Consider the following 72,089-nt stretch of genomic DNA (forward strand, 5'->3'; position numbering starts at 1 on the left):
TTTGTAGTTTAACCAAATGTTAATCAGAAAATTACTCTTTTTTTTATTCACTGGCCCCTTTGTGCAAGTCCTTGATCCGCCACTGGTCAAACTCTATAATTACCTAGCATATTATGAAGGACCAAGTTACACTTAAAGACTTCAATCAAATTTTCAATGATTTTAATCCAACATACAATTTCTTTCCAAATTTGTTTGGGTTCCACCACTTCTCTCTTTCGCCTAGCATAGTCCTGGGCAAATTTGATAGGGAAAATCATGACTTTGATTGGCTCATGCTCAGAGTAGCAGATAAGAGCATGCAAAAATATTTTTGAGTGATCAATGCTATTTTTAATTTATTGAAAAACATTTTATTTTGTTACTGGGCCCCACACACAAGTAGCTAGGCCCTAATATTTAATTAATGAAAGGGCAGGCAGAAGTGGAGACATATGAATTTGATATTGCTCTACGTAGAATTTATTTTTTGTTTATTATTTATTGGTATGTTTATTTGCATGTAAACCAGCATCACATTCTGAAGGGGGACAACTTACAATTTCAATAATTTACTTATACAAAAAAATAAAAAACTAAATTATACTATCAAACCTTAAATTTACTTGCAAGATATAAGTTAGGAAGCCTGTGACATGGAAGGTAATAGGAAAGGAGGTGCAAGCAAAAGGGAGAGAAAATGAAATATTGTTAAGAGGGATAAAAGGGGAGAGATACGTGGTAACAAGAAACAAATCTGAGGCAGAAAAGAAAAAGAGAAAGTGGCAAAGGAGGGTAACCAGAGTATTACACAACATATCTAAATGAAACCAACATATTTTCCATTTACAATAAAAACAAAATTGCAAAGTGACACAGCTTTCCATGTGATTGTTTTCTTTTATTAACAGAACACAATTGCAACAACATCACACACTTCTATGGATAACCATTATCCATGTTCAGCTGCCCCTTTTATCTTTGTTTATAAAAGTATACTTTTACATACATGTACATGTTGTTTTTCACTATTACCACTCGGTCAATAAAACTTGTTAAATGATGCAAAAAAAAAAATAGATCTTCATAAAAAATATACAATAGCACCATGGCAAGAGTATAAATCTCAGCCGGTTGTTGCACATTTGCATGGAGGCCTTACATTGTGCATCTCAAATCATACATATAAAAATGTATCAAATAATTTACAATATGCATAGACATGAATAAAGAGCAACTTGGCAAGAATACAATCTGCAAGCTTCATCACACATAAAAATGCTTTAGAAAAATTAGATCAGTACCTGGTATCCTTCCACGAAATAAAGCAGATAGCATAACAAACATTGCATAATATGACTGTAAGCAATAAGAAAGATATTTGTCGCTACATGTATTTCACCAAAATGGATACATGAAAGTATAATTGAAAATACATTGTAAAATAGAATGTCCAAGCTATAGACATTAAATAAAACATGTAACTTCAATCTGTAATCATGGGATAGTTGGGACCCTGTTATGATAGAATTACCAAAACTTAGACAATGCATGAAGAGTTGTCTTAAGTGGACATTGTTACTAAATAATCTATAACATCAATGGGCATTTAAAAAAAAATACATACAAGTAGCAACATGGGAAGAGTGTACACCTCGGCTGTTCCTCACACATGAAGGTAATACATAGACCAATATGCCTCTAACATATTATTTACACATGGAGCTAATAGCTTCATGATTTATACGGTATATATCAAAGATATGTCAGATACATGTAATCTATGAGTATAAATGTCAATACATGTATAGAAAGGGGCAACTTGGCAGCGTTCGTTAAAAATGTAAATAAATGCTTTGGATTATAGAAACGAGGTAACATGTATTTTGTTTGTATGAGTCAATACATGTTCCAAATAAAAGAGCAACCCGGCAAGAAAACAATATGTACACTGGTTGCAAACACACACAAACCTTTGTCATGCATAGTAAAAGAAATCTTGAAAAGTTAACACAAAACAATTGTGAAAACCCTGAATACAGCATTCTGTATACCCGTTATACATATTAACATTCTAACTTCCTGAGTCATGGAATCATATAGTCTGAATAATCAAATTCAGACAACTCATCTTTGGTATGTACATCCAGCATTCATAACCAACTTACATTTAGCAGCATTCGTTGAAAATGTAAGTAAAGAAAGCTTTTGAAAAAAAATAACAATACCTTGGATTATAGAAAAGATGTAACATGTATTTTGTTTGTATGAGACAATACATGTACTAAATAAAAGAGCAACCCGGCAAGAAAACAATATGTACACTGGTTGCAAACACACACAAACCTTTGTCATGCATAGTAAAAAAAAAATCTTGAAAAGTTAACACAAAACAATTGTGAAAACCCTGAATACAGTGTTATGTATACCTGTAAATACTAATATTCTAACTTCCTGAGTCATGGAATCATATAGTCTGAATAATAAAATTCAGACAACTCATCTTTGGTATGTACATCCAGCATTCATAACCAACTAAGCAGCATTCATTGAAAATGTAAGTAAAGAATGCTTTAAAAAAATAAATAACAGTACTTTGGATTATGGGTAACATATATTCTACATGTATGTTTGTATGAGACAACAATACATGTACTTTATAAAAGAGCAACCTGGCAAGAAAACGATCTGTACACTGGTTGTTAACACACACAAACCTTTGTCATGCATAGTAAAAAAAATCTTGAAAAGTTAACACAAAACAATTGTGAAAACCCTGAATACAGCATTCTGTATAACCATTATATTAACATTCTAACTTCCTGAGTCATGGAATCATATAGTCTGAATAATCAGATTCAGACAACTCATCTTCGGTATGTACTTGTACATCCAATTCATTATCGCTATCATCGGTATCAGTGTCTTCCTCAACATCTGAATCAAAATGCAAGTTTCCTGTTGTTGAAGGTTTTGCAGAAATGTTTTCGCAATTCTTGCATCGACAGCCAGGTCCGCAAAAAGAATTGTTCTTCTTACACTTACATTGTTTATTACCACATCTACTTTTGCTGCATGAGCAGCCTCTAGTTAAATATAAAACATTAGCTTTGATTTTACTTATATTTTCTTCTGTATCCCATTTTATATCAACCTCACCTTTTTCATCACATGTAAAACCATACTTAGTTATGTCTGGATAATCGAATTGCTGAACTAAAGTTTGCCCCCATACTGTACTAACCCAGCAAGTCCTTAACCAATGGAACTCAAGAGCGCTGCTACTTGGTAGCAGTTGGTCCTCATATTCCCCTTTCCAAGATGCTTTTCTAATAATTTCTAATGCTTTAAGATGATGTTTTTTTACAGATAAAATATCAATGGAATCAAATAATTCCATTGGAGATTCATACTTATTCAAGCAGGATCGGTTGGCATTAAAGTAAACACACATAATAAGCCTATAAAATGAGAGCAATCCCATATCTGAATCAATATTGATTGATGTTTGAGACAAATGACCAGGAATTTTCTCATTTTTTCCTCCTGAAATAAATTCTGCATACTGGTAAAATGTTTTGAAGAAGACATTCTTACTATGGGAAGCAAAAAAAGAAACAAAATCACAACCACTGCAAATATATAATACCTGTAAACATTTACATACATCAATTCCTATTGTTATTAGAGGAGCAAGATCAGAGTCCTTCATACATGCAGATTGCAACTCATTCAAATCCAGAAATTTATCATCACCAACTCTGGCACTGTATTGAATATGTATGTTTTTATCTTCAAACTGTAATGGTAATCCTATAATACCAATATCTCTGTCTATAGAATATATTAATATTGATGGACATGAGGTTTCATTGACATGTAGCCATATTTGAGTGTCACTCTCTTCGTGATTGTGTATAAGATCATGTCTATCTACTCCTTCTGGTGTTACAATAGCTCCTGACCATTCACTGGTCGAGTCGGTACCAACATGAAAACCCCCTGATGTTATAAATACCTGTGAATCCTTAAGTTCTTGTTGAATGATTTCAATAAATTTACGAGATAAGTATCTGATTAATTTATGTTTATTTTGTCGTATCTTAAGAAAATTCATCCAATGTGGGGGAACAGGAACATTATCCTCTATATTTTCATAAACATCCTCGTTCTGGTCAACATCATCCCTACGTTTGCGCTCTATGCCTTTGGGTGAAATCCCCTGTGTCTTACTCTGATCAAATAATATCCTTACTTCTTTGAAACCCTTGCGATAATATGGTTTTACCCAACGATTGATCAAGAAATTAGCATAGTGTTTAAAAAGTTTTATGTCTTTAAAAGGAGACGCATATATGATGTTCATTCCTTCAATGATGAAGCATGATTCACTTTCTGGCTTTTCAAAAGAATTTATAACAATTTTAAAGTCAGAAATGTATCTTTTACTAAAATGATCGTACATAACAGACTTTGCCCCTTTCCTCGGCAAACCGTCGGTAGAACAGATTGCCCTCGGAAAAGCTACAAATTGACATAAATCAGCAATTGGCTGCTGATGTTCTTGGGAATATGCTATAGCTCGTTTATAACATGAAGTTATCATTTTCTTCTCTTTTTCTAGATCACTTACTTTTCTTTTCCTGACCTTTTCCTTGGCAAAGGTTTTTAGTTTCATCTTCCGAATAACTGGTTTTTCTACTGAGGTATCATGGAGAATTTGAACATTACAATATGACAAATATGATTCTTTTCCCATCTCTCTAAAATTTAACAAACATTTCTCTTGATTTGGATTGACTGGTGCAGATGTAAAAACATGATGCAACTTGATTGTCTGCTGAGGACTGAACATCATTGTTTTTGATACTTTATCAAGATAAAGTTTTACATTAGAAAATTCTGCTTGAATAACAGACATATGTTGATCTCTGAGAAGAGAACTTTCTCTTCCAGTTCCTAACTGATTTTCAAGATTATGAATCATTTGACCTTGATATTGAAGTGTATCTGCTATCTTTTGCATATTCTGAGGCAAGCTACGAGAAAGCGCCATCTTGCAGTCCTTATTAATCAACATCTCATGCGCTTCGTCGAGGCCTACAGAGGAAAAACTATTTCCATTTATATTTGATACAAATGCACCGTCTTGAAAGGGTTTCAATATGTAGTCAGGCAGTGTATACATCATACTTAAATGCATAGGTATTAAACGTGAATAATTTTGTCTATCGCAAGCATGAAATAAAGGACTCATTTCTTTCAATGCTGCTAATCTTAATTCCCAATTTCCCGATCTAATTGCAATCCACAATGCAATATAAGAAAAACAATCTTCCATGAGAAACTGATTCCAAAATTTGAAATTTTCACACTTTTGGCACATTGATTCACGAAATTCAGAAAGTTCTTTTTGCACATTCAATGTATTAGAAAGTAATTTCTTTTCAGCTTCTTTGAATTCGCAAATACCCAGAAAAGTACCATTTTCGTTACTGAGGCAAGACAAAACTTCCTTGACTTGACTCAAAAACTCATCTGAACTGCATGAAGGAGTTAAGCCGATCTGATAATCAAAAAAACACTGCATTTGATAGAGATAAATGGCTTCATACACCTGTAAGAAAAATCTATGTGTTCTTTTGAAATTAGAACATGCCCCTAAACTCTGCAAAGTTAAGTGTTTATGAGACATCTTGGCAATGTCCTTAAGGCCAGCATCCCAATACAATTTCATTAAAACTTCTTGGAAATTTTTGAGGATATGCCAATCTCCTAAGAATGGTATTAACCAATCCATCGATTCACCACCCTCCTTTTTTATGTTGAACAGCATTCGAATTGTGGCACCATCCCCAGCTATGACTAAATGATTGGCGTTATCTTGAACATGGAATGAATCATATAAAAGACCTAGACATTTTTTTAGTGTTTCTGGAGAGTCTGCCTTTTCATTAAGAACATAAAGATAAGAAAATTTTGATTTTTCAACTTCAGAACTGTCTAATAAAGCAAATTTTGATTTGAGGCCAGGTACAAGAATATTGCTATTGGATTGCACTTCATAAAACCTTTCTGAGATATATAAAAAAATTTGAGACTCCAAATCACTCACACTTTGCTTTTCTGTTTCTAGAATTTTAAAATGATCAGCTTTCAACTTACTAGGAATGCGGGTTTTCAAAATTGGTGTCTGGTACTTTGATTTATTTGGTACTTCAAGTTCATCATAAATAGACAATCTCTTTCGAACTTTAGGTTTTTTTACATCAAGGGAAGGACTTGTGGCTAGAGATTCTTCATTTGAAACAACGGGTAATTTAGAACTGGTTTTAACAGAAAAAGGCTTAGGCTGCTGTGCCATAGCAGATGTTCCATGAAAACTTCTTGGTTCATCTGCTACTACAGCTGCATGGTATGACATTTTATCAATATTATCAAGAGATACATATGTTAAGCCATTTGGAATTAAATTAGAGAGAACACCAGTAGATTGTCGAATGTCTTGTAGTTTCTGGAGATATCTTTCTAATGTTGATTCTGAACAAGAAAATCCTAAATTATTCATAATTTTAAGAAGTTTGGATGAATTAGATAATTTTTTAATGCAATTTGCAACAATGATGTGGAATGGATAAGTATTGTCATCATTTAAAATAAACTGTAAGATAAACATCAGTGTAATCCTCTTATTAAATTTTTGAATCCCTGGGCCTGTTTTGCTATCTGGGAAAAAAAGTAACTTTTTGTCAAGGGCATCTACTGAATTATTAATGACCGAAATCTCTTCTCTGCTGCCTGTAATTCCACATAAAATATTCCAAAGTACAGGATTAAAAAATGATTTCACATCCTGAAATCCAAAGTCTAAAATAGATAAGGGATTTTTAACATAATTATCTGTCAGTTTTTTTCCTTGGCATCTTACTATATTATTTAACAGAGAAATGATTTCATGGTATTTTGTATTAGTATTGTGGGATTCACTATTGAATGAAAATCTTTCCTCTTCATTAATGTCTTCAAAATTGTCTCCCTTTTCTTTCTTAAATTCCCTAACTTCAGCTTGGGCAGCATGCCAATGGCTTATTATATCGTCCCTACTCAGATCTTTAACATAAAAAAAAATTCCTTTCCTACGAGAAGACTTGTTGATACACAGTGGATCTCCAAACTGGGTCATTATTTTTGCCATAAACCAAGTTTTTGACCGATGACACTGATGATATATAATATCAGTGCTGCATACATTCTTAAGATATTTTAAAAAGTAAAAATATGCATCTGTCAGGAAGAAACTTCCACATGATTTACATAGCTTAATAACATGCTGATATGTGAGAGCACATGCTTTAGAGATAAGCGCATTTCTGTCTGACACATTATCAAGGTCTTTTATTTGCTTATCAACATCTTCTTTTATCTGATCTAATGTTGTTTTTTGTGGTCCAGAACGTAATGCTAATCGATGGCATGTCTGACATAATACAGTGTTCCTATCTACAACAAAATTAGAATTGATTTGTTGTAATCTCTCTACAGACTCATTGTGTAGATTTAAAGATGAATATTTTTTGTTTCCAGAAGTTAGAGATAAGCCACAAACTGAACAAGATACATTAATTTTGAAATTTGAAATTTGAGTTCGATGTTTCTTACACAGACATATACTTTCTGCTATAGAAGTACAGTTTAGAGAAAATATCTCATTAAAATCATCCAATTCACACTTTGTTTCAACTTCTGATTCTAAATCACACATATCAAAGGTTGATAAAAAACACATGAGTTTTGGCTTTTTCCGACTTTTTTCAGGTGTGTAAGGGGGATGTCTGGCCTTTTTCCAGAACTTCTGCCTACAAGGATCACATATACAACTATTATCTGGAATATCTGGGTATTTACTCTTTATAACATTTATAATATCTTGGGATTTTAAAGAACAGAGGTGAGTAAACTTTGTGAGGGGTCGTGAAAGAGAACATAATTTACAGGGACCACATACGTCCTGGCCACATGGGGGTCCAGCTCGAGGTTTCTTTTCCCTTACCCCAGCGATGCATCATGAAAATTACATGTAAATGGTTCATAGGCAAGATGAGATGAGTTGCATGACAACAGATTTGGCACAGGCGGATGATAGGGCACTTGCACAGGAGGATCAGGTGGCACTGAATCCAGAGGAACTGGAGGAGGATCCGGTGGAACTGAATCCAGAGGAACTGGAGGAGGATCTGGAGGCACTGAATCCAGAGGAACTGGAGGACCTGGTGGCACTGAATCCAGAGGAACTGGAGGACCTGGTGGCACTGAATCCAGAGGAACTGGAGGAGGATCCGGTGGAACTGAATCCAGAGGAACTGGAGGAGGATCTGGAGGCACTGAATCCAGAGGAACTGGAGGACCTGGTGGCACTGAATCCAGAGGAACTGGAGGAGGATCCGGTGGAACTGAATCCAGAGGAACTGGAGGAGGATCTGGAGGCACTGAATCCAGAGGAACTGGAGGACCTGGTGGCACTGAATCCAGAGGAACTGGAGGAGGATCCGGTGGAAGTGGTGGATGGTGAATGGCATGGTGATGTTCCTGCATGATTAAAACAAGTAAAAATTTAATAATAAATAGCAGCCTTCAAAGAACTTAATCTTTATTTTAACATAGAGTTGTAATACTTAATCTTCATTTACATGAACATACATGTACATGTACATGTAAAGTTGTCATACATGTACAGATATGAAAATACTACTTAAAAAAAAAAAAAATTTTGCAAAGTGCTTTTGTTCCTTCTTGTAAAGTAAAATTCTTACAAATACAAATTTAAATTTTAAATACAAATTTGAATATTCCACACAATTTTCAAATACATGTAGACCAATAGAGCTAGTAACACATTTTACCTTACCAGTTAACATAAATGTACTTTTAATTATATATTTCCTTTACTGCAGGTTACCGTTTTGATATACTAATTTTAAAAATTAAATTCCTTACAATCAAATTTAATTATCACTATCCTTTTAGTCAGAAGTTATCATCGTTAAAGCAAAAGTGAATATGTCTTTATAAGAATTTACATGTAATCAGATTGTGATTCACAAAATTCATATTTTCTTTTCTTGATTTATATTTGAAAACACTTCAGTTATGTAACTAAAAAAGCTCAAATTCAGCTTACGTTCCCGCCGTTCACAACATCACAAGCAGAAGCTACACGTACAGTGGTGGAAAGGGACGGTAAGGAGCTTGATGGGGGTTGGTACACATACTCGAACTTCTGTGGATAAGAAAAAATATTGATAACAATAGAAATAAAATAAGTGTGCAATATAGGTATCTTTATATTTCTAATGAGACAACTTAATTTAATTCACTTGTTGAAAAATACACTGTATTGTATGGAATACATGTTCATTTATGTATATTCAAATGCATTCCATCAGTCACAAGATCTTAAAAACAACAAAAAGCATCAGATCTCTTCAATGGAGTACATGTAAGTTATTACCTTTATTAAAATTCAAGGTGTCCCAATTGAGAGGATCAAACATTACATGTAAGTGAAAATTACAATGTACATGTACATTTATCTTACTTTTCTCTTCCTCCGTTTCCGCTGGTGGAGTATCCTTTGTCTTTTCCTCTTCTTTCTTTTCCCTTTCTTTTTCCTGGCCACATATGGGGACGTTGGAGCAGGCAACTGTATTGTGGTTGTTTCATGCTGGAAACGTTCATGTTGGTTCACATATGGAATATATACTGGAAGTTTTTCTGGGATGTGGCGGTTAGGAGGCAGTACAGGGGGAGGAACGGGTTTACAAAATCTTTTAGGATGAATGTAGCCTCCTTCATCTTGAAATCGCTTCTTTGAAGTCCTTCTCTTCTTCTTGCGGGGTGACACACGCAAAACAAACTTCAGTTCCTTTATATCTTTTTTTGCCTTCCTTTTTTTAGTTGGTGTCCAAAGCCTTTTTAGTTCATGTGGAATCCTTGTACATGTAGACTTGACAATTTCACATTTGCATAAGATCTTCTTCAATGAAGAAATCACAAAAGACTCTAAGTCATAAAAATAAAAACACTTTCCCAAAAAACGCAAATGTAGACCGTCAACAGCATATAAAAAATCAGATGTAGAATAGTCTGCATTCAGATTACCATCAAATATTGCACAGTTGTGAAGAGTACGAGCAAGACGTGTCAATTGTTCATTATAATACAGAGATTGAATATATAGAAGTTCGTCGTCCCAACGAGGTAAAATCAAAGAAAAAACAATTATAGATCCTCTGAATATTTCTGAACAGGTCTTATAAAGTTCGATGAAATATTGTTTGTCCTTGTCCCAAATTCCAAAATCTAAATTGTTAGTTCCAATGTGCAAAACAACAAAACGCGTATCCTCTTCAACAGAAAAAAAGAGTTCTTTTATGTTCCTCCTTAACTTCTGAACGGTAGCACCGGGAAAATATTTCACATGATAATCAAAATCGAAGTGCGAATATGGGCAAATATCCTCTAAATTACGGAGTATCGAATCACCAAATATAAAAATCTTTTCCTTGGAAAACGACGGTGTGCAGTGATGGGAACTCCTGCAGAGGAAAAAAATATTTAAAAAGAGACAATGTTAGATCAGAGGCAAAACAAAATACAATATCTGTATTCTGTAATTTTCCCCTATTTCAAAATGACAAATAAAAGAATAAATCACAAATATTCTGATCTACCTATTTTAGAGGCATTCTCTATTTATAGCATTAGAGATGAAATCTCTTTTTTTACATTTCCACTAGGGCCTAAACTAGAATACATGTAGATCTAGCTAACTTCGCAGCTTCGCCCCCTCCCCCAAACAAAAAAAGAGCATGTGAAACTAGACATATTTATTTATTACTCCAGTCTCCATGATTGAATCATCAGTTGCCACTAAAGCACAAAAATCATACATTCACGCAAATTCATGCATATATCATTATCAGTTTTACATTTTCCGATGAATAATTAATAGCCCTACTACAGTAGTACAGCCTACACTCTACAGGGCCAGGGTTGCGCAAAAATATTCTGGCGGGCAAAATGGTTAACACCCCCCCCCCCCCCCCCCCCCTTCGTCTAACTTGCATCTGCCTAACTTATTAAGCCTTGGCCTGGCTGGGACTTAATAATTTAGTAAAAATAAAATTAGTAAAATTTCAAGAAATCACACAATCATGAATGAAGAGTCAGAAGACATTGTCATCATCATGTCATGACATGATGATCATCTAACTTGGTCTGTGTATGACCTAGAATCAACAACGGTCAACACGTCAACAACGACCTGATCAAAATAGTTATTCATGGATGCAATTTTCGGTCGTCATTAACTGTAGCAGGAATGCCAACCCGATTGGAACAAAGAATAACAAAAATCTTGGGTCAAACTCATTCACGTCGACCGTCGTTGATAAACCCTACGTAATTTAACACACATGGGGCTAATGACTCGCACAGTACACGACAGAAAAAAACTCCCGCGACATGGACAATATTTCGCGCCAGACATATCCCGATCGCTAAAATTCATCACAACTTCCGGTAAATATGAAACTCTAGCAACATTTTAAGAGCGAAAATTCCATATTTAAGAACCATGCCCCTCGTTCATCTTTAGAAGCCGACTTCGCCTAAAAGTCAAGATCGCAAAAAAATAATTTAAGACGAATTTCGACTTCAATACCAGTCAGGAACTCGGAAAATGTAACGTTAGGTCTAAAACAGTTGAGAAAAGACAGCAGAAATTACACTGAATTCGCTGCTGGGTTATGATATCATATTTGCGCTCAAAATGTGCGATTTTGGTATCAAATTGAAGAGTAGAATTCATTGAAAACTTACCCATGCATGCTGCAACACTAAAAAATAACACCAAGCTGCACGCTGTAAGTTTGTTGACCCCTTGCAGAATCTCGTTTTTTCTCGTGATACACGAGAGTTCGAATTCGGCCAAACCGGCGAACGGGAAGTTGAATGGGATCCCAGCTGTAGCTCATTAGCATACGCTGTGCGGACTGACTGATTGCTTCCAAAGAAAACCACAAGGGCTTGAACAGCCTTGCAAAAAATGTATCAAAATGCAACTCTATTCAAATGACAATAAATTTGAATTTGAATGTTGTGTTATGATTTAGTGCCTTTTTTTAACAGAAAGTTGGGACTCAGAAGGAAAACTGTGGATAGTCATTAAAACAAACAAAAAGATGTACAACGAGTCGGTGGCATATATAAATCTTGGATTTGGGATGTGCAAGACTTGTTTTTCTAATGTACCAAATACTGTGTTGCCATTGTAACGGTATATCATATCTCTTCCTCTAATTAGATCATTGTGATAGGATGGTGTATAAATAATCCTCTTCAGTGATATTAATTACTTTTTTTGACAGTTCCTCTTTATTCAGCAGGAAGGATGAAGATCAGAGGTGGTAAAGAGTCTAAGTATGGGGTCGGAGAAGATCATCACCCAACAGATGACACAAATCGATTTTTTGCCAAGGGGCGGGACTACGAAAGTCGCTTTGTCAACCATCAATATACGGCCCAGGAGCGGGAGATCTTATCAGCATATGAGAGTCTGGACTACCTTCCACCACACAGTCATGTCTATAAGAATTGGCTCAAGCAACAACCAGCTAGGTACATGTGAATGTGTGCACTAATATCTATGGCTTGTATTCTGAACTCTGACTAAAGAGACCTGAGACCCATGCCATAAAAGTTACCATTATGGTAACTTTGCCATACAATGATAACTTGCATGGAATCCTTGATTCTGATTGGCTGTTGATCAGCATTACCATTCGCTAGTAAATTTACCATAATAGTAACTTATTATGCAACGGGGCCGATATCAGAAGCCTAAACAACTATATATTATTGGAAAGCTGTGAAGAATCTGAATACAAAATTGCAGTTTTCATGCATTTTCACTGCCTTAATACCAGCTAGGTATTTTGCTTTGTAAACTTTCTAATTCTTGATAGTAGGCTTCATAGTGCTTCTCACTGACTTGAAAGTGGCCTGCCCTTTGAATATCAAAATCTAGGGCCTGCTATTTTTTTTTTACTATTATTTTTACTACTTATCCATGTTTGCTTTTTTTTTCCGCATCATCAGACTTGATTGGGATCGATGGGTGATGATGGGTCTGATCGGGTTCACCACGGGCATTGTGGGATTCCTCCTTCATCAGATGATAGATCTTATATCAGACTTCAAATGGGACAGGACAGAAAAATATCTACAGGTACCTGATCAGATTGAGCAATATAATGGAAACTGGAAATCGTCATTGACACAAGAAACGAACATGTTGTTATTAAAATTATTCAAATTGAACATGTCAATTTCGGTATCTGATTACAACCTGTTGTTAATTCTTCTGACACATTGCAATTAAAACTATGTGTCGATTCAGCATGTTTATGACATTTTCATGCTTCCATACTCTATAATTACACGCTTCAATTGATCACAGTATTGATATTTTTACAATTAATTGCATTGATTGGTAGGTACAGTTAATAGTATGTATCTATCAACTGCTAAGTTGTGTGGGGGCATTGTGGTCTCGTAGTTATGACTCTCGTCTTTCAATCTGAGGGACGTGGGTTCAAATCCAAACCATGGCGTGTTTTCCTTCAGCAAGAAATGTACTGCCATTGTGCCGCAACCCAGGTGAGATGAATGAATACTTGGTAGGAATTTATTCCTTGAAACACAATGCATGTAACTGCTACTTTGCTATTAAAAGCTAGGGTAATTATGCTGCATTACTGTAGAGTGCTTAGAGACTTCTGATAAATAAAGTGTTAAGTGAATAGATTATGAATGAGCAAGTATAATTATCATTGTGTTACTGGACCAAGTTCTTGAACTTGGCAGAAGTATGTTTCATCAAACACTGTCCTCACAGAGTTGATATCCTCAATACTGGGGTGGTAGTCTCAATGACATTCTCAAAACATGCTCCAATTCTATGATACAGTCTACACATCAATATCTATCAAATAAGTGATACTTGTTTTAGAAGTCATTCAAAATTATGAACTGAATAAAATATCATTCATTAAGTCCCACTGGATGATTTCTTGAATGGAATATTTCTTTGTGCTCTTCTTTCAGGAGAGAAGTATGGGAATAGCTTGGCTTTTCTTAACTGGAGTCAGTTTGGCTATTGTCTTGGCTGGCACTAGTATTGTTGTGGTAAGTACTGTAACAGTAGATGAATGTATGATGCAGTAATTGAATTGTAACTATCTTAATTAAAAGTTCTTTATAATATAAAGCAACTTCTAGAAATGATATATTCATAGTAAATGTTGTCTACAGTTACTTTGTATGCCAAGAGAATGTGCATACATTGTGTGAAGGTAATATTCAATTATTACTGGCATGGTAAAATAGACATAGCCCCAACCTACATCTCTGTTGGTGCACCCACAGTAAAATGACCTTGGAATCCCTATTATTTACGTTGATGAATTAAAAATGACTTGATCAAACAGAGATTGATTTATTATTAAGAAACCTGCATTGAGAAACCATATCTTAGTTTGCTATTGTTTGAATTGGTTAAGAGTTTATTTTACCTGATGATAGGAATGCATTTTATTTAGTGCAATTAGGCAACCAAAAGACCATGGTGCTAGGACCTTGCCCTGTGGAACCCACATGCAGCCCTCTTTAACCATTCTGAATTTGGAGAAAAGAATCTGAATTTCACCATTTAGGACTCTTATACCGATATGTTTATTCTATTTTTTGATAATTTTACTGTGCACTCCAATTGGAAGTGCAATATTTTTTTACTATTTTTTAACAACATCATCCCTGTTTTTCAATCAGAAAGGTTGGAAGGTCGATCTGCCTGTTCTCATGATAATGAATTGAGCTGTCACTTATTTATTAATTTGATCTCTTATTAAACATGCTGAAAAAATTGTAGCTCTTTGCAATTTATGTCCATTATTTGGTTCTAATCGGAATAATGAGCATATTTATAAGACCTGATTTTCTATTTGACAGTACTTGCGACCTTCTGCTGCTGGTTCTGGGATGCCTGAACTGATTGGGTTCCTGAACGGGACCAAGGTACGTCACATTTTCAACGTGAAGACCCTGGTGGTGAAGTTCTTCTCTTGTATCTGTGCCGTTAGCAGCGGACTACCAGTAGGACCAGAAGGTCCTATGATCCATATGGGGTAAGTTGTTCATGTTGGGCTATCGGTACTGTGTTGCATTGGTGCAAGAAAGCCTTAAGCAACAAATATTGATTTTTCTCATTAAGGCATTCATGCCCTGCGCTCTGTGTATTATAGAATTCTTTATTAAGGGCATTTTTCTTTCAATATATACCTAAAACCATACAATATCTTCAATTTTTGTCTCACCTGCATAGCAGAGTGAGACTATAGGCGCCGCTTTTCCGACGGCGACGGCGGCGGCGGCGGCGGCGGCGGCGTCAACACCAAATCTTAACCTGAGGTTAAGTTTTTGAAATGACAGCATAACTTAGAAAGTATATGGACCTAGTTCATGAAACTTTACCATAAGGTTAATCAAGTATTACTGAACATCCTGCCTGAGTTTCATGTCACATGACCAAGGTCAAAGGTCATTTAGGGTCAATGAACTTAGACCATGTTGGGGGAATCAACATCAAAATCTTAACCTAAGGTTAAGTTTTTGAAATGTCATCATAACTTAGAAAATATATGGACCTAGTTCATGAAACTTATACATAAGGTTAATCAAGTATCACTGAACATCCTGCTTGAGTTTCACATCACATGACCAAGGTCAAAGGTCATTTAGGGTCAATGAACTTTGGCCGAATTGGGGGTATCTGTTGAATTACCATCATAACTTTGAAAGTTTATGGATCTGATTCATGAAACTTGGACATAATAGTAATCAAGTATTACTGAACATCCTGTGCAAGTTTCAGGTCACATGATCAAGGTCAAAGGTCATTTAGGGTCAATGAACTTTGGCCAAATTGGGGTATTTGTTGAATTACAGCCATAAATTTGAAAGTGTGTTGGTCTAGTTCATAAAACTTGGACATAATAGTAATCGAGTATCACTAAACATCCTGTGCGAGTTTCAGGTCACATGATCAAGGTCAAAGATCATGTAAGGTCAAAGAACTTTGGCCACGTTGGGGGTATTTGTTGAATTGCCATCATATCTCTATGAGTGTATTGGTCTAGTTCATAAAACGTGGAAATAAGAGTAACCAAGTATCACTGAACATCTTGTGCGAGTTATAGTCGTTTTCAAAATCAGCACTGCTGCTATATTGAATCGCGTGATGCAGGTGAGACGGCCAGAGGCATTCCACTTGTTTTATGATATGATTAGTGTATTGTGTACTAGATATATAAGTATTTAAATATACATTGCTGTAGTGATTTGACACTTCCTTTTACATAGAAAGACATCAATCTAGTCTTCCACTCTCATCACAGGTGTTATATTCTACCAATTTGGTTGCAAAAGCCAATTGTAGTATGCAATTTAAGCTTGATAGCCCTTGCTGGAATGCTCCCTAGGGATTGGAGAAAGTGCTTACATTGTATATGGCCAAGCCAGAATTAAAAACAGAGTAAAAGTATATTACTGTCTGTAAAGTACTTAGAGATTTCTTGATGCTTTCAGTGCCATATAAAAAAAACCCTTCAATGTTATTATCAAGATTACAGTGCTAAATGCATTTGGGTAAATATCATTACTAATCTGTGGACATGCTTTTTAAACCAATTTTGTTTCTCCATATGTGTTATGTGCAGATCCCTGATTGGTGCAGGAGTGAGTCAGTTCAAATCAGAGACTATGAAATTTGCCCTGCCATTATTTGAAAGATTTAGAAACCCAGAAGATAGGTAAGTAAGTCTGTATATTACTCTCTTCTAACCTTGAACTACTATATGTTGAAAGAGTCTGGTTTCATTTTTTTTGTCTTCAGTAATTCTTATCAATGATGTATTTTCATTTGTACTCACATACCTCAATTCTATTAATGTTAAGCCTTATTTATAATCAGGCATTTATTCTGTAAATTGTGCATGCAATATTGCAATCGAATGTGTTTTTTAATACACTATAGTGTATTAAGCTAGTTTGTGAATTGACAAAGGAGAATTTCAAAATCAGATTTTTTTGTTGACAAAATAATGAAAGTAGAAATGAGTTTTCAAATAGTTGTTACAAATGATTTAAGTGGTATGGGTAGTACTTCTACTAGTGATAATTTCCTTCATCAATAAAGTCATCCATATTGTGTTGCTATCAACCCAGGTGAGATGAATGGGGATCTAGCAGGAATTTAGTCCTTTAAATGCAGGTTAATGATAAGGCTTTATTGTAGTGCACTCACAGACTTCTGATGAACTAAGTATCAGGTGTTATGCAAGCAATGACGATTATGATAAATTTTGTTCTTCAAGAATGTAAAAAATTATGTTAGTAAGTGATTTTATTTCCTTGTTATGTGTAGACGAAATTTCATATCAGCTGGAGCGGCAGCTGGGGTAGCGTCGGCCTTTGGAGCTCCTGTGGGGGGACTCTTGTTCGCTATGGAAGAGGTCTCATCGTTTTGGAGTATGAAATTATCATGGCAGGTAGGATACACCTAATCTCCATGTAGAGCTGTGAGTTGTGATTGATCCAATCAAGTGTGAAGATTCAGTTAAATTTAAGTATGGAAATCTATAAATGTCATAATTCTTTTTGGTGGAAATGTAGACAATGTCCTTTTGGAAATGAAGAGGAGCACACAGATTTGCTAACAACTTGATGCATGAAATAAGTATGAATAATCATGCTAAAATCACACAAACGAAACTGCTTCCAAACTCACTGATGGTCATCTGTCATTTGGAATGACATATAGATTTTGTCGGTTCATCAGTGTGACTGTAGAGTTGACAAACGCTTTGAGCTGATGTTTGTACTCATGATGTAATGGTGTTGCTGACTTTCTGTCGTTATGATTGATCTGATCGGTCGCTACTCTTTGTAATACAGGGTCCGAGATGTATTTTGAGATGAAAATACAAAATTAGAAACTAGTAGCGAATACAAATAGTAATGATTAGACAATTGATCAAAAAATGGGTTTAATGGTGAAAGAATAATAAGGATGAAAATAATATTTTTGAAATCAAGAAATGTTGTGACACTTTCGGATGCCTTGTTTGATGATTGCAGGTGTTTTTCTGTTGCATGGTATCAACAGTTACAACCGACCTCTTCAACTCGGCTTTCTCAGCGTTCAGATACCAAGGAAACTTTGGGCTTTTCAAGGCAGAGAAATACATCATGTTTCAGGTGAGTTTTCTACCGAACCTGAAAAAGTGCATTGAGATGGGAAGATGATTCAAGACAAGAAATTGAATCAAGGAAACAGGATACTAAGTCTTATCAAGTTGTCTTTGTCAGGACAAAACTGCTCAAATGCAATTTCCTGAACTTCATCAAGTCAACTTGATGGGGTTGAAGAGACAAGAAGATAAAATCCTGTATGTTGTATTGTTTTCTTGATGAGGACAAGAAGGTGAGATGCAGCATCTCGTGAAGTCATCTCAATAAAGACTAGAAGACACAAAATAATAACATTCTGTATCTGGTCTAGTGGACATGATGAGGACAAAAATCGTACCTTGAAATTTTTGTTTTAGTACCTAGGGAAGAAGTACCATATTGTAGAACTTAACTCTTTTTAATGGATCGCACACTCCTACATCTTCTAGATAATGTATGTCTGACAACTACTCTGATAAAGCCAGCCAAATTATACTGCAATTGATATCATTGTAGGACTTCTGATTTAATTGTGCATTGTAATCTACATACTTAAAGCCATAGGTTAAAGCCTGAAAAGTGAATCAAGTGATAAATATTTGATATGCCTAAAAAATGCACGGTGTTTTGATTTTGATCAAGTACCGGTACACAGATTTGATCTTTAAAGTTACAATGAAAATTGTAGTTATCTTGAGTTTGTGTAAAATGAAAATGTATTGAAATGTTTTCTTTAAGATTGTTATCTTTAAAAACAAATATTTTCATTGATATTCCATTACCCCCAATGCATTATCAGGTCAGAGAAGGCATCGATGTCAACATCATCATGTTTATCCCGACGGTCATCATCGGAATCATCGGCGGTGTCCTGGGAAGCCTGTTTGTCTTCAGTAACCTCAAGCTTGCTAGACTCAGACGACGCATGATCGCTTTGACAAGGTTACCATGGCAACAGAAACTCATGAGACTGTCGGAACCCTGCATTATTATAGTAAATTCCAAGATTGTATATATTTGTATAGCTATTAGTGAAAATGTGGAAAAATTTAACTTCATTCAGAAATATCATACAAAAAACATTACAAAGTTTTTTTGTAATCAGATGATACATTTTGACAATGTAATTGTATAGTTATTTCTCTACGTTTGTATACAGCTAATATGTTTAGGTAGTTATAATGCCTGGTATGCAATGCCGTCATTAGAATGCATATAGTAATGTAAGTTCTGAGCGAATTGCAGGTTTCATTAGGAATGAATTAATGATTGCAATGAGAATGGTAAATGTCTTCTCTCTGTTGAATCAACAAGCTGATTAATATGTCAGTTTAAACTTTAAAGCAGATACAAACCAGCAGTCTCAATAGCACCACTTCAAGTCCTAAACTATTCAAATCTGGCCCAGTTCCTAACCCATAATGCAATATTCTGAGAAGCCTTGTACCATTGACCCACTTTGAAAGACAATCACACTAATTAACTACTCGATGCATATATCCGCAATAATTATGTTACCAAGTACATAAAAACAAGTATGTTAACTCTAAAAATACAACATTTGTTTCTGTATACAAATAAAATTTTGGGTTAATATTCTCTGTATTGTCTAAAAGAAGTAAATGTCAAGACTAGCTATTCATAACACTCAGTCAATGATAGACCACTCACTGTGCTTGTTTCTTTGGCCCTCCAGGAGGTGGGCGTTGCACATTGCCTTAGTGTTTTCTTTTGTAAACTTGAACTCTAACAATTTTACTTTGAATGATATGATTTCAGATTTTAGTGGCCACAGGCACTGTTTTTCTACCAGCGGCCTTCAAGTGTTCACCCTACACATGCTATTATGAAGGAGAAAACAAACCGTAAGTCAGTTATCCTTTCTAGAGAAGTTATAAAGAAACTTTAAAGAAAAAAAACAATACTAGTGTTGTCAGCTGTACTAAAGAGAAGTCCATGAAATTATCAATCATTTTGTAGGTTTGACCCCCGTTTTCTCCATATTGACTTCATGCCACAAACTCATAATTGAAGACCATAATAACTTTTCAAATGAACTAGAACACAGAGAAATTCCTCTTATGAAGGTCATAAGGGGTCTTTGAATGTGAAAAGAGTGACTTTGCAATCATTGTATTTATATACATATATTCATTGAAATACACTATTAAACTTTGTACATTTTTTTGTATCGTTATAAGAACTGATTAATGCCTTACTCAACTCATTATTAATATAATTATTTCAAGGTTTGTTTTACATGATTTTCTTACTAAACTTTCCATATTTTCAGGCCAACTGGGTATAGTCCTAGATGTTTAGATGAACAAGCTTCTACAGGGGAATCAGTCAGCATGTATACATGTGAGCCAGGCGTGGTTCAATACAACTCCAATGGCACCTTAGCATTCAGTAACAAGACTTTCAATCAAGGTACTTGTAGATCAAGTAGAAGATGGGCAAGGGTTGCTGGCCTCTCAGGATAAGATTTATATTTGAATAAAATTTGATTGCATATTCTTTTCTTGATTATCATCATTGTTTGTTTGTCCTTTAATTTATTGCACTGTATTCTGGTTTCCTTTTGAGGCTGCCATCAATTCAAGCTCCCAGCTTAAGGTGATGGTCTCCCACATTTCAATTTACAGTAACATGTTCGAATATTTCAATGTTTCATAATTAAAATAAAAGGAGAAAATTTCCAAGTATAGTTATTATGTTAATTATGTTAATCATTATTCATGTTAATTATGGTAATAATTATGTTATTTATATTAATCATTATTTATGCTAATAATTATGCTATAATCATTATGCTGTTTGCTTATTGTTATGTATTGTTGAAAAATGAATATATTTGTATAATACTATGGTCATTGGAATGTGGAAATAAATGAAATAAAATCAAAATCAAATTACATTTTAACATTCAGTAACAAGACTTTCAATCAACTTAGATAGATGGGATAATAGATGGAAGACAAAACAATGGGGGGGGGGGTGGGAGCGACACTCACTCACATGCATTTACCACATGTTGTGTAACTTTAAAATCACATGCCTGGGCGGCGAAAAAAATACAGCCACAATACTTGTGCGAGACTTGAAAGAATAAATGTCAAGAAAATTATTCTGTGCCTTTTACTTATCTCACAAATTATCTTTTGGGGGAGTGGTTGGTTCCCCAGTCTAGTTTATAGGGTTAACTTATTCTGTTGTCACCATGTTGTTTGTGACTTTAATAAATCAATCATTTTGATAACAAGAATATTATATGATCTAAGCCAGTGTCATCTCCTCTTCATTATTTTCTTTAATAGTTGCTACCCTCCTATTTGTGACCGGTGAAGAAGCCATCCATCACCTCTTCTCTCGTGACACCCACTGGGAGTTCACCTACGGTGCTCTTTTCACCGTCCTTGCATTCTACTTCATCATGGCTTGCTGGTCGTGTGGACCTTCCATCTCGGCTGGTCTGGTGGTTCCCATGCTGTAAGTCAAAACCTAACCAAACATTTGGCAATTTTTGAAAATTTGTTGTACATTCGTGGTTATGGTTATATAATTTGTGCTCCCCACTATACTGAATTTGGACCTGATGTATTGAATTTGGTTATTAATTTTGATATTGTAAAAAAAAATAGACATGACAGATTTTAATGCCATGGCAGGGTCATTTGGCTGCGTTCATGAGATATACCGTGATAATTGTGTGCGATATGTTGCCCCCTGATTGTAGCTTTTTTTGCCCTTGAATTTCACCATTACTAGTTGAGTGCAATGTATTCATTTGTTAGTATGCAAAGTTTTATTCATGTAAAAATATAATGTAGTAGTGGTTGTACTTGTAATACATAAAGTGGTTAGAAATGTAAACAATTGTATTGTGGGTGGTGATTCCTCATTGTGGAATATCTTGTGAAAGTAGTTAGATGATAGAAATGTGTTGATGTTTTTGATGGACCTTTATTACCAGCATTTCTAGTGTTTTTTCACTAAATCTGGTGTCGGCAAAATAGAACCCATTCCCCTTGATAGTCCATGGGCCTGTAACACAATCATCATAGAACAATATTTTATGATTGATTGCATTGACTATAATGTACCGTTAAATTTAAGAATAATCGCTAACCTTCGTGTAACGGGACTTATGTGTGTGTTTCTTAAAAATGATTGCTAGATTTAATTCACACCACATCTTAGATTAAATCCTAATAACGTTCATTTACCCTGAAACCTCTCCCAGGTATATAGGTGGTCTGTATGGCCGGCTGATTGGACTGACGATGGTGTCAATGTTTGGCGTCCAGACCGGTGAATACTGGGCGTGGATGGATCCTGGAGCGTTTGCTCTGATTGGTGCAGCATCCTTCTTTGGGGGCGTGTCTAGGTTGACCATGTCTCTCACTGTCATTATGGTAAGACGACACTTCAGATTGTCTGGGCAAAAAATACACAGGGACTTGGGGCGACTTTGCCACCATGCTCAAAAGAGTCCTCAGGAAAAAAAAAAAAAAGAGAGTCCCAGAAAATTCCCATTCACTTTAATGTTAAAGCTTATCCAAAGTTGCAGACTTAGGCAGTAGGTTGCGAAAAGTTAGCCTCCAAAAAAAAAAAAATTTAATTTGCCTGGCCTATCTCTAGTGCTCAGGAGGTACAGACAAAGAAAGAAAGATGACATTTAAGCTGTCGGCTGTGATAGTGACTGTTTCAATAAAAATATTTGTTAGAAATTTATTGGTGATGATTCAATAGTGCGAGTAGCATTGGAATATTGGTCCAACATTCAAATCTTATGTATTGCTTGTGTTATTTTTTTTTCATTGATTGCCTCTTTATGCAAATATCTCTACTTTTCTTTCTTAATAAATGTCATTGAAACACTCATCTTAAGATTGAAATATTGTATGTAAGAAAGCTGTGTTGTATCCTAAATTTTTCATCCTATTTCATTCTTATGAACTACTTTTGTACTCCCCATCCCATCCCCCACCCCGAACCCAATTTTGCTTTATGTATGACATTTCACATGACATATGTCTCACAATCTTTCCTTTTATTGTTCTATTAAATTCTATAAACTTACAAAAATAAACAGTATAAGTAGAGAATCTTTTAAAGCCGAATGAGAAGGAAATGTAAAATGGCACATAGGGTCAGCTCATTGAGTTAGACTATTGTGTCATCAAAATAAAAGAGTACATGAAGAATTTGAAATGAAAATCTATCTTAAACAGATGGAGATCACCAACGACATCCAGTTCTTGCTACCGATCATGGTAGAAGTGTTTTGGAGACTGCCTGACTCATCCACTTTACCATGCCCTTGTAGAAGTCAAATGTAATGGTTCATTTTCTCTCTCTTCTATCTCAAACAGATGGAGATCACCAATGACATCCAGTTCTTGCTACCGATCATGGTAGCCATCATGGTAGCCAAGTGGGTCGGAGACTACCTGACCCATCCCCTATACCATGCCCTTCTAGAGGTCAAGTGTATCCCTTTCCTGGATGAGGAACCGGTCATCATGCATCAAGGAAAAAAGTAAGACTGCAATTGATCCTAATCTCATTTAAGATTATAAATAGATGATGAAATTAATGTAAATACACTGCACATAGGTGATGTTTACCTGTTTCATAAAACTTGTTATAATAACAAGTTTACAATAACGGTTAAAAGCTACTGAAATTCTTTTGTCTGATTTGCAGATGGTAAATTTGTTATAGAAATTCTGCATTTTTTACTATAAAAAGTTCCTTATGAAACAGGACCATGGGTCCTATTCCTATAAAGAGTTACAACTCTGGTAACTTTGACATTATGAGAAGCACTATGGTAAGAGGTTTCCATTGTAGTCACGATCGTGACAAAGCTACTGTAGTTGTAAGATGTTATGAACCAGGCCCCTGGGTATTTTTAACAAGGGACTATTTCTGCCTGGAACATTGACTAATAGTGAAATCATGAGCCAAAATATATTGAGGGCTCTGTCTTATCGTCCTGTGCAAGCCTTGTGGGTAACCACAAATGGTCGCTTTCTTGCGTAACTTCGGGAACCTTAGTTTCAACCACCTCATATTTGTTCATTAAAAAAAATTTTTAACCAATTTTATGCAGAACTTATCAGCAATTATCATCTAACATTAAATTTGTCACTGATCCTTCAAATACCATCACTATATTATTTACATATGGTTAAAATAGCGACCTGATTCCTTCTTGTTTCAATTACCCAATACATATTATATCTCTTTTTCTAATAGTGTGAACTTGGAGTTATATCAAGCTAAACACGCAATGACATCACCGGTGCGAACGCTTCATCCCAGAGTGTCCGTTGAGGAAGTTGCGAAGCTTCTAATAGAGACGGGACATGGAGGGTATCCCGTTATCAAGGGAGGGGATGATCCTAGCAACAAAAACCAGTTCCGGGGTATCATCACCAGGTAAGATTGTCAAAGGGATCAAATGACATTTTTCAAAATCAGAAAGATTTGCTTCAGACAGAATTTGTTTCATGTTTTCTTCATGTGCTGTCGACAATACCATTGTTTTTGGACAAAATGGAAGTCCTTAAGTATCTGAAAAAGCTACAAATAATTTAATTTTTTGCAGAAGTGTATTACAGTACACCATGCAGTGAGTCCTAGAAGGACTAAGAAAAGTAGATAGAGAGGTAGGAGTGAAATGAATAGGTGAGAAAGTGGAAGGTTGGCAGGTAGCATATTCTTTCTGAAATAAGTGAAGTCCTTCAAATGAATGTAAACCAGAAAATTTGAGAGGCTTGAGTAGTTGGAAAGATGAGAGTAGACCCAATGTTTTTAGTAGGTTGACTGTCCAACATTAGGAACCCCAATTAATGGGCCTCATATTAAGTGTTATGGTGCCCCCTTGACCTCTGCCAGTGGATCTTATGCGGGAACCCTGGACACCATGTCATGACTCCTTGCTTTAAACACACGTTGGATAGTGGCACAGTACAGATTTTCAATAACCAATATTGCACTTTAGCAAAGCTTATTGTGAACCCTTATGTATGTGCACTATATATGTGTTAGTTTCTGATTCTGTTTATGCAAGTATACTTTATACTTACAATTTGATAATTGATTCTTGATTTCTACTGTTAACTTATGTTAAGTGTTGATTACAATTTATTCTCATAATCTATGTATTTAATTATTGCATTTACGTGTTTGTACAACAATTCTATATCTGATTTTTTTAGTTTTATCTTTTACCTATGTTGATGGTTGCTAATATTACCTACTGTTCATGTTTGTTTGTTATTTAATCTTGGTATATTGTCTATCTTAAAATATTTCAATATTAAGTGTTAAAATTGTTGGACCCCACAGAGGACCAGCATGACTGTGTCAGTCAAGCCAAATGTGGGCAATCTACTATATTTTATTGCGTATATGCTTTTTAATATGGAAATAAATACTAATGTTGCTACTGAATAAATTTATTGACTCTTTTGTTTCTAAATAAAGAATTGAGCTTCAGGTTATCTTGCTGAATGAAGATCTCTTTCAAGGACCAAATGATACCCTTGACCAAGATAACCCGGAAGTGAATCCATTAGATTACCAGAAGGTAAGAAGCATAATTTTGTTTTACATCTTTAATCATCTCCATTCATATTCAATCCAGTCAAATGCAATCCATTTTGAATGCATCCTTATTTTATATACTCAAATATGAATGATTCTGAAGACAGATGTTTGTATTAGGATATTTATAATATGAACTAAAGATTTTCTATTCTAATTCAATATAAAATTATGATCTGATTTAAATTTAAAGTCATATTCAAATTTAAAATTCAAATGCTCTCACAGGACTGTTTCAAAATTCAATGAAATATACATTGTTTTAGTGAGCCATTACAAATAAATAAAAAAAATGAATGATATCTTTTTTGTCAGGCATTATATCTCTTGCATATGAATTCGATTTTTTCTTCTGAGTTTCTTTTTTTTCCATAATAGACCCAGAAAACCCTAATTTGATGGAGTCATTTTTCCCTGGTACTTTTTAAACTATAATGAACCGTGGTATTGATATATTAACCCTTGACCTTTATATATGCCCTTTGACCCCTAGTTACGATTAGATCATTTGAAGGATAAACAGTCAGCTTACAGCTTATTCCAATCATATGTGGAGGATGAGAGATATCAACACATGTTCATCAATTTGGTAAGATAATTATTTTGGCAGTTTTTCAATCATATGCTTTACAGTTTTACAAAAATGTCGAAAATTTGAAGATGAAAAAATGCATATATAGTTTGAATAGTTTCATTTAGAAACTTTCTATTGTGATCATTGTGAATATTTTGATGTAAATTATCATCAGCACATTCTTATAATTACTGCAAGTGTATTTTTTGGTAATGAGGAGAAATGGTATAATAATAGACTGTAACATATACATGTAGGTCTCTCACTATGAGTTTTCTGCAGTGAACACAAATACTGACTGAAATCTGGGGTTTAAAGAAACTCCAAACATTGCACTCTGACGATAAAAGTCCAAGTGATGGGTATATGGATAAATTTATATCTACTAAAAACTCTGACCCCCCCAAAAAAGGGGAGGAATGAAGTGTTTTTTTTGTTTAGGTTACAAACATAGCTTTTCAGTGTATACCATCGTGAAAAGACAGATTGAAATAACTGTTACAAGGAATGGCAATAGGGAAATTGTTTTCAAATATTGATTTGGATATTAACACTTAAAAAAAAAAAGTTCCCAAAGATATTACAAAATAACATTTGGGGGTTGATATTTTCAAATGGAAGCTTAAAATGCTTCCACTATATTTAATTTGCAGAGTGCAAGCTCGAAATGTGTTTAAATTATTTCAAACTTCCCCCGCAAGTCTTAAGCATTACATTTACCTGTAAATGTAATATGTTAATCAACAACTTTACCTCCTCAGACACCTTATGTGAACCAATCAGCTCCATGCATCCCAGACTACTTCTCCCTCCATCGGACCTACATCATATTCCGTACCCTTGGTCTCAGACATCTCACCGTGGTTGACGCCCAGAACCAGGTCTTGGGCATCATCACAAGAAAGGATCTCATGGGTTTCAGGATGGAGGAGAAGCTTGACGCAGTTCTTCATCCGTCGTCGGTGACACTCAACAATGGCTTGTCCTCGCAGGAAAACTCCAATGTAGAGCTTTCAGATGTAAGACATATCTAGTTTAGGGTAGATGTGACCAAGAGGAAATTTATAAACATGAGCTGGGACCTATGATATGATTAGAAAATCACGGGTTTATATATGTGACATCACCCATTTCAAGTGAGGGGATGACACAAAAGATCACCCCCCCCCCCTTGAACAAAATGTTTGGTGCTTGAATCTTCACCAGTGATAGGTAGGTTAGGGTAGATTTCACCAACAAGACATTTAGTCACGATTTGGACTAAAAATGGTACAACAAAATCATCAGTGTAGGGTTGCACAAAGTTCTTAATTGGTCTTAAAGTTACTTGTTAGTGCAAATGAGTAGTGCAGCAATACAACATGTGATGTTTTCGGTTAACTGCTAGTGACCCATAGTGCCAAGTCCCTTGTGTATGATTCATTAAAACAGGCCACTAGCAAGTTAGCAAGTGACTTTACTACTTCATTCATTCTTCATGTTTTCATTTGGTTGCTTTATCAAAAAACTGATTTAAAAATAATGAAAATTGTCTTTATCATAATGATAGTAAACACAGCAGCAACAGCGAAACAATATTATTGTGTATTCATATATTGTATCCTTATCAGTATTAGCATTTTTCTTTCGAGATCTTTGAATTTATTTTGATGCCAAATATACAAATAACTCTGCCTTTATTTCTGCCTCTGCTCACCAAGGATGCTTCTTAGGATTGTGTTTTAGTGTCGTCCATCAACTCTGTATTCTTTCTTACTATAACTTAAGAAATATTTGACTGATCAACTTGAGTATTGCCTCTTGTTCATGGTTGCCCATTTTAGTGACCGTGATATTAGATTTTGGCATTACAATACCAAAGGTCATAAATGTTCTTATACATGCAAATGGATCAGCATTCTCCCGATAACTGAAGAGTTATTTCGGCAAATGGCGAGGGCTATTTCCATTATTTAGCAATCAATTCATTCTTTGCCCTGTCATATATTTTTCTCTGCTTTTGATATTATGATATGTTTATATTTTTATATCTTTTAATTTTGCTACACTACTTTTCAAATTCATTGAAACACAAAGCAAGATCATGTCATTTATTGGCATGCGATCTTGTTGAAATGCTCACCTAACATCACTTCTAATGTAAAATGAAGTTGGCTTGTACAGGAGCATATTTTTCGAAACATTCCATATTATTTGTTGTACAGGTACCAGAAATACCTCCCTAGCTATTGTTTATTAAGTACATAAAGTGAAGTAAATGGGAATTAAAATATTTTTCAGTGATCAGGGACCTGTTTGCAGAAAAAAAGTTGCGTTTGATCGCAACTCAAAACATCAATCGCAAGTCCCTAATATGCACTGTTGCATTTGATTTTTGGGATTGGTTTTGATTGCATCTGTATCTGAAGGCCTCCCTCCTACTTCATATCATCCTTTTCATATAGCTTCCAATCCCTCTTTCTCTCATGCCCCCTCCTATCCCTCTTTCTCTCATGCTCCCTCCTATCCCTCCTCTTTACCTTCTTTTCTCACCCTTCACCCCTTATCTTTTGTATCCCATTTTTTTAAATTCCACCTTCCTAACCTTCTTTGAAAATTACTAGCAATGCACCTATTCAAAATGCTTAATCATTAATTTTCTAATTACTTCACTAATTAAATTATTATTTTCTTGAAGTTATTAACCTTCTGCGTTTACTACTCAATGGCTCTTATTTGATGTATTTATCAACAAAGATTTAAAGGAAAAAATTAATGAATGGCTCAAATGTTTTACTCAATGATTTTACTGAATAAATTCACTGTACTTTTGTAATTGTATTGGCATTTGATTACACAATGACATAAAGGACTGCTAAACGTCAATGCCAGTTGTGCGAGTATAAAACTACCTGAGTTTAGGACTTGTCCACAAGGGTTTTGACATCAACTCAATTCTGATATGCCATTCTTTTTCGCAAAAATGTCAAGATACCAACATGGAAAACATGGAATGCTCTGCAAATTCTCAGAAATGCATGTATATGGTCCTTTTCACGGTCAAGGGTGTAACTTTCAAAATTCAAGATCAAAATTTCAAAATGGACTGTCATAAACATTTCTACTAAAAACAGGTCAATAAATATCTTAATTCTTCATTTCTGTCTGTTCTGGAGCTTAATCTACTTGAGAAACCTGAAAAAATTATGTGCAACTGTGAAAAATAAAAAATAAATGAATAAAATCAGTCTTTTGATTTTATTACCAAAATGACAAATTTTTTCAAGGAAAATATTTTCATTTGCCATTTTTTATTCACAAATTAAATGTTCTTTGAGGTTTTTAAAAGTTTTGGAATCAAACTTTATTAGTTTTGTAAAAATTTCTATGAGTTCTTGAAATTTATCACAAATTTTGATTTTGACAACAAAGTGTTTAAAATTACATGTCTTCCAAGAGGAAGAGGAAAGCAAAAATTATTGTACATTAACTTCTCCATGAATGTTTATTACTACCACAAATCCCATGGAAATCAGATACCAAGTAAGAAAGTTGGAAATTTCTCACAAGTGTGTTTCGGAGGCTTCAGTTAACATAAGTATGTGTTTCGGAGACTTCAGTCATGTTAGCACTATAAAAGTCCCTTATTAAAGTTGATTACTTTTACAACTCTACCTTTTTCATATGGCATATCAGTTATAAGACTGAATGCAAACAAAATCAAACAAACTAATGTCTTGTGAATGGGAAAATGTAATTCACGAATGTTAACTATTACACAAAGACCAATGCCTTGTTGCTAAGATAGGTAAACATTCAGCTTTAAAGGGAATATAGTAATAGAAATACATCTAACTACAGAAAAGAATATTTATGATGCATAAACAAAGTGATGAAATGCCGAAACTTGTGTTTCAGTGGCTTTGCTAGGGTTCACAGAGTGTTTCGGAGACTTAAAACATGTTAACATATTGCATTTTCCATCATTTAGCTAACAGATTATTTAAATTTTAACACTTGTTTATTGTTATGTTAAATCCAATTATTAAAAAAAATCCCAAATTATCTGTTAAGTTCAATGCAGAAAGTTGGTTGGCAATTAATTTGTTATATGCCTTTAGTGTTTAGGAACATAGCCATGAGCAATCATGTACGTGCAATTATTGATACTGCACTTTCTGATTTACTTAATAGCAATTTACTTTGCATTATACAACAACAAGCTGTTTAAAAAAGTACATACAATACATGTAAGTTATATGTACATGATTATAATTCAAAACAATTGTTGGTATTGGAATCACTTGTAGTGAATGGTGTTAGGGTAATTCTATTTATGGCAAAAGTACTAACTATCCACCTATACCTACCTAGAGCTCAAGCTCATAAAATTAATCAAATTATAGTTGAAAAAAAATTGTTAATCATAGGACATTATTGTCAACACAGTCTTCTCAAGGATTTAGTTAGTTATTTTCTCAATATCTAAGTTTTAAATCATGCTTTGCTTTTATCTTGATCTTTTGTCATCTTTGGCACTTGGTTTTCTTCCCACCTTTTTTCTTAATGAAGACATACATCGTAAGCTGTACATAAAGTATTTATAAACAAATCATATAAAATCACATTCTAAATTGCATCTAAATATACCTTTCAAAACTTAATATTTTTGTAGAGACAACCTGGCAATTGAAATCTAAGTATGAGACAAAATTGTGAGCAGCTTTTGTATAAATTCAACTGAAATGAAAATCCTTCAAGGCAAACAGATTACAATACATCTGTCACAGAAAGTAATTTAAGAAAGTTTCCTTTAAGCCTAAAACTTATAATGGTATATGGCAAAGAGAATGAAGCCTCTGAATCATACGAGAATTTACATGTACATGTCTCAGATGCCTTGATATTTGAGAAAATGCAAAGATTAATTTTAAATATTTGTATATTAAAGTGTTCCTAAATTGTTCCTAAATATTACATAATTTACATTGTATATTTGTGCGCATGTGTGTAAGTATGCACGTATCTACACAATAAAGTAACCTAAATTTGATAGAGGGTAACACATGTTTACAACTGTAAAATTGAATCACAAATACAAGTTCTTTTGTATATCATTAAAAATATGAAAATCTGATGAAGACATGCTCATTCCTGTAATTTTAGAGATCAAAACCAAACGTGCTGTTGAAAAAATGCCAAATTTTTCTTATCCAGGACATTGGAATAACACAAAATACCGGCGGTGTTAACTCTTCTTTGAAGCCTCCAAAACAAGTGTTAACATAAGTTTAGGATGCCTGTTAATTTGGGAAAATGCAGAGCTTTATTTTGAGCCACTGTATATTACAATATTAACGTTACATGGTTTATATGTGTGAACTTTCTTTCTTTTAGTTAATGTGTAATTTTTATATATTCTGAGTTAGAAATAGGGAAATGCATGTTTTATGAGTGGAAAATACCATCTCAAATACTTAGCTCAGGTATAACTTAAAAAATATTATTAATTCATAAAATGAAATATGTTTCTGTTCTTTAGTAGATCAAAAACAACCAAAATAAATTTAAAATGTGAACACTCTCTTATCTATGAATTCAGAATAACAAAAAAACATGTGTTAACTGATGTTTGAAGCCTCCAAAACAGAATTTTTATGTTATCAGCGAGTTCTGAAAAAAATTGAATTGATATACATACAATTTCTACCTGAGGCCAGTCTATACATCATAACATATGATTACAATACAGATTTAACCTGAAAATTTTTGATTGAAGTAACAAAAAAATCAAAACAAGTGATTTGACTGTTTCGGAGGCTTCAAGTGTTTCGGAGGCTTCAACTGTTAACGGAAAGTTTGTATCATCTCTTATTTTCAAACAGCAAGGAATATCTCTGCTATTTATTGACAGGTGAACTAGGTGTCCAGATACTACAATGTGATGTATTGATTGGTCAAGTTCTTTCGTTCATATTTATATGAGCGGTCTGTAAAGTTTGTTTCGGAGGCTTCAAAACAGTTAACGGAAAATTTACCTTCATCAGTTAGGCTTTGAAAAAATTGTAAAAAGAAGTGTGATCAAAGATATTTTGTTATTATTTGGAAGTTTATACTTCAAATGTTGCATAAAGGTCCTAGGGAGCAGAATTTAATTTTTTTTAAACCACTGCTCGGAATACAAAGTTTGTTAGCTAATGTTAACGGAAAATGAAGCCTCCGAAACAACAAATTAGACCACCCTGTTCTCAAAAATAAAGAAGCAATCACACTAATAACCTATCTGGTATTTTTCATTGAACATCTAACTTCACATTCTGCATAACAAAAGTAATCCTCAACATTCCAGAAATAATACAGGGCATTACAAAAAAGTCTATGTATTTTATGTACACAAAAAAGGTGCAACTTTGGGTACTTATGTGCCTGCCAAAATTGAACGAAGTAATGAGTGAAGATGTCTATGCTACCCGAGGTAGCACTCATTGAGGTCACTCATATGCCAAAGCATCTTCAAATTATGTGGCTTTATGAGAATGCTACAGATAAAAACATTGAAATTTCAGAGTTACACCATATATTGTGAAAATGACCATATGTGTAAGTTCATGTGAGGTAAAGAGGGTTTCCACATGACGTCACAAGCTGTCATGTGGGAAGACATATTGGGAAACCTATGTATTAGACCATTAAAGAAAAATGATTGGTCATAGTTTGATGCACAGGTTTTTATTGTTCGTCCTCCAACATGTCTGCATGTTATCATGTGTATCAAAACGGGAATTCAACTTTTATCTTTTTAGCAGAAATCATCAAATCAATGACAATCATTTTATTTTCAGTTGAAAGATCAAATTGGAATTTGGATGGTGTTTTAATGAGGTTTAGGGACCATGCATAACCCAACATCATTGTTCTGACAAAAAATATCATGCAGGATTGTTGGTGATTTACTTGCATTCTAAACTTAAGACGTATTAGACACAATGAATACTTAAACAAAACTGAAAAATATTATATTAGACCTTATTTGTTGTTTGTTAGGACTTCCAACTCTGGTAAATACGATGGATTGTGATTGGCTTCTGAGCCATATTACCATGGAAGTTTACACAATAGCAAAGTTGCCATGGTTGTAATTATATGAAACAGTCCTCTGAAGTGCTTATAATCATGGCCCTTTTGCTTTCACTGTCAAACTTATCAAGCAGCTTCACTGAAAGAAAATTAAATTCGAGCTTAAAGATGCAGCACAGACTGTGACAAATTGCCTTAGGGATATAAGTTTCATGATCACTAATAATTATTTCAAGAATTGTAAAAGTCTGATTTCCTCTTTATACACTCAATGTAGTTTTCATTCTTTCAAAGAAGAGAAAATAACTCCCAAACTAGAATTGATTGGTGAACTTTACAATATCATGTTCATTAAATAATTTGAATAAGCCTCCACCAAATGTAATGCAAATGGGATTTTTTTTTTAATTCGCAGAAAAGTAAGACTAAGTACGGTCTTCTATGTTGAATAAAAACAGTCAATATATCCCTTTATTTTTATATCAAGAAAAGTATGTAAGTTGTTGTTAAGATAATATATTTCAAACTTTATAATCCATTTTAACAATCATGTATCACAATCATGTTTCAATGTTTATGATGACAATCACTCATATGAGTCCAATAACTTTCCCTAGGGAGAGTAGAAATTGCATACAATGTATGCAGGCAAGCCAGTATCCGATAACATGGATTAAAAATATATGTGTAAAGCGCTTTTGCGATGTATTAAGTATTTATTATTAATAAGACCAGAATATTTTATCGATTTAAACCAAGAATTTAAGGAATTGTTAAAAACAAGAATTTAAAGAAGAAGAAACGTAAAAGATCTGGAAAAGAAGGGCAAAATAATAACAAGTTGAGGTTTGTAATTAATCTTACCTTGCTTGTCTTCAAACAGGATGTCATTTGCTTGAAAATAACACCAATCATTTCCCTTGGCCGACACACCCTGTGAAGATTTATAAGCACCAATACTTAGCATGAAAAAAAGGAAGACATGCTGGTGAAAAATACAATGTAGCTAGAAAATATGAAATATAGGGGTGTTGCAATCATGTCCAATTTTGTAATCAGTCGCGAGACATTTTATTGATTTGCAATTGATCTTAAGATTTTTGCATATGTCCCATAAGCCTGAAAAACATTATGTTCCCTAGTGCAATCGAATATTCAATTTTGTACCAGTATTGTATCAATTTCTTTTGAAAATAAGAATTATCTTAAAATTAATATTGATATAGTCTATGTTAGCAGAGTAGTATTCTTGAATTTCATAAAGTTTACATTTTCTTATGCCAAAATTACAATTTGATCAAACAAAATCCAAATTTTTCAAGGTTGATAATATTATTGTTATATATCACTTAGCTCAATGTGAATCACCCCCAGGATTGGTTAGCATTTTTTCACATCCATCTTTAAAGGGAAAGTTCACCCTATTATGTTTTTTTAATGAATATTGAAAAGGAACATGAATTAAAGTATTTTTTCATAGCATTTGAATTATCCCTCTTAAGTTTGTTTTCTTCCTAAAAGCAAAAAATAAGACTAGTCAGAAAATTATGCTTTTAACATGAATTTGTAAAGTTTTTCAAATTTATGGTCACGTATTCAGAGTTTGCTTAACTTTACCTTATATTTTTTTCTCTGATCTGCATGATTTTAATACAAGTTTTGCATTACTCTTTGTTCAGTGTTGCACTAAATTAAGGGAGAAAGGGGCAACATTTTGATTTTCTCACCGCCCCCCCCCCCCCCCATAATTTTGACTACAGTGTACTTTTGTTGATATGCCATGCAAATGTGTGTTTTAAAAGCACTGGAAAGCACCATAAAACCATAAATTTTTCTGCGCACTTTGCACACAAAATTCTGTATTATAATATGCAGTGCAAACGCACTCAAAATTATGGACATTTTTTTTCACTCTTTTAAGAGACGTGCATGGGGTGGAAATTACTTCACCAAGTTCAATGATCTTGTTAGTATTCTTTTGCTACTTAGGAGATTCTTTTCCAACAATGCAAATAAACATCTTCAAGTTAAAGTGATGAAAATCTATTCCACTTTTTCTTGGACAGAGTCAGAAAATTAGTCCAGTTACTGAGGATGATTTAATTCAAATGTCAAAAATATGAAAATCTAAATGGTTATTATGATTCTTGTCACATTTATGTTTACTTTAATCTTCATTTGTGTTTTATATTGATGGTACTCATCTAACTTCTAATTCTCTAACTGCATGATTCTAATTGTTATAATGTTGCACTACTAATTATTTCACTCAGATGCAATGTCATAGTGCTGCAATACTAGATGCACAATATATATCATTGTAATTTTAAGTATAGATAAAAGATATAATATAGGTGTGATCCAAGGCACATTCTACAAATGATACAAAGTGAAACATATATTACCGTAAGTACTATTAATATTATAGTGATAATGGTAATGGTTAAATTGGAGATGCTTATTTATTAATTTTTTTTTTTTAATGAGTAAATCACTTGTCTGTTTTATTGATAATAACATGAAATGAATATCACTAAAATCTTCTGACAACTTTCCTACTATGTAATCTATATTCCTTGATATTTGTACTTTAAAAAATTACTTAAGAACTATGTCATCTCTGTTTTGAAGAACTATTGTTTCTGTGTGACATACGGTGCATGCAAATACAAATAAACTTGTATGTTACAAATAATATCATTTAGAATATGGCATAATACTATAATGGAAATACAGTACTTTGTCAAATTATATTTATTTCTATGAATCCCATAAAGATGAAGCATAGTCCTTGAAATAGAGTAATTACTGCTCTGTGCTCCAAGCTAGCAATGTGAAAACAGTGAACTCATGAAACAGTTATGTATGTCATTTGATGAATAAAATATATGTGCTATGCAAATATAGAAATGGCAGAACACTATCAATACCTACTATTGCTTCTTGTTTATAGTTCTGTCCTATTTATTCTTAGTTGGATTCAGGGTAATAGCTGATATGTTTGTTGACCTAAACTAAACAATTATCGATCATCTATCAATCCAATCAAAATCGACTGATTACTTGCCATTTTGACGGAAAAAAAACTGACCAATTGTCAGCCGTCTTGGCCAAATAAAACCTATCTAATTATTGGCCATTTTATGTCTCTTTCTTCGATCATGTGTTGATCATGGCATTTACCTTGGGTATGGTTTGATGAGTTTCAAAAAGTTTTCGGCCTTGGTCACTGTTGGAGAGATTTTATTTTCCTGAATTCAAACATTTCACGATTGCATTTTGCTCTAGAATTGCAGAATGACATTTAAAAAAAAATCACCACATTATTCTTTTGTTGCAGTGTGCATTACATTAGTGTTTTAATTTGTTATTCTATTTTTTTAAATCACTTAAACGCACCCATCCACTAACTACCGTTAATTTTTCATCACACAAGCATGAAGTCACATAGGTGTTCTGACATGCTGTTTTTGTTTGTTAGGGGACGCTAGCTTTTCACTTTAACATCTAATTACATCATTACTTACTACATCTACTAATCTTGGACTCTATTAGCTTTAATATCACTATTGCTATTTCCTAACTCTTATTCCTACATTAGTAACATCTCTGAATTACTCTTCCATATACCCATCAGGAAAAAAAATAGACTGGGGATCAGGTCAGTTTCACCCCCCAAGTGCTCAAAAGGACCCTGGAAAATAAAAAAAAAGAGTGTGGAGTATCCCATTCACTGCAATGTTAGCTTTTCCACTGTTGCAGATTTAGGCAGTAGGTTGCAAAAAAGTATCCCCCGAATATGATTTTTTGGGGGGCCAGATACCCATGGGATAAATTAGATAAGGCCCAACCCAAATCAGAGTGAGGAGTAATATCAAGAGAAATTATTTAAATTCAAATTTAAGAATTTTTTGCCCTGCCTTACGACAGTAGGCTAGTTTTGAAGTGGCAAAAATATAGAATGAAGGTTGCAGTAGTTGATCATTGATGCTAGAGAAACTTTTCCTTGTCAAACTGGAAGAGCTATATTCCAGTTAAAGCAATAAAAAAGATGTGCGGCAAGAAGGGGATGCTGACGAAAGTTATGTTGATGATGCTGGTGGTAGTGGTAGTGGTGGTGGCGGTTACAATGACGATGATGACAATGATGATAATGATGATAATGATGACGACGACAATGATGATGATGATTGTGGTGATGATGATGACGAAGGGGATTATGGTGATGATGATGATGCTGATGATGATAATGATGATTAATATGTTTAAGTGACCCTACCCTATTCCCTCAGGGTACAATTGAAATCAAAGTCTAATTGTGAAAACTCAATATATTTTGATATGTTTGCTCTGTGTGGTGGTTTTTTATTCCTCTAGATAATAAGGAAAAGGCACCGGAAGCAGGTATAAGGCCCAAATATGTTATTTGTCTACCCTAACTTGACAACTCTATTCCTGTACCTATCCAAATATTTGCTTTGATAATTAAACTTACTTTATTAAATCTCTAGCATGCCGAAGACTATTTCACTGTTAAAGCATTCAGTGGCTGCCAATTTACCTGAAATTATTAAATAGCGATAATCAAGTAGTATAGTAATGTAAATCATCTCCTTGTTTAAACTGGGCCAGGGGTTTTGGACTTTTGAAGACTGGGGTTTGGACTCATTTACCGTATTATGAAGTCGAGTTTAATTTAAACTCTGGTCTGAAGCTGTGGTTTAACTATGGATAGCCAATTGGGACATACATCTCTAACAGTAGAGGTTCAAAGTATCAGCTCGTTTGACACTCAATATCTATCCAGGATGAATGAGATAGTTGTCTTCACAATTAAATAATTAGGGAAGAGCTAAACATAAGATACATTAAGGGTAAACACAGTTTTGACAGAGTTAATAGATCATGGTCTAAGTTGAATTGAATTGAATTTACTAGTTTATTTCATTACTATATCAATTTTTCAACATACAAATAGAAAAAAACACAAATACTAATCAATACAAATAAAGATTCACCCTCATTCAGAATATGGGCCATTGGGTATACAGGTGAAGACCTCAAAGGTCTTTAAATTTGAGATGAAACAAAACAAGATTGTACGTCATGAAGAAGTAATTGGCATTGAAGTGTTTTGAAGAGATGGATAGGAAAATAATGCAGACATTGTAAATAGTGTGTTGTAGAGATTCCCTAGCTGACGGCAAAAGACGTAGATCTAAGAAAGTTATAATCAAGTCGTTTTTTCAATCTATGTCATCTCCTTGTAGGAACTAGGGTCATGAACCTTGATTACATGCATTTAGATTCTGAAGTAGGGTTTAATTGAAAAACTCTGGTCTAAAGTTGTGGTTTAACTATGGATAGCCAATTATGACATAAATCTTCTAACAGTAGAGGTTCAGTGTATCAGCTCGTTTGACTCAAATAATTCTTAACTGTCTGTTCAGAATGAAGATGTTCAGAATGAAGAAGATAGTTGTCTTCACAATTAAAGAATTTGGGAAGAACACAGTAAACATAAGAAACACAGGGTAAACACAATTTTGATATTTTGGGCTTTCCATAACAGAGTTAGACTGTGGTCTAAGTTACATCCGAGTTCAGAATATGAGCCATTAGGTCTACAGGTGAAAACCTCAAAGGCTTTTAAATAAAATGATGAAAGAAAACAAGATTGTACGTCATGAAGAAGTAATGGACATTGAAGTGTTTATGACGTAGGTCTGAGAAAGAGTCTGAAAAAAATCATGGGTTCCTGGTAGGATGTTAAAGCATGTGTAGTATGCCTCGCAATGGAGTCTTGGAATTCTTCCTGGAATGCTCTCAACTAAGTCCTTTGTAAAATATGCTATATACAAAAGACTTTATGCATAGCAGTCTTTCAAAAATGTGGAGCAAATTGCAATGCGATACCAGGAAATTTATTCCCTGCCAGAGTGTTAATTAAACCTGACTTCAGAATACAGGCCTATGAGTTTTTGGTGGTCTAGATCTGGACTCTTACTTTATCATTTATCTCGACCAGAATTAGCTTATTGTATCCCCCGAACAGAGTTCAGAGGATTCTATGGATTTGGCCTTGTCGTCGCGCCGCCACCATAAAGATTTCCTTGTGAGCGCTCTCTGTGCATTTCTTTTCCGATCAACTTCAAATTTGGGATGAAGGTCCATTATGGTAAAACAAAGCCGCCTATTGATTTTGGTGTGGACAGAGACATCGTTGCCATGGTAACAAGAGTTTTTCTTCTCCGATCATCTTCAAATTTGGCATAAAGGTCCATTATGGTAAAGTAAAGCCGCCTATTGATTTTGGTGTGGGCGGAGACACCGTTGCCATGGTAACAAGAGTTTTTGTGGAAATGGAGATTTCCTTGTGAGTGCTCTACTGGCTGCGTTTCTTCTCCGATCATCTTCAAATTTGTCATGAAGGTCCATTATGGTACAGCAAAGCCGCCTATTGATTTTGGAGTGGGTGGAGACATGGTTGCCATGGTAACTATATTTTTGTGGAAAATTTGGTACCTGTAACTTCTGCTTTTTTTCCAGTTTGTCATTACAGTTGGCACACAGAAGCAATATTAGAAGGTAAAGCGAAGATGCCTATCATTTTTGGTGGGGGTTCTTTATTGCCATGGTAACAATCTAAGTGAGTGTTACCAATAACTATGACAATCCAGTGTATCATGATTACTTCATTCCAAGGTACATGTATCATAATACCATGCTGTTCCCATATAGAAAGTTTGTCATAGCAGTTGGCACACAGAAGCAATAAGCGAAGATGCCTATCATTTTTTTTTGGGGGGGGGTCTTAGGGTTAGGTTTACAAAATATATCCAGATTACTCTATAATGTATTCCCCAACAGGTGCTACTGAAGAATACTTTAGGTTCTGCAGAGTCACGCTGCTGCGTCATATTATCGTCATCTAATTTGGTACCAACAGGCAAAATGTAGGCAGGGTCATTGTTGCCATGATAATTGTATTTATTTGTCAAATTTCTGTGTGAGCTCTATATATCGCAATGATGGATGATGCGGTGGGTTCGGGGATACATGTCCTCGGCTGCGCAACCCGCCGAGCATTAGTTGATGATGGGTCAGGGTGAACGAAATCTGATCATCTTCCAATTCTTAGTGTAATCAGGTCCATGGTTGAATAAAGTGGCATTTTGTGATCCAAATCTTATATCAACCATTAAGCCAACAGGTGAAAAAAATCAAAAGCCTTTGAAGTTGAACCGGAAGAAAACAAGATTGTACGTCATGAAGAAATCATTGGCATTGAAGTGTTTTGAAATTATACATAAGAAATAAAGATTATGTGATGTAACATATATCTGCTCGTGACTGGTGCGTTGTAGAGATTCCCCTACTGACGGCAAATGACGCAGGTCTGGGACAGATATTGAAAACAAGTTTTAGCTTCAATTCCATTTTGCTGTGTTTGATTTCGCTTTCTGTTCATTCTTATGCTTGATCTCGATATTAAGTGAGAGATAACAAGATCCTGAGCACGTCTTTATTCAGCACCAATTTGATATGAGAGATGTCATAATGAGATTCAACACATTTATATCTGACTCTTATATCAGCTTTGCAGGGGAATAGGATGCTGACTTATATTAATACAAAGAGATATATTCTTATTAGGCTTGAGTAGATATATATTTCAATGTGGCAATATAATACAAAAGCAGCACCACTCTTCTGATATAGACCCGTGTATTTTTAAAATGGTTTTCATGTAGCCCTTTTCCCCTAGCTGGCTGCTATTCATTCAATCATTTTGCTCATGATAGCTGGCCTCTGTATTCAAATTATTTTTGCTTTTTTATTTTATTTATGAATTATGTCTGTTATCTATTGTTATTATTATGTAACTGTTATCTTTGTAATTTGATCAGTTATTTCTGTGCGTTATTTTTGTCTTGCATGCATAGAAGAGCAAGACTGTAGGCACCGCTTTTCCGACGGCGCGGCGGCGGCGTCAACACCAAATCTTTACCAAGGTCAAGTTTTTGAAATGTCATCATAACTTAGAAAGTATATGGACCTAGTTCATGAAACTTGGACATAAGGGTAATCAAGTATCTCTTATTGTCCTGCATAAGTTTCAGGTCACATGACCAAGGTCAAAAGTTATTTGGGGTTAATGAAATTAGACCATGTTGGGGGAATCAATATCGAAAAAACAAACATTAACAAAGTGAAAATGAAGTGTTTGCGTTTCTAGAAAAATGATAAAAAAAGGTAGTAAAGGACTAGTGTGTGTGGAGGGTTACAGAAAATCGACAGGTAAATTAGTAAGAATAAGTGTAGGAGAAGGCCAAACACAGAAATTTTCGGGTTGTCCATCTGCCCCATTTTCGTTCTCACTATATAACTGAAAAACGGTTTCATAGATTAACTTCAAATTTGGTCCAAGTATGCATTTTTTAGACATTCTCTGAATTCAGCTGAGTTCATTCAACCAAACTGATGTTTCTAATATTTTAACTGTGGACTTTAACATCCATGTTGATATTTTTTATCATTCTAACTCAAGATTTGTTTTTATTTGTGAGAATCTCCTTTCCCTTTACCTCAGATTCTTGTAGAGTACTGATGATCCCAGCAGTCGTGCTTTGCAGTGAGTTAAAGCTGCCTTCATTTCCTGGAAGTGGTTAACATGTTAAGAGTAATTTGACTTTTATCTATAATCTTTATTTTGTAATTTCATTTTTTTTTCTCCATCTTTTGCCAACAGAATTTTGAAGAATGGGACTATTTGGATGCCACCATCGGAACGTGACCTTGGGCTTGAGGTGCTAAAGAAGGTGCTTAACACGTTAAATTAGTCTACAATATCAGTATGTCTAACACCATGATGCCAAAGTTTGCGTTAAGTATAAACTCAGTCATTCCAAGACAATGCATAAGTGCATTCTTTGAAAGGCCGCTGAACACTTGTAATGGATATGATTACATGTATAGGCAAAACACAAGGCAAATATGTGTATGTAACCAGCCACCCCCAAACCAACAATAAGTCACCAGGGAACGTTCTCTGTAAATAGCTAAAACAATAATTTGGTCTTCAAAAAGTAAAAATTAGAAAAAAAGCTTATCTGAAAGAATAACTTTTCTTCATACTGTCAAAATTTGAAGATGTAAAGTTAAATTTTATGTCAAAATCTATAACAAAATTGGACATATGTTAGAAAAAAAGGAAAATTATTTTGCTCATTTGCTTCACTTGGTTGCAGCATTTTAGAAATGTTTACCCCAGACACCATGTCTGGTCCAATTTTTAGCTCATTACTCTACTGAATACAATAATGGCCAACGGTAGCATAGTTAATGACTTCATGATATGTAGCCCAGATCATTTTCAACTTAGTGCTTTAGACATGCTCTTATGTTTGATAAATAAAATGCCTCACCCAGAGAGAAAAAAAGATATATTTTATGAAATATATTCCTGAATTGATAGAATGATATGACTATGAGGATGATGTAATAAATTCAGACTTCAAATATTCAAAAGATTAGTAGTATGGGTGGATCCTCTATGTAGTTTAATCATGTAGTGAGTATCTTGCCATAGGCCCATGTACTTTAGAGACAGACTTTATATAAGACATTTTTAAACAAAATAATTCAACATACTTGTGATTTCTATCAAGAAATTATGAAAGCTGTTTGAATTATGATGGCTCTGTATTGAACAGGAATGCTGCTAAGCATCATGTCATTATTTTGATTCCTGTGAAAAATCTGTGGTATGGTTGTTACAAACAGTAATAGGAAACTGTTTATCATTCTAGTAGGCTTTCATTGTAAGACTACATGAACACAATGTTGCATCCTGGGTAATGCATCAGGAACTATGTGGGTAGATAAGGAATTGAGCTGATAATGTTAAAAGTGACCGTGACAGATGAGATGGCCTTAATATATAAAAAATTATAATTATATGTAAACTAGAATATCAGAACATATGGATCTTAAACAAACCATTGCTAACTACCGTAAATGTCTGATATTTGTTTTCCCTTTTTGTCTAGTATTTCTATAAAGACATAATTTTCAATATTGAATTGAATTTATTTTCATACTTCACAAGATAACAAAATAATAACGATACAAGAAATACATTTGATCACATACAAAATATAAAAGATAATTGTAGTAAATAAAAGTGAAATATGAAGGAACCTGCATAAAAAGCAGAGCTTGTAATGTCTGCAGGTTCCTTATAGAAGATTATGAATTGCTCTCGTTATATACTCGGTAAAATCACTTAATACTTGTGTATTGTTATTAATATAATACGTTGTAATAGTATATTAATAATATTGTTATGTATGAGGCACTTAAGGCATAATATATCCAAGTGCTTATGTATCATTAATGATTAGGCCTACAGCAAATAGACAGATTGTGCAATCCATATTTGTATGTTTTGTTGTTTTTTTGTTAGAAATGCGGGACATTTCTGGATATGTGCGATATTTTGTTGAGTATAAGATGTATTAACATTCTAAAATGTTTCTGTAACAGTTTTCAACACATGAATACATTTGATTTGAAATCATATGCATCATTAATTTAAAAAAAATGTCTTCATTGCCAAACTGATATGGAAAGTCCCTAGTGGAGAACACACCCCCATCAGAACTTTTGTTGTCAAATTATACATTCTATTAAATATGAGCAGCGATCATTTCTGTCATGTAGGCAATATTAGTATTTTTGCTATTTTTTTCATCAAATTCATATTCATTCAAGTGTTTCGAAATGCACACTATGAGTGTAAAAGTGTTCAAAAGTGTTTCATATCATATACAGCCTGAATATTCCAATCATTTAACTGCAGGGGACGTGAACATTGTTTGGTTCAAGTGAATAATATAAGGTGAGCTCCCGCAATGTTTGTATCTTTTAAAGAGAAACAAAAAGGTTCATAAGTATTGTGTATGTCATTACTAACTATTTCATTGTGCTGTCACTAATACTGTCTGAATTGAAATTAAACGAAGATAATTTTATTCCACTGAGCAGCAGTAGAGCAGCATTTTTTTTAAAGATAATGGTCGAAGTCAACTTTTTGTGTGGGAGCAGTTAGAGCCCATTTTATTAAGAAGATGCAAATATGGCAACTGTGTCATTATGGTAACTTCTACATGATTTTGATTGGCTGCTGAGCCCTGTTACCATGGTGGTTACAATAATGACAATACATTCTTTCTGGAAAAGACACATCATTTATATAGGAATATAAGTGCCCACTTCTATGAATTTACCATTCATCGCTCATTTCACTTTTAAGTACTCATAACAGTAAATTAATTTAACAATATGATGTTATTCGTTTAAAATTAATGTTGTTTCCCATTTAATATGTTTTTGTGGTGAAGTAGTTTCAGTTCTCATGATACATTAACATATCTTGTTCCTGTTGAATTCTTGGTTATCTATCATGAATGACCGAAGGCTTAATTTATGCTCGGTTTTGTAACATATGATAGATATATATATATAATATATATATATATATATACTAAATATTATCTTTCTTGCCCTTATGTAGCAGAAGTAAACAACAAATTTATTGTGAATTCTAGTATTGACTCATAACAAAATTTAGTCCCAAATTAAAGAATGTTACAAAGATGAACATCTGAATTAGTAGGTTGGTATGAAACTTGACTAAGAGCAAATGACATGATACTCAGATATTTTGATTCTTTTTTTTTATATTTTGGGATCAGAAATATAAGCAAAGGTTGAAACTATAATTTTTTTTAATGAGAATTAGAAAGTGTTAAGAAGATTATAATGTAATCTCATTAAGAGCCTTTATACATCAATTAGTGTTTTATTCTGCCAAACCAATGATTGTACTCATTTAGCACTGTACATTGTTACATCATTGCCAATTTGCCTGTACGATTTCACATAATAGTTTAGTGATTTGAAGCTGAATTTGTCCATGATATGACAAAAATTATGAGATAATAAAGTACTGTCAGATCTTTATTTTGATTCAGATTTATTTTCAAAACTGAACTAATGGTATTTGTGAGTTTGTATTGTGCTTCCAACCAAAACAGTTTTCCCTGTTGTCCTCATGGGTGATTTTCAATAAGTATTAATAACATTATTAATAGTTACATTTCCATAGCGCTTCATACATTGTGCTTTACATTGTAGTTCTTATTACCAGGTCACAGGAACTATCATTGTTCCACACATGAAGTGCACAATCTCCACTCCCTGTGGAGTATCCTGGCCAGGCAACCATTCATTTATTGGTGCACATGTGCCAATCCAATCACATTGATCCTACCGAGTGCCCATTTAACACCTGGGTGGAGAGTGGAAAATGTGGATAAGTAAGTCCCTTGCCAAAAGGACATTAGCACCAGGTGGGATTCGAACCCTCGACCCTTGGTTCAAGAGTCAAGTGACTGAACCACTACACCATGTCACCTCCATACAAAATATGTGTTGGTGTGAAGGAACACTAGCACTAACACCCAACTTGACAATGGATTGGTGTTTAGCTACCTGATTTGATGTGCAGCATGATATTAGAGTAATTTTCTAAACCATAAATGTTTTTGACCTCAGCTCGGCAGACTTTCTATTTATGCTCTCAACACCAACACAGACACCTTATTTCAATTTACCTAGTGTCTTGTAAAGATTTAGATAACATTGAAAACTAATTCAATCCCTATTTCTGAAGCTCATATTTGAAATCATTCTGAAAATTGTGATTGATTGAATTGATTGCAACTTTTTTTACGAGGAATATATGACTCCGGTGTTTCCAATTCATTTGTGCTATCAGCAGTATTGTTTGCAATTTTTTCATCTAAGTAACCAATGATTGCAATCAGCATCATAAGAAAGATATTCATCTTATCATCGCCTCATCTTCATCCTAATCCCATATGATGATGGTCTTTATCTTGATTTTGCCATTATGACATCACATTTATGACCAAGTTTCACTTCTATCATTATCGTCCTCTAAAAATCATCATCACCATTATCATAAAGGGAAGTTTGTTCATTAAATCGAGACCTAAATTGATACTATAATTATCTATAGTCATAGTTAGCGGTTACATGACGAGCAGCTCATGTTGGAGTCTCAATAAGGGTAATTTCAGTTTGTTGGGACAGTCGCCCTATATACTGAGACACCGTAATCAAGACATACATGTAGTTGTATATGTATATATACATTAAGTTTTTTCATCCTCCTCCTCAACATCGTTGTCATCGTAAGGCATAGGCCCAATGGCGGATCCAGCCGGGGGGGGGGGGGCACAGCCGGCCCGTGCTCCCCCTTTGAGAGGCGCGAATAAAATTTGTAATACAAAAATGCCCTTAAAATAGAAGTGTGCCTTCCCCCGTACGAAAGTGAAGACTTTTTTTGCTTGTCAAATTTTTCCTTTTCCTCGGGAGATTGGTGCCCCCCCCCCCTTCCGAAAAATCCTGGATCCGCCCCTGCATAGGCCTTTTGCTAATGTCATTGCCTATCATCATGGTCAAGGGCCGCGGCCCCATTTTTTTCCAATGACGTAAAAATGACTGATTGTGAGTTTTGTCACGGTCAGACCCCCCCCCCACTGTCAAAACTGTTTCGTGGCCCCTGATGGTTACATTCATCACACACCCACCCCACCTCTCACACACGCACTTTCAAATCTCGCTCCGTGGCCCCTGCACTGAAAGATAACAACTGACAGTGAACGAGACATTTCATCAGATCAACTTTCATTATTTTTGCCTATGAAATCACCTCGTGGTCTATTAATTATGTACGCCTCCGTTAAATGAAAGTTTTAATTATCATTTTAAACCAGATCGCTGATGAGACCTTGGCTGTGTTGTGATAAACAAGTGTTCTATAACCAAAAATGTTTATAACAAACACTTTAACATCATGGGAATCACCGCGTGATTTGTTGTTTTTGTGCTGAGAATTCTTTCCCTTTTTTCGCAACGCTTTTGTCTTTAATTCTTTCGTTTTCACTTGTTCCATCACGTCAACATATTTACCCCGAACTGTAATTTGGTCTTGTTTCCACTGCCAGTCATTTTGTAATATTATGAAGAATATTACTTCACATCTTATTATAGATCCATCGACTGCATTCATAACATTTGTCATTTGATATAACATTTCCCTCTCCGGGAGGGGATGGGGCGGGGAGGGTAGAATGTTATAAATCTGCAAACATGAAAATAAGACTAAAAAAGCTCGGTTTCTTTTAACTGAAAGAATACAAACTAGTGACTCGAATGAAACATTCAAAGGGAAATCTCACCCTTTACTTTATTGTAATAAAGGAGATAAAAATATTGGTTAAAGTTTGACGAGGGAAGTCTACCAATGATTAAAAAAAAGCTTTGAGATTTTTTTTAATTCGTGACATCATAATTTGCGTGCAGATTCCCCATATATCGTGTAAGGAAGAACAATCAATGAAATGTCATTTTCTTAAAAAAAATATGTAAATGGTTTTTAATGTACCTTCAGTATATCAACCACAAATCTTTTCACATCCTCTCTTGAACGAACAAATCTGTAGTCACCATGAACCGTTAAAATTGAAATTTATGTTTTTATATTACATACCAAATGGGACAGGTGCTGGTATGACGTCACAAATCAAATATGTAAAATTATAATTTTCCTTAAACCTTACCCATATTTTTTCTTGGTATTTTTACAACAAACCTTTTGTTAGGGTGAACTTTCCCTTTATTTAATGATCATTAATTAATGTCCGTGTGAACAGTCTGACGGCACTTGACTGTTTAGCGGAAGGAAAACGAGGAAGTCAAACTTGCTCAACTACCCATGTTTTGCTATTATCTTGGGCCTCTAGTTTCATTTGCGCTCCCAAACCAGCATCACTTGTTTGTTTAATCTTTCCTTTTCTTCTCAATTTCAATTGATAGCTACTGCAAGACGAAATTTGATGGTGATATTTATAGGGAAGGAATTATATTAATAATACTTTGGGCCTTTATTAAGTTTGATACTCATCTTCTTTTAGAAAAGGTATTCTAATAATAGTGTCTTATTTGTATTGTAGTTACCTTTATGTTTTTATTCATTTACCTATTTATTCAGTGAGGTATTTATTCATATATTTGTTTATATATTTTCCAATTATTATTGTTTACAATATATTTATTTGTTTATTTAATTATTATCGACACTCTTAACATACTAAGTGGATGTAAGCTAGAAAACTCTGAATATAAAACAACAATAAAACAATACAAATCCTGAAAATAAATCCAAGAATAACTTTGACATGTTTAAGAAAACATAATCTTATATTAAATCTACTGGATACATTTTAAAAGGGAAATTTTAAAATGTAACGTTATACGGCTCTAGAAGACCCTGAAATCAAATGTACATATTATATATCAACTTAAAAAAAAACTGAAATACATGATTTTAGGATAGTTTTACATTTATATACCCTTTAATTTAATTCCATCACTTGTTTTTTTTTTTTTTTGGGGGGGGGGGACTTGAGATAAGGGGGATTGTGTGTGACAGTGGGTGGCGCGAAAATTATTTCTGTATTTTTGCAAATTGGTATTGGCATTCATTGACGTTAGGTGTGTATGTTGCCTTTGCCAAAGTTTGCCCACAGCTCTTTCAAGACAAACCAGTTCAAGTAAATTACCATATACTGCTTTGTCAGGCAATGAGAATTAAACTAAACATAGACAGAAGATACGCAACATAGAGACAAAAAATAACCAGCCATACTAATGTGGTAAATACTGCCATCTCTTGTCTATGTCATTTTCGTTGATGTTGTATCCACGTTCCGTGATTTCATCAATTTAATTCTTAGTTATGAACAACTCTGTAATCGTCATGAAAACACACAAATATTCGACCTTTCTTTGATTCTGATTGCCCAAACAGGATCAACTTTAACTTAAGATGGGACTAGCATTATATCATTCTCTTTTGATTCAAATTATTTTCCTTTTTTTCCTAAGTTTTTGTCTTATGTTAATGAGAATGGCGCAAATAAGATAAAATGTTGTTGTTTGTTTGTTGTTTGTCTTACTTTGTTGATATCATTCACGATTAAAACATAATTATAGTTAATTTCTAATAGCAAATCATTAAAATAAATTATAACCAAACAAAAGTAATATGACAAAAACATAATTAACAATTATTTCAAAAACATCCAAATAAAGGAAAACGTGGAAACATCAAAAGTAACATAAAAGGAAATAAATCATATCAACATAAAGAAAAAGTAAAACATAATTTTTAATGATAAGAGAAAGGAAGAAGTAAAGTAATGTTAACAATTTTGTTGATTTGCGTTCCGAAAGATATAGTGTCATTTATAATTCTAATGTTGCCGGATAAGGCTCAGCTTGGACGCGCGATAGACTGTTTTGGAGTAAGTGGGTCCTTTAAGGATTATTTGAGATTATTTCCTTTTATGTTACTTTAGATGTTTCCACGGGTGACGGAGCATGTAACCTACATGGGGATTGAAATTTACAAAAGAAGATAGAGCAGGAGGACCAAGTTTATGCGATAAGTTATATGTTGAACAATGGAGCTATTAAACACAAGTCATGGTTGAACAGGGTCTATCCACTGGCCATTTAGTTTGTAAATAAGGGTTTGATAGGGGGTTTCATTATGTATTATGATGTCTCATATTGAAAGTATGAACTATTCTCAAACATCTATTTTGTAGGGTTTTGAATTGTTTTAATTAAGTCAAACGACCGTTCGTGCTGCAATGTGTGAAGTGGGGCTGCAATGATTAATGTTTTATAGAGTGCAATAGCTATTTTGTCATCGGTGAATTGTCTTATTATTTTCAAAGCAAAATGTGCTTTTATAACTCTTTCTTAACATGGACTATCTGAGAATTCCATGAGAAATTGCTGTCTGATAATATTCAAAGATAATTATTTTCCTTCGTAAATTTTGAATATTTTTTTTTGTTATTGATGCGGATGTCAACATTATAAAACCGTCCCAAATATTGTCAATATTATAGGGCCCTCAATTAGGTTTTAAAGTGGCACCTATATAGATATTTTTCCTTTTGTGTATTAGAAATAACTTCACGTAAAAAAGTTTCATTTTAATATTGACAGAACTCTTCTTAAAATTCAACAAAATGAAATTAGATGTCACAGAATTTCCAAATTATTGTATGGCAGTAGAGAAAAAGAAATAAAATAACTCCTCTAAAACTTGCCCTTTCACATACTAGCAAGACATTGATTAATCATCATAATTGAGATTTTATTTTCCCTTTTATATGTATCATTGTTATTTACTTTAACGCATTTGTCTAATCTCGTTTTCTACCATTTTTAAAATCCACAATCATAATTACACAATCTCTCCTGAGCCCTGGGAACGATTTTCTTTTTTTATTTTTTTTATTACAGCGGGTGTTGATGTAAATTTTACAACAACAAAAAGTTTCACTACAAAATAAAGGTCATTTTGGTTCCGAGAAATTTGACAAGCCAAAAAAAGAAATAAGAGGCTTCACTACAAAATAAAGGTAATTTTTGGTAATATTTCTCAATTTTGCCACATCCACCAGAATTCCAGGGGGGCTGCCTAGGAAGAATAACACACGCAACAACCCCGAGAAAATCTTTGGGTGCGGCGAGGGTGCTAAATCCCAGGACCATGAATCTCTCCTACCTCTTCTTCATGATCATGATAATACAACACCTCTTGTTAGAAGAGATTTCCTTTCGGTCCATCCCGGCATCCCGGAAAATGCTCATTAATTTCATTTCATTATACCCTATATCTGAACAGGATGTTTTCGTCCAAAGTTCAGCTACCTGTCGACCGGGCTGGGTGCCCGTGATACAGGTGCTGGCACTCCGTCATCCCATTCCCATGACCTCTTGAATAATAAGTAGACCATTTTCAATAATGTTTGGAAAGAAAACAGATCAATACTTCGTAGGTTTACATTTCTCCCACAGATTCTGCCAATATACCTGGGAGCAAATTTATGTTTAAGAATGGGTAAGGGGGACAGGGGGCACTTATTGGAAATGTATATGCTGTGTCCTATATGGTATGGGGTACAAATTATGAACGTTATTTTGGGGGCAACATACAGCCCCAATGCCCCCGCAATGCATGGTCATTATAGAACCATAATTATTTGCGTATATACCATCTATGTGAATTAGTTAACCTAATCATTAATCATAATCAATGCCCTTTTAAAGTGACATGGATCTGAACACTTTCCTTTTCGAACTTTCCAGTAATTTGCAAGTCCTCGCCGGTCAAATTTTATTATCAGATGATGTCATTTTCAATTGTCGACTCAATGTTGTAGTGTTTTTCACACGAAAAAAAAAATGAAGTGCATTACTTTTTTTAGTGCTGCAAATGCGAAAAAAGACAAAAAGGGTTCAATGAGATATTTTCTTAAAAGGCGGCAAGTAAAAGTATTCCGACCGGCCAGGATCAAACTTATGAAGATAAACTCTCTTGATAAGGCATATTCATCATGTTCATGACATCAATATTCCAACACTGTGTCCATAAAAAAATACCACAGAATTTTTTTTGATTGAATTTTGACGTTTCTTAAGATCCAAAGCTTTCACAATCAGTAACGAATTCTTCTTTTCTTGTATGTAATTATTAATCAATAAGTGTTGCGCGTACTTTAACTCTTTACGTATTTGTGGCATTGGACTATAAAAGTCACTAAACTGTAAGTTTCAGTCATCATTCTAAATGATTTGTATCTTAATAACTTTTCTTCACAGATTTTGAGAGAAAAGTTTCAGGCAAGTTTCTCACGCTATAAACAATGTTTGAACGAATCTTCTTTCGCTTTTAGTTTATTGTTTTGGTAAAACGCTAAAAGTTGTTTGCATTAGGTGGTCTGGGTGGTTGTGATTAGATCTTGGGTTAATTGATGAATTATTACACCTCAATTGAGCTCAGGGTGAGAAAATTATGGCTTCTACTTATTCTAGGTAGTATTGTTGCTAATGATGAATGATGATAATAACGATAAAGATGCATTGTAATCACAATGCACAGTATTTGCATCATAATTTTTATATACCTCTTTACACCCCCCGCAAAAAGGAAAAAAAAACATTCTCAAACGAACAGATAGTGAAAATATCCAGGACTTAATCAATTTGGGAGGGGTGATCCATTTTATTTGCCAATCTTTACAACAAAAAATACGTAAATAAAAGATGAAAGAAAATAAGTTAAAATTTAAATATACGAACAATACCATTTTCGATGAAAATATTTTCCTTGTACATAATTATGAGTCATGAAAGGATAATGCTCATTCATGTCCATACATTTGTTTACAGATAATGTGATGGAGTGCACACCTGTTATGCCGGTTGATTCTCGGGTGTTTCCCGCCCACATCCCTCGTTTAATTAAAAACTTTCTTCTTGGTTAATCATGACGTAGCATTCATCATAATTTCAAGAGAGAGAGAGAGGCAGTGGTATATTTCTTATTAATTATAGGGTAATAGTTTTTGTTCCCGTCATCGACTAGTGCAATGACCTCTTAAGACAAGAGTCATCACGATCATTGTCACGCGTTTGTCGTATAAGTCAGTTTTAAAAATGAGACTTGTCCACACTGCACATGCTCAGTATACGTTTTTCTCATGCACTTTCACCGAGTTTCAAGGCAGGTGGATCACATGGCAGTACAAACGGCGAGTTGGGGGAGGGGGTCCCTTATGAAACGAGATATGAAAAAAAAATCAATTGACTAAATCATAGTGTATCAGAGTAGTGATAACCTGGGGGCTTATTGGGTACTTTGCTTATATATCTATTTAATCTTCATTCATTTGTATTTCAGGGGGTGGGGGATAATTTCATTAACATTTGATTTGTCGTAATAAGATTTATAATTCGGTACTCATATTACTTCCTAAAATAATTGTATTTGATTTGTCGTAATAAAATTTCCCATTGGTACTCATATAACTCCCTAAAATTTCCATCGTTAAGATTTTTCATACACCATTCATTTTACCATGTTAATTGTGCACCCCCTCGCATACCCGGCTCTTAGCAGAAGAGTATAATCGGCAAGAAATTATAATGATTATACATTTTCAAAATAGAATGTTGCCATGTACATCCAATGACACTTTGTTCTCATTTGCTTCAATTATCCAGTGAAATTTAAACCTATCACAACTCAAGTGCATTTGCCTCTTTAAGTTGGTTTGTTTCTAAGCGCGATATTTTTTTTTACTTCATTAAGCTTTGGGTTAAACAATTGTTCTCTCGTGATATTGAATATTCAGCATGTAATTCATATCATAATGGACCTATAATTCAACATACACAAGCACATAAAATTCGGGGTCTAAAATGACCTATAACGTCTTTTTTTAATCGAACTCTTATACTCTGGAAACCAATTCTGGGTAAACGGCGCTGCTATGGGGGGTATATCCTGATTTCGCAAATAATGGAAAAAATATCCCTATATATATATATATATATATATATATATATATATATATATATATATATATATATATATATATATATATTATATATATGTATATATAATTATGATGTCAATTTGAGCTCGTCTTGCCCACCCCTTCGATCCCCTTTTCCCCATCTCTCAAAATATTCTGGCGCCGCCCCTATAAAATATCCTAACATAACATAACTTCTTCGACTTCTTCGCGATCTGCACTGCAACCTGTCGTCATTAGGGGGCGAGGTGCGTTAATTGTCGATTTGATTATTGAGATATAAATACACACACTCATTATGATAATTAATGTTTTTCAATCCCAGCTGGCATGACATATCCGCAAATTACCGATATGGATGTATTTCCTTTCGATGAATTACATCCGGGAGTTTACGGAGCACGTGTTAATATGACTGGACCCTTTTGGGGTGTATCACTAGTACCCACGTGATCTTCTGCAAAGGCAGGGCGAGTTCCCACCTGTTTTAAGGTTGCTTTTCAACCACCTGCAACGCGGAGGTGGGCGTGTTCACTTTGCGAGGATTGTAAATCCCAGATTAAAAGGGAAATGTATTGACTAATCCGAGTGCGAAGATGACCAATCACATGTGATTGATGACGCTTATTTTTGGCCCGCTTGAACCTCTTTGACCTGATTTTGCTGGGTTTTATCAAGTTGTCATTATAGGCCTTTGTGAGATTATCCGTCATCGTTATTTTTTCAATATTTAAAAAAAATATATTTTTGAGGGATGCCACAACTTAAATTAAACAGAACGTCAAATGAAGAATAAAATTACAAAGCCATGATAAGGGGATATAATAATTTATCTTTAAGAAGTCAGAGAAAAGGATGTCGAATTGAATAAATTATTGAAAATGTATCAAAATCAGATGTGAACTAAAAAAAGTTATACTTTTAACTTTACCTTAAAAATCAAATATAGGGACACATTGTAAATGTTAAAGAGAAAGTCGATGATGTCGTACACTCACTATACGTTTTTCGTTTGCAATTCATTATGAAATGTGAAATATTTCATTTTTCTATGCTTTGATGATATAAAAAGTATATTCTTTTACTTGTTCTTTTAAGAATCAAACCAAGTTTAACTTTATTAGAGGGTACTTTCAAAATATTTGATATTTAAAATACAAACAGATATAGTGCGTGTGTGACATCATCAGCCCCCACAGTTAGCATGCTATTGAGCAGTATCCAAGCATTGGATTTATGACTGCAGTGCCACGTTGCAAGCCTTTGTCATAATTATTTACATTTTTTTATATAATTGTTGAGAAACAAGGAACAACGGAATAAGGATAAAATAAAACTAAATAAAATAAAATTAATTTCATCAAATATGAATTCATTATATTTATTTTGCACTGATGTGAAATCACAATTCCAATGTAATTTTCTTCAAATGATGATATATTCTTACTGGAGTTTGCAGCTAGGTTAACAACAACAGCAGTAGCGACAATCTTTTAACGCCTTAGATACATGTATAAGCATTGGGAAAGATTGAATGATGAGAAATATATTGGAGTATTATACATTCCAAGAGTAGAAAGTATATTCACTTTTTTTTCATCTATTGATTTTTGTATTTTACTATAAAGGATAATTATTAATTGGCCATTCGCGGGAGAGTTTTCCCCTTTTATTTCTTTGAAAAGTATTGTGTAAAATATTATCTTACAAACAAATTAAGTGATTACATATCTATTTATTTGTTCATTTTATTAATTTATTACCACTTGTGGGATTGGACATCCTGTCAGCAAATGATGTTTTTCGTAGTGGAAGCTGTAAACTATTATTTCAATTTCAATCTCATTATTCTTGACATGTAATTTGATTTTGTTCAAAAGATAATTAAAAGTAAATAATATCACACAATACATCAACAAAAACACATTTTATTACGTATCATCCACATAACTACAGATTTAGGTCATATACATTCCTATTATAAAGCAGTTACATATCACTATAATGACAGGCACCTTTTAGGACATTTTTTTAATTTTAAGAGGGTCTTTAATGACCGAAGTCACTCATAATCTCGTTCACCGTGTCAAAACGTGTAGGAGTCAACTTCATTGAACCTACACATCACATCAAAAGGTGAGCAAATATTTTTGTCGGAAACGATGAAAGGCAAAATTAAAAAACAGGATTTGGTAAACACCACAGACTGAAATTAATGATTTATTCAATTTATGCCTCTATTGTGTTTTTGACAGTTCGTTCGTAATAATCGAAACACTTGTTCACGCCTGAATGCGACGCGTTTGATTGAGTCGAAATTTCAGAAAAGGGGCAATTTTTGACATATTTTGTCAGTGTACCAATTTTTTCAAGAGGATGATCTTACAGTTTTTGGAACAAAAGATGTGAATGTTTTTGTCTCTGCTTGAGCAAATCGTCATAACAAAATTAATTTGCACCACTTTGGACAATAGCAGCACCCACGTGGACGACGATAAAGCCACCTGTTACGGTATTTTGTTTTTTTCTCTTTTTGCGGGGAATAGTAAATAAATATTGCTTCTCGGAGCTGTTACGTGGGCACCCCACTCTCCGTATGAAAGGAATTTGTGTTTGATGATAATTTTCATGACATATTTTGAAATTCTCAAGTTCATTGTACCTTAAAACTGAAAAGTATTTATTGTTTTCGACAAAAATAGTCTTTTGAATCAGAGGCATGCCCTAAACATATTCGGTGACCTGTGTGTCGCAAAACAGGTGCTCAATTTAATCACTGGTGTTCATTATGTGCGATCTATCAGTATTGGTGACTATCTATTAGCTGATAACGATTCAATAAAAAGGGCGTTAGATCGCCGGGGATTGATCATCGTGAAAAAGGGCCGAGAAATAATGACATTATTTTGTCAAATGATCGATTATCTGTTTTAGCACTTGAATACTGAATTCAAATTTGGAAATGACTGTGAAATAGTCACTCCTAATTAAAGTAAAACTTGATCGCACACAAAATTGATTACACTCCCGAGATTACACTCGTTTAAGAGTGAAAATGGGATTAAACAGAATGTATGAAGTTCAGCCAGTAATATCCAATCAAATTTCATGGTTTAGTAGCTTATAACAGTATCTTGTAAGAAGTCCTATTCTCTGTGAAGCATGCCCTTTGAATCCTGGACAATAAAGTTTATATTCATGTTTAGACTGTCTCATACTATAGTTCCGTCCAGCCAAATCTCTGCATCCATTAACGGAGATGCTAGTATACATGGTATAGGTGCAGGGTTATTTTTGGGGAGATCCAAGGCACGTGTGATCTAAAAGAGACGAAGTCATGATGACATTGACATCTTAATCAATTATTTCCAAGTAAACGACCCCACAATTATCATCACTTCCATGTTTCTTATACCCTCCGTGGAACAACTTCCTCATGAGGGGGGGGGGGGGGGTGGGGCATGCGACCCGTGAGGGAGCGTTCATCACCTTATTTATCTATTAGCTGATAACGATTCAATAAAAAGGGCGTTAGATCGCCGGGGATTGATCATCGTGAAAAAGGGCCGAGAAATAATGACATTATTTTGTCAAATGATCGATTATCTGTTTTAGCACTTGAATACTGAATTCAAATTTGGTAATGACTGTGAAATAGTCACTCCTAATTAAAGTAAAACTTGATCGCACACAAAATTGATTACACTCCCGAGATTACACTCGTTTAAGAGTGAAAATGGGATTAAACAGAATGTATGAAGTTCAGCCAGTAATATCCAATCAAATTTCATGGTTTAGTAGCTTATAACAGTATCTTGTAAGAAGTCCTATTCTCTGTGAAGCATGCCCTTTGAATCCTGGACAATAAAGTTTATATTCATGTTTAGACTGTCTCATACTATAGTTCCGTCCAGCCAAATCTCTGCATCCATTAACGGAGATGCTAGTATACATGGTATAGGTGCAGGGTTATTTTTGGGGAGATCCAAGGCACGTGTGATCTAAAAGAGACGAAGTCATGATGACATTGACATCTTGATCAATTATTTCCAAGTAAACGACCCCACAATTCTCATCACTTCCATGTTTCTTATACCCTCCGTGGAACAACTTCCTCATGAGGGGGGGGGGGGGTGGGGGCATGCGACCCGTGAGGGAGCGTTCATCACCTTATTTATACTTGTATATTTTCACTCCTTTTTCTTTATTTCACTATGTAACCCAATACTAAAATCTCTCTCGCCCTCTTTCTCTTTGGAGAGGGGGGAGGGGGCGACTCCCTTCTCCTCACCCGCCTACCAACCCCCAATACGGGTGTGCGAGTATGTGTGTGGCCAACAAGTGGCTCGATGATATTATTAATAAAGACATGCAATTACTGTTTATACGTCAGAGGGTACAGAATTTAACGCCCAACTATAGGAAGTGATAATTAGAGAGGTACAGATCGCGCAACAAGTGCACAGAGCTGAGGGCAATCGGACCTTGCTTGGCCCCCCTGATATATAGCTGTCGCCAAACCCTGAGTTTTATTTCAAGCTCCTGGGGCTTGAGGTTGAGGTGGACAAGTTAACAGTCCTGGCCGGGTTAAGGCCAAGGTCTTAATTAGATATTCATATCAGGTGGAAAACAATCACAATTCTTAATTCCTATTTGTCTAGAATCAGGAGCGGATCCAAGATTTCCTAAGGGGGGGGGGGGGGGGGACATTTTCCCGATGAAAATTTGACAAGCAAAATAAAAGAAAAAAAAAATTCACCCAAGATTGAAGGTCATTTCGTCCGCGGAAAATTGGATAAGCAAAAAATAAATAAATAAAAACAATTGAGTAAGTACGGTATATTTACAATTTAAATTTTGATTATGGCTCTCAAACTGTTACGTAATAGCATATGTATTCAAAACTGCTGAAGCGAGACCTTTGAAATTGTCATAGAAGTTAGAACATGAATTGTGCTTTCTACTCCTGAACATTTCATTGATAATACTTCCACATTTTAGAAATAATTAAGCCAAAATGTCAGAGGTACATTTTGGGGGGACGCGCTGTATGAACGTCATCATGAATGTTTATTAGATGGGCTGATGATGTCACAACCCCACTTTCCTTTTTGGTATGTTCTTACATGAAATTATATTTATTTCAAATATTCATACATGTATAATAAAGTAGTTGCATCAATGAATATCTAATACAATAAATCAGTTGTTAATCAATTTTTTTAGTTCTGGGAGGAAAAATTTTCCTTTTGAATAAAGTTTTAAAAGAACAAAATAATGGACATCATCGGTTTGCTCATTGAATATTCATGAAGACATGCACAGAACTGTTTCACCGAATTCTTTAAGATGTCATAACTTTGTTATTCCTTGTCCAATTTTGATAATTATAATAATAATAATAATAATGTTTTATTTACCCAGGGTAGCCACTTTAGTTAGGAAACTGTTCTACCAGCGGGCCCTGCGTAACATAATAATGTTATTATTACCCTTCTCCAATCTAAATGCTGAGCGCCTATAGCAAAAAGGCAGAAGGTCCCATTATTGTAAGTCTTTGGTATGACTCGGCCGAGGATCGAACCCACGACCTCCCGTTCATGAGGCGGACGCTCTACCACTGAGCCACCATGATGAAAATGTTCAATGTTTTGTTTGTCTGATTTTCCTTTATCTGATCATATCACATCATTTTCAGCTTGGAGTATATACCCCTTTAATCAATATCTTATTATTATTTTTATTATTATTATTATTCCTTTATTCGGTGATGGTCTTCATTTTTTTTTTCATATTCATGATATAACTATTTACCAAACGCAAGAGGGAGGAATCCATGTGGAAAATTGTTATGATCTTTGAATATCATTTCAATTTTCTTTTTTGCTGTCATGAAATAGTGGGTCATAAGTATGATCATCATAAGCTGACGGGGATACACTTAATTTTATTGTGTTGTCAATTTGATGTCATTTTCAAACTCAAACACAACCAACAACAAGGTGGCGATTACTTCAGTGCACATCTCTCTCTCCCCCTCTCTCTCTCTTTATTTCTTTCTATCTTTCTTTCTTTCTCTCTCTTTCTTTCCATTTCTCTCATGACTCTCTCCCTCTCTTTTTCGAAAAGAGTGATAGGAGGGGATTTCTAATGTCAATTACTTCCTCGGCGCGGAAGTCTTTCATTAATTTGTAACATGTGAACACCTACTTGACTACCGCATTGGAAACAAGGTAATAAATGAAGATACGTTCCCACTGGCTTCAGTGGTGTGGCAAGATGTTCCCCGATTCACACTACGAGCAGGAGAGGCCTATTTCATCATTAAGATATGATAACGGTACTCTATGGTTACCATATGGTAATTATGGTGTGACCAGTAAAGTTAGATTTCGATTGACTCCTAAGCCTTGTTACCATGGTAGATATCACACGAAGAAAATTAGAAAAAAGGGTGTAATTTTGCAACCTTTTCCAGAAGAAAATACTGGGAGTTCCTTTGGGTGCAAGTTTGCACCTTAAAATGCTTTTTGCTTTTTTAAGGGTACAATTGGCTAAATTTTTGCTTTTTGATCCAGACATGTCTTTTACTTTACGGTCTGTACCACCTGTACAAGGTCAATGGTTTTCAAGAGTAACACTGGCGTATATAGGAAGGGATGGGGGTGCTTGGAATCCCCAAAAAATGTCCACGACCAAGATAAAAAGGGGAAAATGAAAGAAAAGGTAAATGTGTAAACAAATAAAGAAAGTGAAGTATGATATCATCTCAATATAATTAGCTTCATGCATTAAAATATTCATTATTTTTGCTCACTCGCTTTGCTTGCTCGTAATATTGCCCCATTCACCATGTTTGGCCCCCTCATATTTTTTGCTCATTACGACACAATAAAGAAGTCTTGTATAATTATTGGTAAGTTAGTAAAATTCTAATATAATTGGTCTCCTAAATAAATGACTTTTAAAAGGAACTTCATTTTTTATTTGTACCCCTCTAAAACATAACTTTTAAATCAATGGAAACGACACTTTAATGTTGTAATCCTACTTAATTGGTGCTTCTGTAGTCTAAGGGACATATAGTTGACGCCCCTTCGGTGGTTTTTCCACAAATATTGTCGGCTTTATTCCGCGTGAATTTGATGCAACTTAATATCCACGATGAGTAATATGTGTATGATAACCTTGCTGTATTGTATACAGTATGGCGAGGTAAATTGACATGTTTTCTTTTGTTCATGAGTTTGTAGAAGGTCAAGATCATTTATGAGGGTAAGGGGAGAGGGGTTGGGTCGTTTGGGGAGGTGGGGGGTACACAAGTACTTTAAAAGCTCGGTACCGGCATGTTTATAAATAAATAAATTAGTTCATTAATCAATTAATAAAAAATGACTTAATGAAAATGAAAATCATTAAAATTTAAAAATGAATAAATAAATACAATGACCTGAAATACTTGAACTAATATATAACATTTAAAAACCTTTGGAAATTCACAAAATTATATTTCATTTTTGTTAAATCATTAGCGTATTTTTTTCAACTTTACTATTTTCATCAATTCGCCTTGTTTTATCTGGATAATCAACGTGAAAAATGTGTTTTGGACTTGCTCACAAATGCATTTTTTCCTACATAATGCAATGGTCTATACCCTCAAAACTTGTACATCACTCCCTTAACCCCAGTGGACAGAAGATTTCTGATTGACGATGGTGAAGAGGAACCTACTTCAACAAACAAAACAAATACACTTTCTCAGTTATAAAATATTGCTAACATTTACATAAGTAAGACGATGAAGTATGTTGGAAGTACAGATCATTTTGACAGAAACATCATAGCTCGGGATAAACTGTTTAGATTATCAAAGAGAGGGTTGAAGGTATGGGAATGGACTAAAGTATTTTAATCAATGATTGTGATACTGCATCTATTTATCATCTTTTCAGAATAAATAAATGCCCCTGGATAATAATTTCACATAATAACACGGGCCATGCATGTTTCTTAGGGGCGGATTCAGGATTTTCTAAGGGGGCACATTTTTCCTGAGGAAAATTTTATCAAGCCCCCCCCCCCAAAAAAAAAAAAGGTGTTCAACCAAAAATTAAGGACATTGCGTCCACACACAAAAATGACAAGCAGAGAAGAAAGGTCTTCACTTTCATAACTTGAGGGGCTCACTTTTGTTTTATATTACAAATTTTAATTGTGCCTCTCAAAAAGGGGGCACAGGCCGGCTGTGCCCCCCCCCTGGATCCGCCAGTGATGTTACTTAATGGTCGAATTAAATATTATTTTAAATCTGCATTCTTATTCAGTTTTCTCTAAGAATTCAAAACTATCCTGAAAGACCTAGCCACCTGCAGACGCGAAAAAGGAAGCCTTCAACTACATGTTTTGGGATACACGTGCTTCACAACAAAAATATGTGACCAACGATACCACTCCGTCAATTAAGGAGGGGGAGGGGTGGGCTGGTAATGATTGATTATATACATATATGTATCTCCAACTTTAAGAAAAAAACATTCCGCTGTCCCTGTATATTGCCTTAAATAGTGTGATTTGAAAAAAAAACGAGTGAAATCAAACTCACAAATCAAACAACAAATGATTTGATAATGGACATTGGTTATAAATGAAACAATTAGACATCAAATGATTGCATGCGTATATACTCTCGCTGTCAAACGTGTCATTGAACATCCGTGCCATGCATAATCTTATATAGCTCTTATAACTCGTGGAGGACATTTCTCTTGAAATTATCCAGGACTTAGCTAAATATTAATCTAAATTAAGACTTCCTCTAATTACCCAATATAAAAAGACAGTAGTTGTTGCATAAATGCATTGTCGCAGTTGTCATGCAATCGAAAGTAATACTCTGCTTGACTATCCACCTTTTCACACGGTAAAATAAAATCGTAATTTGAATGATGATTTCAGTGAAAAATAAGGCTAATGACGAATGTTTAGCACGTGTGAAACCAAACTAGAACATGATTAGAATCACAATCACGAATGCAAAGGGCCTTTTCACACGTGAATCTTGAATCATCATTGTATGATGATTGCTATTGTAATCGTGCCTGTGATTAGCATTCGTGATTCTAATCATGTTCTAGTTTGGTTTCACACGTGCAAAATATTCGTCATTAGCCTTATTTTTCACTGGAATCATTTAATTACGATTTTTTTTTACCGTGTGAAAGGGCGGTAATGGTACTCTGGAGGTGAATCCCAGTTAAGTTTCACTGAAATTACGATACGAATTTTGCGTGTGAAAGGCTTGACGTCCAAAAAGGTCGTAATGAGCTTACGTGACCTTTCAAGCACTTCCGTAGATAATACATGTCATTGGCATGCACTCATCGTAGTTTGTATTTGCGATGCGGTGCTTTGATTGACAAGTCACCGTACCGTGACAGATACCGCCTTCGCTCGGGAATTCGAATTCACATCTCCGTTTTCGAGTGAGCGTGTGAAAGGTCTGATGATTCTAAAAACGAATTGCAATCATCATTACAATGATGATTCGAGATTCACGTGTGAAAAGGCCCTAAAACAAACTGAAGCAAGTGACCAATGTCATATGCTCTCTCAATGCATTCTTTCTACTTCCATGCTCAATGTAAAAGAGCTAATTCATCCCTAATCACACTCCTCTTGGGACCTTTTCACATGTGAATCTTGAATCATCAATGAGATGATTGCTTTTGTAACCGTGACTGTGATTAGCATACGTGATTCTAACATGTTCTAGTTTGGTTTCATACGAGCTGAATATTCGTCATTAGCCTCATTTTTCACTGGAATCGTCATTCAAATTACGATTTTTTTTTAACCGTTTGAATGGGCGTTTAGAGTGATACAATCCCTCTTGAGTGAACTGTACATCCTATTAGAGTGCAATCCGTTGGGGTGAACTGCATGTGAATATCTTGCAGTTAACTCCAAAAGGAGTCATAATACACTCTAAAAGGATACTGTACAGTTCACTCCAAAAGGAGTGCAGTGTTTAGGGACTAGATTAGCTCTTTTGCATTCAGAGAGTACTGAGACCTACAAACCCTGCATGTAATCAAAGGAGTAGTTTTACCTTTCATTTACACCATCTCTGATGCCGTGTCCATGGGCGGCGCTAAAAGGGGCCGCGTCTGACAGCCCCCCCCCCCATTTTCTAGTAGTGAAAAACGTTTTAACAAATATGAAAGGGGGGGACAAGTCAGAACACACACACACACAAAAAATGACGTCAGCCTTTTGGCCGTTTTGCCCAGTACCTCTATCAAAATATGTTGGCACCGCTCCTGGTATGCCATATCTTAATTGCCTGATATAGCAAGATGGTTGTTCATTTCTAAATATTGGTCACATGGAGAGCGCAATTGAGTAACTATATACTTTTCGAGTAGTCAAGTCTGGTACACTTGCTTTTCGTTCTGGAAGTATTTTAGATAAAGGACTCTCCACTAATACCTTCAGTGGTCTTTCTTCACGAAGCGAGATCACTTCGCAAGGTGTGCTCTACTGACTGCGTTTCTTCTCCGATCATCTTCAAATGAGTTGAAATCGCATACTTTGAAAAATCGTGTTTAAATAGTTTGATGATTTAAGAGTGATTAGTTACCATACTATATTATATAAACCATAATCCCTGGAAGTGAGGGAAAGAAGGAACTTATTATGCGATTGAATTCACATGTGGAACGTGATTGCTGAGAATGGCAAGGCTGCGAGTAAGCAACCGACGAGAACCGACGGCTTTATCTCTTCTCCGATCAGTCCGATGGACCTAGTAATGAAGATGAATGCCTTTATACCGACTTTACCGTGTATACTGAGCCTTGCCTTGACTCGACTCATTCACCATTATGGCCCTTTTCTAAACAATATGAAAATTCACTTCCTTCTTTCAATAATTATAATTTTTTAGCCGCCATTTGAAAACTTTGCTTAAGTAATATACTTGAGATTAAGGGAGTGTTTAAGGTAAAGGTCGAAAACATTCTGTTGAACATAAATGTTAGTGATAATTTATTTACTTGATTGATTTCCAAGGGAAATAAAAGAAAGGTAAAGTATTTTTGTAAAAATTAATCATCCATGTCCATGAATGCACAACGTACGCCCTTCCTGTTTATCATCTGGGTTCTGTCTTTTTTTTCTTATGAGGGGGGGGGGGTGAATGCGTCAGTTATATGCTGCCACCTATACAGTGCGTATAAAAAAAACGGGACAGTTTTGAAAAGTCTATTAAAAAAATTGCTCTTAGATCTTATCTTTCAAATTCCATTTAAAAAAAATAAATTTTGTTCATGCTTGAGCGAACACGGGACGTTTTTGTCGGGGGCTCAAAAAGAGGCTTGCGCCAAAATGGCAGAAAAGATAAATTTGATGATTAGACTTTTGGCTAATCAGCAGACTTCCTCTTATTCTTTTCATTATCTTTGCCATAATTTTCGAATTATGCTGTCAAATTTCATTTACAAATTTATTTATTTACCTGAATTATTTTGTTTTTCATTTAAACTTCTTTAACCTTTGAATTTTCCTTCATAAGTAAAAAAAGAAGACTTTTTGTCAACCCAAGTAAGAAGATTTGCATTAATAATTGGGAAAATTTGTAATTATTCAAATCATTTTATTTTAAGAAACAAATCATGTTATGGTACCTATAAAAGACATGAATCCTATTTTCAAGGGGTTATTGAATCCTTCACGAAGTTTAATGTGCTTGACATTATAAACAGGAAAGGATTCATGTCTTTCAATGGCAATGATGTATTGAGTCAATTTAATGGAGCAAGATATGGCAGATCGGGTAAAATGTATTAAAAAGTTGTGCAGCGAGCAAGCAAGAATTTCCACTTTTTTATTAAAATATCAAATTTTGTGATTTTAACATAATATTCTGAAAATGATATCATATTTCTCTTTCTATGTTTTCTGTTATTTTCCTTTCCACTTTTTTTTCTTGGTCATGATTTTTTTTATTTGGGGGAGGGGTGGAGAACCCCGAGCCCGCACCCATCAGTATGCCACTGTTCAAAGGCACCATAACTTTTGTAGCATACAATGAAATTTGAAAAAAGAAACACGCTCTCCCATACTACGGTTTAAAAAAAATTGTTCTTGCCTAAAGAAGGAATATTCAATTAAAGCTAAAAGAGAACATATTAAAAAGGAACAACATAAATATTCAAGCAAGTAAGTAGATTTGGAATTGAATTTTTACCGCATAATTCGAAAATTATGGCAAAGATAATGAAAAGGTTAAGAGGAAGTCTGCTGATTTGCAAAAAGTCCGACCATCATATTTATAATTTTATGCCATTTTGGCGCAAGCCTCCTTTTTAACCCCAGACAAAAACATTCCGTGTTCGCTCAAGCATGAACGAAACTAAATTATTTTAATGGCATTTGAAGGATAAGACCTCAGAGCACCTATTGACACCAAAATATAGAGATCATAATTTGAAACAAACATTTTATAGACTTTTCAAATCTGTCCCGTTTTTTTTATACGCACTGTATAGTTTGTGAAAACAGTATTCTTATGCTTATTCTTTACCTGATATTTTTGTGTGAAATCAACGCAATCCATATTAAATTTATTTCTTCCTCCAACCATGCTTGTGCATACAATTCTCTAAACTGTGATTTATTTCTATATAATTTTATAATAGTTTATCTAGACAACCAAGGCGCCAAGGCTCATTATCGATTTCGTGTGTTTAATATGGAACATAAGAATGTGGCAGAGGAAAATAAATGAACGTATTTCTAAACTGATAATAAAGCGTTTAATATCAATACACACTATTAACGCCTCGGAAGATTGCGTTAAATACTCATAAATCATTGTTCAAGCAGGTGAATTTATTTCCAATGTCTTCATTTTCAGGCAATGTGGAGGCCAAGAGTTTCTGTACAAGTGTTTAAAGATAAATTGCACTTATCATGCTGTATGGTCGCTATATGCGTATGATAGTGGCGTGACAAGTCCTCAGCTCCTTGCTGCCAATAAACTCTGGGAAATCTACACGAGGTGAATTTCCAAACTGGTTTGTAAGACCGCATTGAGCCTTCCCATTACACGTTAGACTGTTTCCACTAAAACCGGTTTCCACAAACCTGGTTTAAGGAAATAGATAAGAACGGGGTCTTCGGGACTTTTCCAGCGAAAATGCATAATACTAATATATGCTTTTTTACCAACCGGAAAAGTAAAGTCAATATTACTTACTCTACTTTTCCGGTTGGTATAAAAGTAAGTAAAACATAAATCAACAACTAATTTGTCATGCTGTTGTTGCTTTGAAATAGCTTTGTTGTTGATTTCGCCATATTTTATATTCTCGGAGTATAAGCGGAACAGATATAGCCTTGTTTCCTTTTGCCTTTCGGTAGAATCGTTTTTTCTTTTTGAATCAAATGAATTTCTATTTGTCTCCATATTCTGACAATCAAGATAATTCAAAATTTCGAGAAGCTACTTGATGCATATCCGTCGACACAGGCCAGCGCAACTCTGCTACTGACCAGTGGTATAATTATGATTATGGACCCCTACGAAAAACAACATTTGATGATATATGGTGCTCCACAAGTGGTAAATAAATAAATTAAAAAAAAAAAATGATAATGAGGCAAAATTTTGAGTGGGCAGTTTAGGGTATATTTTGCACTTATAACAATTAGCATTTTTTTTATTGATAATTAAATTATTATTATTAAATAATTAAATAATAAATTTGCCGTTCGAAAATCTACTCCGCATATATGAGAAGTAATTTGATGTTTAAGAAAAAACATAATTTAGAGCGATTTCATAAAATATACCACCCTTGTAAACATTTTGAAGATAGCACCCACCCCCCCCCCCCCCTCAGTACGGCCTGCGCTATCGACGTCCTGCGTCCATCTAATAAATACAATAATTTGACATAATACATTATACTTGTCTTGTTGATTATGATGATTTTTTTTCATTTCCTTATAATCTCTCCATAGAAGAGTAATGTTTCGATCTGATATTCGCCTATCAATAATAATGATCAATATCACTTAATGCTGTATAGGTGGTTTAAATTACTCTCGTTATAAAAGTTTACGTACACTGAGCCTTGCAATTCCATGCATATTGCCCTTTTCTAAAATCGTAAAATCTACCATATCCTTAAAAAAATATCCTATCATAAAAGAGTTGGTATAAGAAGCATTGGCATAGCTTATCATGCTTTTTTTTCTGATTGGTATTTTCTAAAGGTTGACGTGCGTTTCCTCATCATAAACTTTTTCATTCCTTATATTGGGGGTGTGGATTTAAATGAAGTCCGGTATAGTCAGGAGACATAAATAAATAAATATATAAATAAATAAATAAATAAATAAATAAATAAATAAATAAATAAATAAATAAATAAATAAATAAATTAATTAATTATGAATGAATGAATGAATGAATGAATGAATGAATGAATGAATCAATCAATCAATCAATCAATCAATATAGGTAGATATACAGACGGACAGATAGATGTGTGCCTGTGTGTGTGTGAGAGAGAGAGAGAGAGAGAGAGAGAAAGGGGGGGGGGTGGTTGAGGAAAGCCTCAGGAAAGCCAATACAAACCCTTTTCTCCTTCTCCCATGCACGGGCTATCTCGTCAACCAGCCAGCCGCTCGCTCGCGTGCTCGAAACTAAAACAACACTTGTAGAAACACTTGTAGTGTGAAATGATTAATGATCATTGCAACAATCAAAGCCAAGGCTTGGAAAGTACGGTCACTCGTCGAATGTATCCCAAGGAAAGTAGTTTAAGTTTCACTCTCCCAAGAGTCCAAGTAATTATTGATCTTAAAATGAAACTTGTCGATCAAACAACACATCAAGTCAGACTGATTCCTTTATTTTCCTTTGTGTTATCAAGTATTAATTTAAATAAATATGAAAAAGAAGAGTGCACTTGAAATTAATAATTAATTGATTTTTATTATCGCTGTACATCGTTTGACAGAGTGGTTAAATATTGAAAGCTTTATTATTCACTATTCTGACCTCGAGTTCTTAATTATCGTGGTTTGAAAACGATTTATCGTCATTGTTCTACGGGCTTTCATTGTTATTTAGAAAAGGGGATATATTTCAGATAACAAATTACATGGAATAATACACTCTAAAAACACTCTAAAACTATTTATAAATAACTAGTTGAAAAAATCCGCTGGAACCTGGAAGCAACTGCGCATCGGAATAGTTTACTAGATAGATGGCGCATAGTAAATGCTGTGTTTATTATAACTGTATAGTGCTATAGTTTTATTTTACTTTGTTATAGTCACATTTTGACGAGAACGCAGTCCTTTCTGACAAGAATATAGCAAGGAATATGACTGCATAATATCAGTTGCACCCAATCGACATAGATCTATTCGTTTTAACTAGTTTAATCATTATAGATTAACAGTGTCTATAGATTGGATAAATCGTAACTCTTTGTAAGACGGGGCCCAGGGTTTTTGTTTTGCTTAAAGGGCCAAAGTAAACTGGAAATCAGTGGCATAATATGCCCAGAATTCTGAGGGGGTAAGATATGGCGGATGGGTAAAACATATATGTATTAAAAGTGCGGGCAAACAAAAAAAAACGACAATTTTAATGCAAAAATCTACCTTTTGGATGGATTTTGACATATTAGTCAGAAAACAATGTAATATTTCCTCCATGTCCCTCATTTGTTCTAAATCTCTTTTCCCCCCTCTTGGTCGTGAAAATTTTCGGGGGGGGGGGTGGAGACTTCCCACACAGAAAAAAACAATACGCAACCAATTTGCTCGAAGCTGACAAATAATTGTTTTAATGAAACACAGGAAAAAAGACAAAATGCAGCCAGAATTAATAATAATCATGAAAGAAAGAAACTTATCAATCATATCAGTTTAAAAAATAGTTGGAACTGAGGAGACAGATACGGTATATTAGTAATAACTTTTAAGTGGAGCTGTAGATTAGGCATAAATAATATGAATTTCTCCTATGTGTATCACTTTCAGTGGGAACAAGTGACACTGCCTGTGAGTAAGAAATTGCTTAAATCTTCATAGAGTCATTGCCAGACGAAGGCAATGGTGCAAAATGTTCACTGGTCAAGGTTATCTGGTATGCGTTTTTAAATTGTTCATCGTGGAAAATGTACCTGTATATGTTCCTAAGATTGAACTGTGGGATGCCATCTGTGCAGTTAAGTTAGTTGCTATGTTTCATAATATCAATGCAGACTCAAAGGTCACTGAATTTCGTTTAAAAGTCAAAATAATTCTACTCTAAATATTTCTATCATGGTTGCATGGTCACATATTGCGATCATTATTGAGGGATATTTAATATCATAACATAAAAAGGAGGATACCTACCAGAGTCTCGCGAGCCGGATCAAGCCCGCGGGGCCATAGTTTGAGAACCCACGCAATAACACTGTTGTGTACACTTGCCATCTGAAACTATTAATGAAAGGGGAAATAGGTTTCAAACACGATTTATAATCGCAACCCCGTCCTCCAGGCTAATTTGGAGCAAAAATTGGCAAAAGTCACAAATTAGGTCACGTGACATCGGTCTTTGGCGATTGTTTATGACCGTTGCCATGGTAAGAAAACAGGTGCAGTGGGATTAAAAGGTTGAAAATACACAATTTGAGGTTAGCAATCCAAGGCTAGTATTTTTGTTTCAGTGAAAATCATTTTCATGTTTGCTTTATCTATACGGTCACCTATTAACTTTCAATAATTGAACATTCCTCCTTACCTTTTATTTTATTTGGTTTTTTTTGTATTCTATGTTCTTGTTTGCCTATTTGGGAAGAAATTGAAACCACTTTAAATATTATATTATTATTATTATAAACATTATAATATTATATTACGACTATGTATTTGTTTACATACAGTATATTAATTCACTTTTTACCCTGACGTTTTACTTAGGAATATATTTTTGTGTTTTAATTTATTTCGAGTTTTTTGTTGGGGGATGAGTAAAAATTTAGAAAAGAAAGGAATTTAAGTAAACCGATCACAACTATTTATTGTATACAACAAACATCTAACTTTTGTTGCTGTTTTTGATCATCTTTATTCTGAATTTTAATCTAAAAGTAAAACAACAAACATGGTAAAATATCTATTTGTGATTTTTAGGCAACGTAACCTCTCACACTTCCATGAAATATTGAGCAAATCTTCTAAAATCACAGGAAATCATGCCACCGAGGATAAGCTGACCAAAGAAAAAATAACCACAGTTCATTAAAATCATATCCCAATAAAGTATATATCATCAATCTTGACTCGTAAATGATAAGCATGACTCAACATCGTCTATATACTTTTACGTCACCACACAATAGAAGTAGACACATTGTCTATAATTAATTTCATGAAAATTAAATGAAAATACGAATAATTATCCCACCTATAGGCACATTATGGTCGATACAGAGATGAGATGAATAGAAATTGAATAAAAACTGATATTTGATTTACCCATCAGACACCTGACTTATATGTTGACCTTAACTATCTGAGAAAATGAAATATTAATAGAAGGTGTTTTTTTTTAGACCGAGGGGGAATCTTAAATTACCTTGGTCTTACGAGTTAACTATACATCACTAGCAGTGGCGTAACTTCGAGGGGGGGGGGGCATGGGGGGGGGCACGTGCCCCCCAATCGGCTGACCAAAAAAAAAACGGGGAAAAGGACAAAAAGAGGGAGAAAGGAAGAGAAACGTAGCGGGAAAGAGAAATTATTGTTCATTATAATTATAATAATAATTATGTTATATTGCATAAAAAAACATTTTTCATAACTTTATGAAACATAATTTGCTCAGGGCCTATGTCTTCATTGTTCCTGGTGCTCGCATTGTCTGTTTAACGAGATAT

The 72,089-nt window shown here is 34.4% G+C and overlaps 2 protein-coding genes across 2 annotated transcripts; both read left to right on the top strand.

Moving 5' to 3' along the window:
• Positions 1 to 8,060: 8,060 nt before the first annotated feature.
• On the top strand, positions 8,061 to 8,573 carry LOC135153253 (110 kDa antigen-like). The gene has a single exon (XM_064095719.1). It carries the CDS (start codon positions 8,061 to 8,063, stop codon positions 8,571 to 8,573), a length of 513 nt encoding a protein of 170 aa, XP_063951789.1.
• Positions 8,574 to 12,411: 3,838 nt separating this feature from the next.
• Positions 12,412 to 44,613, top strand: LOC135153180 (chloride channel protein C-like). The gene is made up of 18 exons (XM_064095406.1): positions 12,412 to 12,657; positions 13,138 to 13,267; positions 14,146 to 14,226; positions 15,049 to 15,224; positions 16,815 to 16,907; positions 17,522 to 17,645; positions 18,235 to 18,354; positions 19,127 to 19,321; positions 20,107 to 20,192; positions 20,621 to 20,760; positions 21,648 to 21,819; positions 22,574 to 22,745; positions 23,706 to 23,872; positions 24,595 to 24,777; positions 25,828 to 25,930; positions 26,441 to 26,536; positions 27,283 to 27,540; positions 42,330 to 44,613. The coding sequence occupies exons 1-18, from the start codon at positions 12,431 to 12,433 to the stop codon at positions 42,372 to 42,374; spliced, it is 2,568 nt and encodes an 855-aa protein (XP_063951476.1). The 5' UTR covers positions 12,412 to 12,430; the 3' UTR covers positions 42,375 to 44,613.
• Positions 44,614 to 72,089: the final 27,476 nt, after the last annotated feature.

This window comes from Lytechinus pictus, chromosome 2 (assembly GCF_037042905.1).
Source record: "Lytechinus pictus isolate F3 Inbred chromosome 2, Lp3.0, whole genome shotgun sequence".
Taxonomy (NCBI): domain Eukaryota; kingdom Metazoa; phylum Echinodermata; class Echinoidea; order Temnopleuroida; family Toxopneustidae; genus Lytechinus; species Lytechinus pictus.

Excerpts from the sequence above, each read along its gene's own strand:
- LOC135153253 (XM_064095719.1), top strand. The coding sequence starts at position 8,061 with ATGGTTCATAGGCAAGATGAGATGAGTTGCATGACAACAGATTTGGCA.
- LOC135153180 (XM_064095406.1), top strand. The coding sequence starts at position 12,431 with ATGAAGATCAGAGGTGGTAAAGAGTCTAAGTATGGGGTCGGAGAAGAT. Across the intron at positions 15,225-16,814 it reads GGTCCTATGATCCATATGGG|ATCCCTGATTGGTGCAGGAG; the intron begins GTAAGTTGTTCA and ends TGTTATGTGCAG. Across the intron at positions 20,761-21,647 it reads TAACAAGACTTTCAATCAAG|TTGCTACCCTCCTATTTGTG; the intron begins GTACTTGTAGAT and ends TTTCTTTAATAG.